Consider the following 72089-nt stretch of genomic DNA (forward strand, 5'->3'; position numbering starts at 1 on the left):
TGCACCCAGGTTCAAAATCAGCAAGCCAGAGCAGCAGCGGCACAAGAGCTGCAGGTCATTTTGGCTCTTACCAGGGAGCAGCCGCTGGCCGCCCGGTGACCGTGCCCAACACTGCTTCCAGTAACACTTATATGGTGACACCTGTGCTGGTCTCTGGTCAAAGTCAACCTGTTCTTCAGGCAGACCCAAGACTCAGCAGCTATGGCTCACTTGTGCCAACGCAACTGGTTGTCCAAGCTCCCGGTTTTGTCCAAGCTCCCGGTTTTGTCCAAGCTCCCGGTTTTGTCCAAGCTCCCGGCCTTGTCCAAGCTCCTGGCCTTGTCCAAGCTCCTGGCCTTGTCCAAGCTCCTGGCCTTGTCCAAGCTCCTGGCCTTGTCCAAGCTCCTGGCCTTGTCCAAGCTCCTGGCCTTGTCCAAGCTCCTGGCCTTGTCCAAGCTCCTGGCCTTGTCCAAGCTCCTGGCCTTAAAAAAATCTGGGTTATTGTAATTTTGATTTTTTTTGTCGTAAAGTGGGTGTTACTGACGTCATCGTCGTGCTACTGCCACAGACAGCCCACAGACCTGCTGCCTATTTATTCATTCGGCTAAAATTCAAAATTAGTAACCCGGATTTTTTTAAGTAAGCGACGCACCTCCACGTTATCAGTGCTAGTGTAGAGTAATTAATAAATTATAAACAGCATAGTTTGTGCCTGTATAAGCTTGCCCATAGGAAACCGTTTCATGGCCGAATATCTCAAGAGAGCAGCCAGACGCCTCGCGAATATCTTTGGAACAGCTCCAAATGACCAACAACAAGCAGGGGTGAGTAGAACATCATGTTATAATGTGAAATCAAGGGCCCAATGTCAAAAAACCGGTCTTATCCTTTAAAGTGTCCTCGAGTGTTGAAAGGGTTTTTTTTTTTTTTTGTACAAAGATTCAGGTAAGTCTTTTCTTTTGTTCTAAGATTTAGTTTTTAAGTATTTAGCCGGAATGGCATGTTAAAGTTTAAATGGAAGATCACTTGTGTGGTGGCAGAAAGCGTTTTCAGTTCATTGTGACACTCCAGATGTTATGCCCTTCCATATCCTGGAAAATTTTTTTTTTTCAATCCTCTTGACATACTTTCTATTGGATTTGACCTCGACAAGATGCGAGGGGTCTTCCGTTAGAAGGGGTGATTTTTGTCCATGTCCTTTATGGCAAGATATTTCTCAGTGTCCATCAGCTTTAGCCTTTCCTAAGCCTGCTTCTTTCCTTTGCGGGATGTTTAGTTTTCAACTTTTGTTGCATGTTTATTACTGACAGTTGTAACCTTTCTGTCACCTTAAGTGCTCATTTCAAGTTTGTACTGGATGTTCCGTTCATACTTAGACTTTCCGTGGCTGTTGCATAACACTCGACTGTTGCTTTCTCTAGCTGGGACTCCATGTTTGTGTGTGCTCGGCTTACATTGAAGCCGTGAGCAAGGTGTTTTATTGTTATAAAGTGATGACCAAGCGCTTCGCTTGGCGTGATCCTTTTCCTTGGATTTATATGCAGCATCTGCTTGAGGCTAATGAAAACGTGAGTGTCATTGTCCTCGGTGAGATCTTCAACTCCAAAGTGCAGTTTTGGCAGCTCATCTAGAGTCCTTATCTTATCACAAAGGCCCAGATGTGCTTTTTCCCCCGTTGTTTTAACATATTCCGCCGGTGTATTCAGCCTCCAAGAGTTCTGGGCAGTAGCGAACCGTGAGCACTATGGCTGGGCCTTCACCTCAGCCCTCATTGCTGAAGAAGAAAAATCATTGCGGGAAAAAAGGCTATCCAAGCTAGCCACAACATTGGTCTCGTCTTCCGACAAAATTTAATTTCCTTCGGGATTAATAAAGTATCTCCAATCTAATTAAATAAAAAACGAGCACAGACCGCTCATACAGTCAATGGCACGCACCCATAGAAAAAATACACTCACACACATCACACAACCTGACTACCATGATCAGTAACCTACACAAACCCAGACACATAATGGCTCGGCGGCCAGCAATCGGATAAACCAATGAAGTGATCAATCCTGTGAAATAATGAAAACAAGTGAATGGAACCTGCACTCACCCATTATGAAGTTAACTCTGCCAGCCACTCCATAATCTTGCCCCTGCTCAGCCAACTCCTTGACGTCGGGTATGGTTGGTAACGTTACTGCGGCTAGCATTAGCAACTAGGCTGCTAGGCTTGCTAAATCGGTAAGCATTAGGCTACTGAAGAAAGCTAGTCTTTTTAGCTACGTTACATTATCTTTCTTCTAGGCTATAAGTTAACCTTTGTTTACGGCCACTGGCCCTAACCTGACGCTAGCTGTCAAATCACCGGAAGTACTGGCACACACACAAAAGTTTGAACGTCAACCGCTCCACTCTGCACGCTTTTCGGACTTCACGAAGGCCTACGATCTTTTTTTTTTTGTCCCGCCCACTTCAAATCAAACCGTGATTGGTCAATTTTCCCATCACTCTCCAAACCAAAACACATAGCTTGGCCTTCCCCGAGATGCATGAAGTCCTAACCAATTAATGAGCCGGTTAATCTTGCTTCGATAGAGATGGACGATTCTGATTGGATAGTATGTTTCAGGACAGTAACCCTTTCATTGCCGATGTGAATTTGACAGTAAACTTAACTTTGGAACATAGATTAGCGAGAATGTAGTATTAAATGTATTGTATTAAATTAAATGAGAGTGATTGAGTTTTTTTTATGTATACATATATTATTATTTAATACTAATATGTTTTTGTTCTGAATTTTTTAAGGCCTTCTCTGAAGGCGTAGAAGGCCCTGAGGGTTCCCCTCTGGTTCTGGGTAAGAGTAAAAAAGAGTTCTTTGTCCAATGCTTCATTCAGAAAATCCTTGAGGCATCCCTAGCCACTGCACAATAGCTCTAATGGAACCATATGTGTTCCCAGGAAACAAGTTTTGGCCAATGAACAAGAAGGCCAAAACACAGCCAACAGACCACAAGTCAATACCTTCGTCCATTGGGAGGCCCAGGATGACTTCTGGGGCCCTGTAACCAAGAGCCTGAATGTTAGTTCCCATAACAAGTTTTGATGTATTCCTTGCCAAACCAAAATCAATCAGCTTCACATGTAATGGTTGTGACTGATGGTTGACCAGCATTACATTGTCTGGCTTTATATCTCCGTGAACCATTTGAATTCTTTTCAGTTCCTTTAAGGCCGCCAGCATCTGCTGAGCAATAACGCTGATCTCAGACACATTCAGTGGCATGAAATCCCTTCCGTAGAGTAGGTCCAATAAGCTTTTGTCAAGCTTTTCAAAAACTAAGCAAACGTGACCCATGTATTTGAAATGTTCATGAAAGGTAACCAAGTTCTTTTCAAGATCAAGCTCTCTGACTTAAGATTTTATGTTCTCTTCTTCCTATGTCGCGTCTGTCTCTTCTCACTATTTTGACTGCCACAACTTCTTGTGTGTGCAGATTTCTACACTTGGCCACTTTCTCATAAACACCCTCACCCAAGAATTCGTCTGACATAACCACCGCTTTCAGTGGGCATAAACATGTTTTTCTCAACGTGGTTTTTTTTTTTTTTTTTTTTTTTTAAACGGGGCATTAAATGATAAATTGAACATTCCGGTCGCCATTTCTGTTCAATGTTGTACGTCTCCAAAAAAAAATGGATTCAGTATAATCAAATTTAAAGGGGAACTAGGTAGCATTTTCACCTAAAATTATAGCCTTCAAATTATAGCTGTAGTTGTAGGCTATGTGTTCGCTTGTGTTGAAGAGCCAACACCAAGCGTTTCCTATTCTGCCTTTCACAGACTGAATATGAAACGTTCGATGTTGGCACTTCCCATTTTTGTGAAATTTCTCCAAGCGTGATCTTGTTCATCTACCATAGTGATCTGCGTTTTTTAGATCTTAAAGAGACAGGTGATGATGGTGCTTTCCTGTAAGTGTCTGCTAATACAAAGGAATCACTCCACGAATACACCATGATGAGGGAAGAATCCCATTCAAAATCAGCAACAGTCCATCCATCCATCCATCATTTTCCGCTTCTCCGGGGATCGGGTCGCGGGGGCAGCAGCCTGAGCAGAGAAACCCAGACGTCTCCGTCCCCGGCCACTTCCTCCAGCAACAGTATTATAGCATATTATCTTGAGTTCTCTCTACAGAAAATCTCTGATTATAGTATCTTACGTGGGCAGTCTACACTTGTGAATCAGATGACCTAACTGCACTGACTAAATAACACAACGACAGCATTCGCCCCGATTTTTAGTTAGTGGATGTGTATAATACAAACATGCAAAACAACCAAATTATCATAGGGAAAACGGACAACCCCTCTCCCTCTGTGGACGAGGATTGTGCACGTGAGTTCACACCAGTGTGAGCGCACACAAGCTGGGGCAGACTCACGCTCAGCAGCGTGTGCACAAGCTGTGATTGACAGGTAGGATTCCTCCACCCTAACTTGATTGGTTAAAAACAGCCGGGAGCGCTCGGTTTTTGCAAGCATGATTACAGGCTTCAGAGGGAGCTACAGATTTCGTTATTTTTCCTAAACAGCCTATTTAATATTCTACTTCCAGAATCCCATGACAGTTCAAGCTAATATGACTAAAAAAAAGTTGCTGCCAATTTCCGCTAAATCTTCTCCAAAAAAAGTTCGAGAACAAACTGAAACAGGACACACAGAAATCAAAGTGACACCTCTGAGAAGGGCGTTCCTACCAATGACGTCACCCTCTTACACACGTGTTCTGCCTCTGATCTCATTGAAAAAGAAAAAGAAGTCGAATTCGAAGGTGGATTATAAGGCACAGAGCACGCAACTTTTCAATATCATCTCTGGTCTTAGAAAATCAAGCAGCCAAAAGCTTGGCTTTTCAAATCCTTGACAGGATCAAAAAGCTCATTTGTTACTAACAAAATGCCCCATTCCAACTTTGTGTCTATCTGTACTGTTATTCTCTTATCGGTTATCCTCGGTTATTGTAAAGATGTTTGCGCATGTTGCATGTAATTTATTAGATATTCGGATCAAGGGCGTAGGGTTTCAGCAGAACCACGGACAGCGCTGTTTGTTTGCGCTGTCCATAGTACTGAAAGCTGAACTTGAATAACCTCTCAGAACGCCGCTCTGAAGCTGCTTTTAAAGACTTCCCACATATCTCTTTGTTCTGTTAAGTACTGTGTTAAGGCACGTATTGTATGGCATATGTGGTGTAAAGTTGGCTAAGCATTTGGGTGAAGTTCTTTTGATGGGAAAACTCAGTAGTACTGAGTCTGCACTACTGTGTGGTTGTCGCTTGGGTTTGTCATTGTCACAATTCATGCAACACAACTCTTTATCAGCAGTGCATTTCTGATATCTGCTTTACAGTAGCTCTTCTGTCAGCTCAGTGAAATACTAAAAATATTGAACTAAAATACAATCATGACTAGCATTTGTAGTCATAAAGATCCGGCTAACTTCATTGCAATGCCAATTCATCATCACGCTTCAATCAGTCTGGCTGAGGGGCTGGGAATAGTAGCTTAGTTACATGATCATACAGTATATAACACTTCACATGTAGAAGAACAAGAATAACTCTTTGCTCTGTTAGTTCTCAACCAGCTGACATCTTGCAGTTGTCTCAGTTTACAGCACCATGTCTGCACATATTCAGTGTCCGTATCTGCAGGCTCCATCTTGGCAGGTGATATTTATGTCATTTAAACATTGAGCATATTCATCCTGGATGCTTGAGAGGAGGGCATGCAGAGAGGTGTCTCCCATTTTGTCTCTGTTTATGTGTAAACTCAACAAACAAAGAAAAACTGAAACCCACAACTCATGAAAAATTTCCTTTTAGTGACTGTGATGCATCAAAAAAACTATATGTTACATATACAAAATGATATGCACCATTTTATTTCAGTGCGAAACTCAAATTTACCACAAAATTATCTTAAACTTTGCCTCTCTGGGGGAATAGTTGCATTTTTTTTTTTTTTTACTCAACCACATCATCTAAACGATGCATTTCATATATAATGGAGATGTGAGAAAACATGTTTTGTTTATGTTGAACACTGTTGAATGGATTGTAAAAGAGTGAAAGGGTGTGACAGAATTATTGGTGTAGGAGCAGAAAAAGAACTAAACACAGCTGCTTTTATACTTGTTCAACAGATTAAGTCCCTGTTTTCTTCAACAGAGGGCAGTGTACGCCCAGAGTTAAATGTTGGGCAGCACCATAAGCTGTCCAACATGAGCTGCTCAGAGGACAGTGGGATTTGAGATCCTCATGTTTCACATGAGCGACAAGATAGGATTTTGCTAAACCTTCAACTAAAGGTTGAAACATGAAATCAAGAGCGGATCGATTTTTGTATATCTTTGCAGGCTGGATGTCACTATTTTAGCATTGTGTAAATGATACACTCCAAACTGTATCAAGAGATATAAATCACATGGCCGCAAAGACAGACGTGACATGATCATTCATTTGATAAATACTTTTGTTCTGCACCGTCTGTAATTGTATCAGCATCATTAACAGATGATTTTTATTTTTTCTAATAGCATAAACTGAAGAATGATCTTTTTGCGGGTGTGAGCAGTGGTCCTTGTTATGGTCAAATGTTTTATTACATTCTGTATTTGTGTGTCTCTGTACAGATCCAAAACCAAGGAGTCCGCCATACTTTTGTGGTCCAATATTTTTTGTGGGGATCCACATGTTAAAGGATTTTTGAGGATTAAAGCTAGGTTTAATGGTTTGGGTTAGAATCAGGTTATCGTTGTGTGTTCTAGAATCCAGGCACTTGTGACATAATTGGATTGGACCACCTTTGGAACACTAGAATTCCATTTGGTTAAGCACATAATCAATGTTGGACTTGAACAGGACACATCTGACACGAGTAGACCACTCTTCAGACGAATCAAGCAGCAAGATGGAAGAAATATACTTAAAAGGAGAGGGGACCTCCGGAACTGAGAATGAAGTTGACAGCGTGTAAGTGTCTCAGGGCCAAATCTAGATGATTTTTTTCCCTCAGTTTTAAATTGAGAATGTCTGGTAGAGAAAGCTGATAGAATAACTTTCTTATTTTTGGCGTGTGTCTGCAGACAAATGGAAGAAATCAAAGCAAGATTTGAACATGCTTTAACATGCAGCTACAAAGAGAAGGAGATAAATGAGAAGCTGTATGAGCATGAACGGGTAATTGAAGAGCTGATTAATGACTTGGAGAAAGAAAATAAGGACATGGTCAACAGAATCAAAGGGTAAGATACCAAACCAACTAGATTTAACATTTTGCTTTATGTTAGGAGTCATGATGAGACTGTGAATGTATGTGCCTACAGAGAAAGAAAGTACACACTCTTTCAATTCTCAAATTTTATGTATCAGGATGTTAAAATAATAATAGTCTTTACCAGATCGTAGTTGAATACAACCTCTAGATGAACAAAAACACATGATATATTACACTGTATCATTATGTAGTTAATACAATAATTAGCACACTAGTTTGTAGAATCATCTTTAACACCAATAACAGTAATCGAGACGTTATCAGTTTCTCTCATCACTCTAGAGGCATTTTTGCCTACTGTTCGTTGCAACATCGCCTCAGTTCATTAAGGTTTGCAGGCGTCTGTTTATTCACAGCTCCTTAAGCCCCCACAACAGCATTTCAACCAAGCTGAGGGTCAGATTTTAGGGCAAGTGGGCGTGAACACCTTTATTTGTTTCTTTTTCGGCCGTTTTGTAAATTTGCCGGAAATTATTGTCACAATCTCTTGAATTAACACAAGTTATGCAAAGTTATGTTCCTCAAATGTTTGAAAAAAATCCTCCACTTTACAATGTCTTCATTAAAACCTTTTCATTTTCGTCTAACTTTCACATAAAAAGATCATTTGTGTGAAAAGAAACCCCCATAGATCCATTGCCATTGACCTTTCAGTGCTTACATGGCCCAACAAAATTAAAAGCAAATCAAATGTAATGGAACATGCAGGGCATACCAGACAAATATTAGCCCTGTAATTCGCTGATGTTATCTTATTTGCTCATAGGCCATTTGAAGTCAGCAAGCTGAATAGAAGTTCACATGTTTAAACAGTTTTTTATTGCTTTTTCAAATTACCAGCTCAGACAATCAATTTTACGACCGGTGGATTTAAAGCCAGGTGAACACTCTCCTACCCCAGCTGTTACTGAACTGCATCTTTGCGAACTTACTGGAGTTGCTATACTGAATTACTTTTATTTCCAGCCAGTAGCACCAAGGTCCGATGTTTCCCGAATAATTACAGTCAACAGGTCTCAGTGAATTGAATGATAGAGAGTTAAAGGTTACCAGCAACACCAACCTCTTTCTTTACCTAGCAGTTTACAAGCTTTTATTGGACATAGCTGAGACTAATGGACGAACTGATGCACTACATGAGTTACTGGACTGAGTCTCTCACTCCCCAGTAACATGCTCACACTACACTGATGTATATCAACTGAATCCTCTGCAGGTTAACAATGTTGATAACTTAGTCCAAAGCTGGGAGGCAACCTAAAGATCTAATATCTGCAGCTTGAATTTGTGATTTCACATCTAAGTGGCTTGCTTCAGTTAAAAGTAGCTCCGTTTGATCAGTTAGTCTTCATTTGAGCTGATCTGAGATCAGCTAATCAGGGTGTTCAGTGTTGAGTGGACTACTCAAGCACTATTTCCTCATGATTGTGAGAGCTAGTTTGAGGTAATTGGCAATTGTTTTAGTCTTCCATATTTGGCTGAGTGGTTACTAACATTTGTTTGTGATGTAACAAATTCAGATTTGTTTCTGCTTTATTCAGACTTTTAACATTCAACATACGAACTGAGGCCTGTAGAGTCTGAGATCATCAAATGTTCTATTTACCTAATTCTAAGACCTGGATAACTTCTCTGTAGGTCTGTAGGGTGATAAGTAACACCCATTTTCACATGACTGTCTGTGTGGAGTCCAGAATTGACCTTCTTTACAGTCTTGTTAATCTAAATGGTTTATCTACATTAACGCATCTGTACACCTCTCTAAAAATGACATTTAATTCCTGCAAGTATCTTTTCTAAAAAAAAAAATGTATATTATAGCTTTTGGATTCTTGATGATTGGTTTTGTTTTCAGCTTACGGCAAGAAATTGCTAAAGAAAAACAACTGTTTGAGGAGCAGGCAGAACGAGCCCTGCAGCATGAACTTATGGAACAACAACAACGACAACAAAGATATAATTTAATCTGGATAAGAAAAGTGGTAAGTGATGAGTCTAACGTGTAGCAGGGAGCCAGTAATTAGTTTCTATCTAAAGTAGATCCTGATTTTTTACTTTGATTTCATTTTGAAAGGAAAAAGAGAAACAGAGGCTGGAAGAAGAAAATGAACACCTCACTGCTGAGGTACAGTATGAACCAACCAGCTCTTGATAAGTATCAGTTTGCCTACACTGAGAACCGCAGCACAGGAGATGCCATAGCAACAATAATGCATCTGGTGCTTAAACATCTTGAAAACCCTGCAGGTTATGCCAGACTTCTTTTTGTTGATTTTAGTTCCGCTTTTAATCTTATCCAGCCACACATTCTTCTTGAAAAATTAACTCAGCTGAATATTAACCCGTTTTTAATTAGGTGGTATTATTCTTTTTTATCAAATAGGCCACAACAGGTTAAGTTCAATTCTGCTTTGTCTGATATAACCTCCTGCAGTATTGGCGCGCCCCAAGGTTGCGTCAGCTCACCATTTTTGTTTACGCTATACACTAACGACTGTGTCAGTTCTGGGCCAAATCAATACATTGTCAAATTCTCAGATGACACTGTTATTCTTAGCCTGCTTACTAAACATGATGATTTGAACATTCACCAAACAGCAATAGATACGTTTGTTAATTGGTGCGATTCACACTTTTTACATATTAACACAAAAAAAACAGTAGAGATGGTGTTCGATCCTAAATCCCTCCGAGGCCAGGGCACAGTGGCTGTACATGGCCAGGCTATTGATCAGGTGAACACTTTTAAGTACCTGGGGGTGCACATAGACAGCGATCTCAGCTGGCGTACCCAGGTGACCAATGTCTGTGCCAGAATACACCAGCGTCTACATTTTCTGCGCAGACTTAGAGTCTTTGGAGTATGTAAAAACATCATGTTAATCTTCTACAGAGCCACGATAGAGTCTGTTCTCCGTTATGGGATTACCTGCTGGTTTGGCAATCTCACGGTAAAACACAGGGCAGAAATCTCAAGCCTCATTAGAACAGCAGGCAGGATTATGGGGGTGATGTCCCCCCTTAACCCACAGGAGCTCTTTGAGCAGGCCACTATCAGTCAGGCGAATGTCATTGCATCAGATGGTGACCATGTACTAAATGGGGAATATATTCTTTTAAACTCTGGGAGGAGGTTTAGACTCCCTCTGTATAAACACAATCGCTACAAACATTCTTTTATACCTCAGTCTATTAAGATACTGAATAAACTGGGATTGATTGGGACAAAAAGGGACCTCTGCAATTAGTGTTTGTACTGTAGGTGGTGATGGAATGGAGAAATGACGAATGACGATGGGGGGGGGGGGGGGGGGGGTATGGACTGGATGGGACAGGGGCAGTGGGTTAGGAAATTCAATGTTTCTGAGCCTGTACTTTACAATTTTATGGTTGTCTGTTGGTGTTGTCCTCTATGTGTTTTATGGTGCTGTAACCTCCCTGTCTCCGAGACAAATTTCTCCCTTGTGGAGACTAATAAAGAAACCTAACCTAACCTAACCTAACTTTAAGCTTTGAAATAACAAAAAAAAGGGAAATATATACATGCCAAAGCAGCTGTCTGAAATGCAGACAAGACATAGAAAATAATCCCAAATAAAATAATTTAAGTTCATTTAATAGAGTCCTCTTCTTAAACCCACTCTCACTCCGAGGCGCTTCTCTTTCAGCTGGAAAAACTCACAAAATATTCTCAGGAAGAAAAGCAGCAAATAACAACAGCTGAGCAGGAAATAAAGGTAACCTTTTTCTTCATCTAAAGTGATGCGAGGGACAAACTGTCCCAATATCATATTCAGATAGATGAATAACTTTTCATGTGTTTTATAGTGCCAGATGAAGGAGATTCCGAAGATCTTCTATGAAAAAGACAATGAAATAAAGATGGTAGGAACATCCATATGGAAAGTTTCAGAGATAATGTCTCTGAATCGTCTCTTAGCTTCACTTCCAACATCATAGGTTTTGCTGAATTGATGAAAATGTTAATCTTAACGTATTTCTGTCTGGCAGCTAACAAGTACTGAGACTCAAAAAATGAACATGATAGAGGAGAAGTATAAAGTAATTGAGGTATGTACAATGTTCAGTATATTGTGTATCTGTGTGTTTGAATGCTCCTGCTGGTGTTCTGATATTTATTTATCTTTTTTCTGCAGGATCTCAAAAAAGAAAACAGAGAACTGCGGAAACAGATGAGTGACATGGATTCAGAGATGGAGGAGATGGATTTTATGCAGCCAGAGACACAAGATTCAACAGTAAATATCCAACCATAAATACTTTATGGGCAACATTATGCAACACATAGAAAATTAATTCACTTCACTGAATCAAGTTCAGTACTTAAGGGAATATACCCGTTTGCCTTTTTGTTGAGACGACTTCACTGAAATTGCATCACTTATTTTTGTGATATACATCTTTAAAGCATATTCACTTGTCATGTCTCTGTATCATGGGTGGGACCATTTCTTATTTTAAAGAATGAATTCAATTTAACAGGTGCTTAAAGGCAGATGTTCTTACTTTTAGATAGAATCAGGATAACTGTCCAAAGTTTTTAAGGCCTTGTGCTAACATATAAAAGAAATTTTGATGGCCATCTGTAGCTTTGTATTCAGCACACAAGTAAGACAGTGGTGTTGATCCCTTCATCTCACTCAAAGCAAGGAAGTAAATTAGCATTTTTTTTCTAAACTGGCAAGCTATCCTGCTTTGCAACGAGGAAGATCAAATCCTAAACTGCGTGCTGAAACTTTCTTTTGTCTTTGTAGGAGCCAGAAGCCCCAAGGACTGAGAGCTGGTGCGTGTCTTTCATACAACAACATAACAAAACAACAAGTTCTCACACTCATTTTTTCAATTTGACTTTCTTTGTTTTCAGCCTGTCAAAATTTGGAGAGAAGATCCTTTGTGTCATCCTGGTTGCAATTATGGTTTTATGTCTAGATTTCTACAGCGTTCATGTTACCAATTTTATTGATAGTATTTGGATCACTGTTTTCGAACAGATCGAGGCCTACGGAGAGAGAAGTTACCTTGTACCCCCTGTTTATCAACTTAGAACTAAACTTAGGATACTGAACCTTACAATATGAGACAAAGTAAAAATAATCCGATGAGAGGGACTAAAGGGACTAAAATAAGAAGCAAACCCCCCTTCCAAAAATATATATATAAAACAAGAATTGAACTAAAATAACATACATACAAAAAGAAACATACAAAAAGGAAACATGAGAATATAAAGAATATATAAGCAGGCAATAACTTCCAACAGAAATAAAATATGAAAATATTAAATGCAATTAAAATGTTTCAGCTGTCAGTGGATAAAGCACATTTAATTGACAGTACAAGGCTGTTCCACAGCTTTGTAGCTGCCACTGCAAAGGTGCAATATTCCTTAAACTAAAAACTAATTTATAAAAACTAACACTTAAAAACTAAACTCAACAGGGAACAGCTTAAATGGGTTCCTCAGTGGATCCAAGAGGTCTGGAGTTAGAGTAAGGGTAGAAGGGTTCAGAAATACAGTCAGGTGTCAACCAACATAAAGCCATACAAACTAGTTTTAGAATCAATTCTGTATTTAAGTGGGAGCAAGGAGGGGGTCAAGGTGACTTTGTCTTTTTCTGATACAAGTTAGGAATCTGTATTTTTGTATTCTTGTTTATATTTTTGAATTTGAGTATGTAGTGTTGCATGTACATATTTTTGTATTCTTTTTGTATATTCCTTTGTATTATCCAACATATCTTTTTTTATTCTGTATATATGTACTGTTATATTCTTGTTTGTATGTATTTTTGTATTGTCATGTTATTGTATGTATTTTGTATATATGTATTTTTGTATTCTTGTATGTATCCCCTTTCTGTCTTCTCAAACCCCAGCTGGTGGAGGCGGATGGCCACCCTTCCTGAGTCTGGTTCTGCCAGAGGTTTCTTCCTGTTCAAAGGGAGTCGTTTCACTCCACAGTCGCCTCAGGCACGCTCAGGCCGGGAGATTGGACTGAAAAACAAAAAGTTTTCAGTGCAATCTGTTGGTTTCCTTAGCTAGGAAATTGTTTTTGAATTGGCCCTATATGAACGAATTGGATTATGTTATGAATAATTATGATTACAATGAACTGAATTCCAATTGGCTTGAATTGGGTTTATTATCTAACTGCCTTGAGATGACATTTGTTGTATTTGGCGCTATATAAATAAAAATTAATTGAATTGATTCAAAGCAACTACATGAGTCTCATTTCTCTTCAGTTCTGACATCACTGCTGAGCTGCACAGCTGATCCAGGTTAGCTGGGATCAAGGTTTTATCACCATTAAGATGTTTGAACTCTTTATCAGTGACTTCAGCAGGAACCTGTGATATGAAAGAGATGGAATAATGAATAAGTGAATCCAGCTTTTTGCTCCTCATGTCAGCGCTCACAGCTGGTGTGACGGTGAGTCCCAGCAGCTCTCAGCTGTCTGAAGGAGACTCTTTGTCTCTGAGCTGTGAGGAGGACCACAGCTCTGCTGGATGGACTCTGAGGAGGAACACAAGCAGAGGAAACAGGACTCAGTGTGGATCAGGATGGGGCAAAGCAGCCGGTTCCTCCTGTAGCATCAGCTCCACATAGCCATCAGACTGTGGAGTTTACTGGTGTGAGCCCAGAGAGGGAGCAGCCAGTAACAGCATCAGCCTCCCTGTCTCTGGTGAGATCAGACTGTGGAGTTTACTGGTGTGAGCCCAGAGAGGGAGCAGCCAGTAACAGCATCAGCCTCCCTGTCTCTGGTGAGATCAGACTGTGGAGTTTACTGGTGTGAGCCCAGAGAGGGAGCAGCCAGTAACAGCATCAGCCTCCCTGTCTCTGGTGAGATCAGACTGTGGAGTTTACTGGTGTGAGCCCAGAGAGGGAGCAGCCAGTAACAGCATCAGCCTCCCTGTCTCTGGTGAGATCAGACTGTGGAGTTTACTGGTGTGAGCCCAGAGAGGGAGAAGCCAGTAACAGCATCAGCCTCCCTGTCTCTGGTGAGATCAGACTGTGGAGTTTACTGGTGTGAGTCAGAGAGGGAGCAGCCAGTAACAGCATCAGCCTCCCTGTCTCTGGTGAGATCAGACTGTGGAGTTTACTGGTGTGAGCCCAGAGAGGGAGCAGCCAGTAACAGCACCAGCCTCCCTGTCTCTGGTGAGATCAGACTTTAGAGTTTACTGGTGTGAGCCCAGAGAGGGAGCAGCCAGTAACAGCATCAGCCTCCCTGTCTCTGGTGAGATCAGACTGTGGAGTTTACTGGTGTGAGCCCAGAGAGGGAGCAGCCAGTAACAGCATCAGCCTCCCTGTCTCTGGTGAGATCAGACTGTGGAGTTTCCTGGTGTGAGTCCAGAGAGGGAGCAGCCAGTAACAGCATCAGCCTCCCTGTCTCTGGTGAGATCAGACTGTGGAGTTTACTGGTGTGAGCCCAGAGAGGGAGCAGCCAGTAACAGCATCAGCCTCTCTGTCTCTGGTGAGATCAGACTGTGGAGTTTACTGGTGTGAGTCCAGAGAGGGAGCAGCCAGTAACAGCATCAGCCTCCCTGTCTCTGGTGAGATCAGACTGTGGAGTTTACTGGTGTGAGCCCAGAGAGGGAGCAGCCAGTAACAGCATCAGCCTCCCTGTCTCTGGTGAGATCAGACTGTGGAGTTTACTGGTGTGAGCCCAGAGAGGGAGCAGCCAGTAACAGCATCAGCCTCCCTGTCTCTGGTGAGATCAGACTGTGGAGTTTACTGGTGTGAGCCCAGAGAGGGAGCAGCCAGTAACAGCATCAGCCTCCCTGTCTCTGGTGAGATCAGACTGTGGAGTTTACTGGTGTGAGCCCAGAGAGGGAGCAGCCAGTAACAGCATCAGCCTCCCTGTCTCTGGTGAGATCAGACTGTGGAGTTTCCTGGTGTGAGTCCAGAGAGGGAGCAGCCAGGAACAGCATCAGCCTCCCTGTCTCTGGTGAGATCAGACTGTGGAGTTTACTGGTGTGAGCTCAGAGAGGGAGAAGCCAGTAACAGCATCAGCCTCCCTGTCTCTGGTGAGATCAGACTGTGGAGTTTACTGGTGTGAGCCCAGAGAGGGAGAAGCCAGTAACAGCATCAGCCTCCCTGTCTCTGGTGAGATCAGACTGTGGAGTTTACTGGTGTGAGTCAGAGAGGGAGCAGCCAGTAACAGCATCAGCCTCCCTGTCTCTGGTGAGATCAGACTGTGGAGTTTACTGGTGTGAGCCCAGAGAGGGAGCAGCCAGTAACAGCACCAGCCTCCCTGTCTCTGGTGAGATCAGACTTTAGAGTTTACTGGTGTGAGCCCAGAGAGGGAGCAGCCAGTAACAGCATCAGCCTCCCTGTCTCTGGTGAGATCAGACTGTGGAGTTTACTGGTGTGAGCCCAGAGAGGGAGCAGCCAGTAACAGCATCAGCCTCCCTGTCTCTGGTGAGATCAGACTGTGGAGTTTCCTGGTGTGAGTCCAGAGAGGGAGCAGCCAGTAACAGCATCAGCCTCCCTGTCTCTGGTGAGATCAGACTGTGGAGTTTACTGGTGTGAGCCCAGAGAGGGAGCAGCCAGTAACAGCATCAGCCTCTCTGTCTCTGGTGAGATCAGACTGTGGAGTTTACTGGTGTGAGCCCAGAGAGGGAGCAGCCAGTAACAGCATCAGCCTCCCTGTCTCTGGTGAGATCAGACTGTGGAGTTTCCTGGTGTGAGTCCAGAGAGGGAGCAGCCAGTAACAGCATCAGCCTCCCTGTCTCTGGTGAGATCAGACTGTGGAGTTTACTGGTGTGAGCCCAGAGAGGGAGCAGCCAGTAACAGCATCAGCCTCTCTGTCTCTGGTGAGATCAGACTGTGGAGTTTACTGGTGTGAGTCCAGAGAGGGAGCAGCCAGTAACAGCATCAGCCTCCCTGTCTCTGGTGAGATCAGACTGTGGAGTTTACTGGTGTGAGCCCAGAGAGGGAGCAGCCAGTAACAGCATCAGCCTCCCTGTCTCTGGTGAGATCAGACTGTGGAGTTTACTGGTGTGAGCCCAGAGAGGGAGCAGCCAGTAACAGCATCAGCCTCCCTGTCTCTGGTGAGATCAGACTGTGGAGTTTACTGGTGTGAGCCCAGAGAGGGAGCAGCCAGTAACAGCATCAGCCTCCCTGTCTCTGGTGAGATCAGACTGTGGAGTTTACTGGTGTGAGCCCAGAGAGGGAGCAGCCAGTAACAGCATCAGCCTCCCTGTCTCTGGTGAGATCAGACTGTGGAGTTTCCTGGTGTGAGTCCAGAGAGGGAGCAGCCAGGAACAGCATCAGCCTCCCTGTCTCTGGTGAGATCAGACTGTGGAGTTTACTGGTGTGAGCTCAGAGAGGGAGAAGCCAGTAACAGCATCAGCCTCCCTGTCTCTGGTGAGATCAGACTGTGGAGTTTACTGGTGTGAGCCCAGAGAGGGAGAAGCCAGTAACAGCATCAGCCTCCCTGTCTCTGGTGAGATCAGACTGTGGAGTTTACTGGTGTGAGTCAGAGAGGGAGCAGCCAGTAACAGCATCAGCCTCCCTGTCTCTGGTGAGATCAGACTGTGGAGTTTACTGGTGTGAGTCAGAGAGGGAGCAGCCAGTAACAGCACCAGCCTCCCTGTCTCTGGTGAGATCAGACTGTGGAGTTTACTGGTGTGAGTCCAGAGAGGGAGCAGCCAGTAACAGCATCAGCCTCCCTGTCTCTGGTGAGATCAGACTGTGGAGTTTACTGGTGTGAGTCCAGAGAGGGAGCAGCCAGTAACAGCATCAGCCTCCCTGTCTCTGGTGAGATCAGACTGTGGAGTTTACTGGTGTGAGTCAGAGAGGGAGCAGCCAGTAACAGCATCAGCCTCCCTGTCTCTGGTGAGATCAGACTGTGGAGTTTACTGGTGTGAGCCCAGAGAGGGAGCAGCCAGTAACAGCACCAGCCTCCCTGTCTCTGGTGAGATCAGACTTTAGAGTTTACTGGTGTGAGCCCAGAGAGGGAGCAGCCAGTAACAGCATCAGCCTCCCTGTCTCTGGTGAGATCAGACTGTGGAGTTTACTGGTGTGAGCCCAGAGAGGGAGCAGCCAGTAACAGCATCAGCCTCCCTGTCTCTGGTGAGATCAGACTGTGGAGTTTCCTGGTGTGAGTCCAGAGAGGGAGCAGCCAGTAACAGCATCAGCCTCCCTGTCTCTGGTGAGATCAGACTGTGGAGTTTACTGGTGTGAGCCCAGAGAGGGAGCAGCCAGTAACAGCATCAGCCTCTCTGTCTCTGGTGAGATCAGACTGTGGAGTTTACTGGTGTGAGTCCAGAGAGGGAGCAGCCAGTAACAGCACCAGCCTCCCTGTCTCTGGTGAGATCAGACTGTGGAGTTTACTGGTGTGAGTCCAGAGAGGGAGCAGCCAGTAACAGCATCAGCCTCCCTGTCTCTGGTGAGATCAGACTGTGGAGTTTACTGGTGTGAGTCAGAGAGGGAGCAGCCAGTAACAGCACCAGCCTCCCTGTCTCTGGTGAGATCAGACTGTGGAGTTTACTGGTGTGAGTCCAGAGAGGGAGCAGCCAGTAACAGCACCAGCCTCCCTGTCTCTGGTGAGATCAGACTGTGGAGTTTACTGGTGTGAGTCCAGAGAGGGAGCAGCCAGTAACAGCATCAGCCTCCCTGTCTCTGGTGAGATCAGACTGTGGAGTTTACTGGTGTGAGTCAGAGAGGGAGCAGCCAGTAACAGCACCAGCCTCCCTGTCTCTGGTGAGATCAGACTGTGGAGTTTACTGGTGTGAGTCCAGAGAGGGAGCAGCCAGTAACAGCATCAGCCTCCCTGTCTCTGGTGAGATCAGACTGTGGAGTTTACTGGTGTGAGTCAGAGAGGGAGCAGCCAGTAACAGCATCAGCCTCCCTGTCTCTGGTGAGATCAGACTGTGGAGTTTACTGGTGTGAGCCCAGAGAGGGAGAAGCCAGTAACAGCATCAGCCTCCCTGTCTCTGGTGAGATCAGACTGTGGAGTTTACTGGTGTGAGTCAGAGAGGGAGCAGCCAGTAAAAGCATCAGCCTCCCTGTCTCTGGTGAGATCAGACTGTGGAGTTTACTGGTGTGAGCCCAGAGAGGGAGCAGCCAGTAACAGCACCAGCCTCCCTGTCTCTGGTGAGATCAGACTGTGGAGTTTACTGGTGTGAGTCCAGAGAGGGAGCAGCCAGTAACAGCATCAGCCTCCCTGTCTCTGGTGAGATCAGACTGTGGAGTTTACTGGTGTGAGCCCAGAGAGGGAGCAGCCAGTAACAGCATCAGCCTCCCTGTCTCTGGTGAGATCAGACTGTGGAGTTTCCTGGTGTGAGTCCAGAGAGGGAGCAGCCAGTAACAGCATCAGCCTCCCTGTCTCTGGTGAGATCAGACTGTGGAGTTTACTGGTGTGAGCCCAGAGAGGGAGCAGCCAGTAACAGCACCAGCCTCCCTGTCTCTGGTGAGATCAGACTTTAGAGTTTACTGGTGTGAGCCCAGAGAGGGAGCAGCCAGTAACAGCATCAGCCTCCCTGTCTCTGGTGAGATCAGACTGTGGAGTTTACTGGTGTGAGCCCAGAGAGGGAGCAGCCAGTAACAGCATCAGCCTCCCTGTCTCTGGTGAGATCAGACTGTGGAGTTTCCTGGTGTGAGTCCAGAGAGGGAGCAGCCAGTAACAGCATCAGCCTCTCTGTCTCTGGTGAGATCAGACTGTGGAGTTTACTGGTGTGAGTCCAGAGGGGGAGCAGCCAGTAACAGCACCAGCCTCCCTGTCTCTGGTGAGATCAGACTGTGGAGTTTACTGGTGTGAGTCAGAGAGGGAGCAGCCAGTAACAGCATCAGCCTCCCTGTCTCTGGTGAGATCAGACTGTGGAGTTTACTGGTGTGAGTCCAGAGAGGGAGCAGCCAGTAACAGCATCAGCCTCCCTGTCTCTGGTGAGATCAGACTGTGGAGTTTACTGGTGTGAGTCAGAGAGGGAGCAGCCAGTAACAGCATCAGCCTCCCTGTCTCTGGTGAGATCAGACTGTGTAGTTTACTGGTGTGAGTCCAGAGAGGGAGCAGCCAGTAACAGCATCAGCCTCCCTGTCTCTGGTGAGATCAGACTGTGGAGTTTACTGGTGTGAGCCCAGAGAGGGAGCAGCCAGTAACAGCATCAGCCTCCCTGTCTCTGGTGAGATCAGACTGTGGAGTTTACTGGTGTGAGCCCAGAGAGGGAGCAGCCAGTAACAGCACCAGCCTCCCTGTCTCTGGTGAGATCAGACTGTGGAGTTTACTGGTGTGAGTCCAGAGAGGGAGCAGCCAGTAACAGCATCAGCCTCCCTGTCTCTGGTGAGATCAGACTGTGGAGTTTACTGGTGTGAGCCCAGAGAGGGAGCAGCCAGTAACAGCATCAGCCTCCCTGTCTCTGGTGAGATCAGACTGTGGAGTTTACTGGTGTGAGCCCAGAGAGGGAGCAGCCAGTAACAGCATCAGCCTCCCTGTCTCTGGTGAGATCAGACTGTGGAGTTTACTGGTGTGAGCCCAGAGAGGGAGCAGCCAGTAACAGCATCAGCCTCCCTGTCTCTGGTGAGATCAGACTGTGGAGTTTACTGGTGTGAGCCCAGAGAGGGAGCAGCCAGTAACAGCATCAGCCTCCCTGTCCCTGGTGAGATCAGACTGTGGAGTTTACTGGTGTGAGCCCAGAGAGGGAGCAGCCAGTAACAGCATCAGCCTCCCTGTCCCTGGTGAGATCAGACTGTGGAGTTTACCGGTGTGAGTCCAGAGAGGGAGCAGCCAGTAACAGCATCAGCCTCCCTGTCTCTGGTGAGATCAGACTGTGGAGTTTACTGGTGTGAGCCCAGAGAGGGAGCAGCCAGTAACAGCATCAGCCTCCCTGTCTCTGGTGAGATCAGACTGTGGAGTTTACTGGTGTGAGCCCAGAGAGGGAGCAGCCAGTAACAGCACCAGCCTCCCTGTCTCTGGTGAGATCAGACTGTGGAGTTTACTGGTGTGAGTCCAGAGAGGGAGCAGCCAGTAACAGCATCAGCCTCCCTGTCTCTGGTGAGATCAGACTGTGGAGTTTACTGGTGTGAGCCCAGAGAGGGAGCAGCCAGTAACAGCATCAGCCTCCCTGTCTCTGGTGAGATCAGACTGTGGAGTTTACTGGTGTGAGCCCAGAGAGGGAGCAGCCAGTAACAGCATCAGCCTCCCTGTCTCTGGTGAGATCAGACTGTAGAGTTTACTGGTGTGAGCCCAGAGAGGGAGCAGCCAGTAACAGCATCAGCCTCCCTGTCTCTGGTGAGATCAGACTGTGGAGTTTACTGGTGTGAGCCCAGAGAGGGAGCAGCCAGTAACAGCATCAGCCTCCCTGTCTCTGGTGAGATCAGACTGTGGAGTTTACTGGTGTGAGCCCAGAGAGGGAGCAGCCAGTAACAGCATCAGCCTCCCTGTCCCTGGTGAGATCAGACTGTGGAGTTTACTGGTGTGAGCCCAGAGAGGGAGCAGCCAGTAACAGCATCAGCCTCCCTGTCTCTGGTGAGATCAGACTGTGGAGTTTACCGGTGTGAGCCCAGAGAGGGAGCAGCCAGTAACAGCACCAGCCTCCCTGTCTCTGGTGAGATCAGACTGTGGAGTTTACCGGTGTGAGCCCAGAGAGGGAGCAGCCAGTAACAGCACCAGCCTCCCTGTCCCTGGTGAGATCAGACTGTGGAGTTTACTGGTGTGAGTCCAGAGAGGGAGCAGCCAGTAACAGCATCAGCCTCCCTGTCTCTGGTGAGATCAGACTGTGGAGTTTACTGGTGTGAGCCCAGAGAGGGAGCAGCCAGTAACAGCATCAGCCTCCCTGTCTCTGGTGAGATCAGACTGTGGAGTTTACTGGTGTGAGCCCAGAGAGGGAGCAGCCAGTAACAGCATCAGCCTCCCTGTCTCTGGTGAGATCAGACTGTGGAATTTACTGGTGTGAGTCCAGAGAGGGAGCAGCCAGTAACAGCATCAGCCTCCCTGTCTCTGGTGAGATCAGACTGTGGAATTTACTGGTGTGAGTCCAGAGAGGGAGCAGCCAGTAACAGCATCAGCCTCCCTGTCTCTGGTGAGATCAGATTGTGGAGTTTACTGGTGTGAGCCCAGAGAGGGAGCAGCCAGTAACAGCATCAGCCTCCCTGTCTCTGGTGAGATCAGACTGTGGAGTTTACTGGTGTGAGCCCAGAGAGGGAGCAGCCAGTAACAGCACCAGCCTCCCTGTCTCTGGTGAGATCAGACTGTGGAGTTTACTGGTGTGAGCCCAGAGAGGGAGCAGCCAGTAACAGCATCAGCCTCCCTGTCTCTGGTGAGATCAGACTGTGGAGTTTACTGGTGTGAGCCCAGAGAGGGAGCAGCCAGTAACAGCATCAGCCTCCCTGTCTCTGGTGAGATCAGACTGTGGAGTTTACTGGTGTGAGCCCAGAGAGGGAGCAGCCAGTAACAGCATCAGCCTCCCTGTCTCTGGTGAGATCAGACTGTGGAGTTTACTGGTGTGAGCCCAGAGAGGGAGCAGCCAGTAACAGCATCAACCTCCCTGTCTCTGGTGAGATCAGACTGTGGAGTTTACTGGTGTGAGCCCAGAGAGGGAGCAGCCAGTAACAGCATCAGCCTCCCTGTCTCTGGTGAGATCAGACTGTGGAGTTTACTGGTGTAAGCCCAGAGAGGGAGCAGCCAGTAACAGCATCAGCCTCCCTGTCTCTGGTGAGATCAGACTTTAGAGTTTACTGGTGTGAGCCCAGAGAGGGAGCAGCCAGTAACAGCATCAGCCTCCCTGTCTCTGGTGAGATCAGACTTTAGAGTTTACTGGTGTGAGTCCAGAGAGGGAGCAGCCAGTAACAGCATCAGCCTCCCTGTCTCTGGTGAGATCAGACTGTGTAGTTTACTGGTGTGAGCCCAGAGAGGGAGCAGCCAGTAACAGCATCAGCCTCCCTGTCTCTGGTGAGATCAGACTGTGGAGTTTACTGGTGTGAGCCCAGAGAGGGAGCAGCCAGTAACAGCATCAGCCTCCCTGTGTCTGGTGAGATCAGACTGTGGAGTTTACTGGTGTGAGCCCAGAGAGGGAGCAGCCAGTAACAGCATCAGCCTCCCTGTCTCTGGTGAGATCAGACTGTGGAGTTTACTGGTGTGAGTCCAGAGAGGGAGCAGCCAGTAACAGCACCAGCCTCCCTGTCTCTGGTGAGATCAGACTGTGGAGTTTACTGGTGTGAGCCCAGAGAGGGAGCAGCCAGTAACAGCACCAGCCTCCCTGTCTCTGGTGAGATCAGACTGTGGAGTTTACTGGTGTGAGCCCAGAGAGGGAGCAGCCAGTAACAGCATCAGCCTCCCTGTCTCTGGTGAGATCAGACTGTGGAGTTTACTGGTGTGAGCCCAGAGAGGGAGCAGCCAGTAACAGCATCAGCCTCCCTGTCTCTGGTGAGATCAGACTGTGGAGTTTACTGGTGTGAGTCAGAGAGGGAGCAGCCAGTAACAGCATCAGCCTCCCTGTCTCTGGTGAGATCAGACTGTGGAGTTTACTGGTGTGAGCCCAGAGAGGGAGCAGCCAGTAACAGCATCAGCCTCCCTGTCTCTGGTGAGATCAGACTGTGGAGTTTACTGGTGTGAGCCCAGAGAGGGAGCAGCCAGTAACAGCATCAGCCTCCCTGTCTCTGGTGAGATCAGACTGTGGAGTTTACTGGTGTGAGCCCAGAGAGGGAGCAGCCAGTAACAGCATCAGCCTCCCTGTCTCTGGTGAGATCAGACTGTGGAGTTTACTGGTGTGAGCCCAGAGAGGGAGCAGCCAGTAACAGCATCAGCCTCCCTGTCTCTGGTGAGATCAGACTGTGGAGTTTACTGGTGTGAGCCCAGAGAGGGAGCAGCCAGTAACAGCATCAGCCTCCCTGTCTCTGGTGAGATCAGACTGTGGAGTTTACTGGTGTGAGCCCAGAGAGGGAGCAGCCAGTAACAGCATCAGCCTCCCTGTCTCTGGTGAGATCAGACTGTGGAGTTTACTGGTGTGAGCCCAGAGAGGGAGCAGCTAGTAACAGCATCAGCCTCCCTGTCTCTGGTGAGATCAGACTGTGGAGTTTACTGGTGTGAGTCAGAGAGGGAGCAGCCAGTAACAGCATCAGCCTCCCTGTCTCTGGTGAGATCAGACTGTGGAGTTTCCTGGTGTGAGTCCAGAGAGGGAGCAGCCAGTAACAGCATCAGCCTCCCTGTCTCTGGTGAGATCAGACTGTGGAGTTTACTGGTGTGAGCCCAGAGAGGGAGCAGCCAGTAACAGCATCAGCCTCCCTGTCTCTGGTGAGATCAGACTGTGGAGTTTACTGGTGTAAGCCCAGAGAGGGAGCAGCCAGTAACAGCATCAGCCTCCCTGTCTCTGGTGAGATCAGACTGTGGAGTTTACTGGTGTGAGCCCAGAGAGGGAGCAGCCAGTAACAGCATCAGCCTCCCTGTCTCTGGTGAGATCAGACTGTGGAGTTTACTGGTGTGAGCCCAGAGAGGGAGCAGCCAGTAACAGCATCAGCCTCCCTGTCTCTGGTGAGATCAGACTGTGGAGTTTACTGGTGTGAGCCCAGAGAGGGAGCAGCCAGTAACAGCATCAGCCTCCCTGTCTCTGGTGAGATCAGACTGTGGAGTTTACTGGTGTGAGCCCAGAGAGGGAGCAGCCAGTAACAGCATCAGCCTCCCTGTCTCTGGTGAGATCAGACTGTGTAGTTTACTGGTGTGAGCCCAGAGAGGGAGCAGCCAGTAACAGCATCAGCCTCCCTGTCTCTGGTGAGATCAGACTGTGGAGTTTACTGGTGTGAGCCCAGAGAGGGAGCAGCCAGTAACAGCATCAGCCTCCCTGTCTCTGGTGAGATCAGACTGTGGAGTTTACTGGTGTGAGCCCAGAGAGGGAGCAGCCAGTAACAGCATCAGCCTCCCTGTCTCTGGTGAGATCAGATTGTGGAGTTTACTGGTGTGAGTCCAGAGAGGGAGCAGCCAGTAACAGCATCAGCCTCCCTGTCTCTGGTGAGATCAGACTGTGGAGTCAGTGCTGATGAAGCTGTGTGGAAATGGATGAAATGCTGCAGTTTGTCTCTGTGCTGAGGTGGATCAGTGATCCTGCAGAGTCCTGTCCTCGCTGTGATGGAGGGAGGTGACGTCACTGAGCTGTCAAACAAAGACCCACCAGCTGCTTTCTATAAAGATGGCTCCCTCATCAGGGCGGAGCCTACAGGTCACATGACCCTCCAGCCTGTTCCCAGCTCTGATGAAGGCCTCTGCAGGTGCAGCATCAGCAGTCATGGAGATTCTCCACCCAGCTGGATCTCTGCCACAGGTGAGGGTTACTCAGGGGACTCTCTCTTATTCCTGAGCTGAGTTTAAAGAGTTTAAACATTCATAATGTGACAGTGATGTGATAAATATCTTTATTTCAGATAAAGCCACCATCTCACCCCTCCTACATCCATCTCTCCTGGTTCCTCTCCTCTTCTCTCCCTGGTGTTGCCTCATGTTTCTGCCTGTGTTGTGGTTCTTCTGCTGTTTCTGCTGGTTCTGCTGTTTCTACTGGTTCTACTGGTTCTGCTGTTTCTGTTCCTTGTACTGTGGAGGCTTTAGCAGCCATCAGTGAGGTGGAACTGTACTGAAAATACACTGAAGTTAAAGTTACATTTTTAACTCATTTAAAGGGAAAATGCGTCTATTTGAATAATGCTCTTTTATAATATGGGTCTCAGTTTCTGAGAAAGTCTTTTCTTACTGTAAAATGTTGACTGTCACACCTGAACTTCATATTTATTCATGAAAATGAGAATATTTATATCCCCAGGTTGTTTTAATTCTGAAAACTAACATTTGTTACAGTAGTTCACATCATCTGTCCTCATAATTACTTTCATAAAATCCAACAAAGACCAAACTTTATCATGTTTATATTTAAATTGCAACCTGCAGGTTTACAATGTGAGTGACTTAAAGTGCGGAAACAAGTCCACAGAAGCTTTTCTTTTAATTATTAATTTTAATATGTCAATATATGTCGACTATTACCAAGTATTCCCCACAGGCAGTGTCCTTGCTGTAGGGACGACCAGGTAAGACATCTGATTCTCACATATAGATGGAACATTTGCTTTTGCATCATGCCCAGTATTAATCACACATGTTTGTTCATGTTCCAGACAGGATAGTGAATGCTTTTGTGCACAGTCCACTGTGTGATTGTACAGCTCACGACTTAACTGAATATATTCCAACACCTGGCTCGTCTTCTTGCATCCAAATGTAGAACAAAATAGATGTTTGATCTGTAAAATCTGATGTAATGGACAGAATCCATGAGAGTTGTTGGATTTATTCAAACCCTCCCCGGGCTCTGGTGTACCGTTACCGGGTATTTATATACATATTAAATATAAGGATTTATGAGATGTTCTTACAGTCTCAAATAAACCTTACCTTGAATTCAGGGCACCACCTACCTAGGTTTTGACTTAATTTAAGTCACAGTCAGGTAGGAAAACTGTTCGAAATCTTACGATCCAGGTGTTAAATTAATCTTTCGATTAATATTCAATTAATATTCAGTCTCATATCTCGCTACTTTCGTGAAGTTCTCGTTTGGTTGGACAGACATTACGTAAAGAAAGCATACGACACAATCTGTGATTATAACATATATATATATATAGATATATTAACTGTTTATTACAATGATATGATCTTAGACATGAACCTTTAAACAAACAGGAGATGCATGGAATATGGGTGATTATATAAAACACTTAGTGAATATAAAATAAAATATGGGAATGGAGAGATACTGGATGTATTCAAATAGTTTGGGTTGGCTGACTATTTGAAGCTAAATACTGACATTTCGGATTAATTTATCATTCTGTGAAAGCCTCGAGACATCCATCAAACCCACTTTAAGGTGAAAACGGGTCGGTCTTACTGTGCTGAAGTTCTGTTTAGTCGGTTTGGAACACGGCAGCGGCCACGCGGGGTCCGAGGGGATTTCTCTTCCGCTCTCTGGGCCTTCCTGGCTGTGGTGGCTGACTTTAGCGGACTTCTCAGTTGCTTCTTTGATGAAGTGAACTTAAGTTCACAGAAGATTAATAAAAGGTTGCTTGGAGTTGGCTTTCTTGGTAGGAAAAGGTGATGATGGCGTGAAACAGCGGAGGTTAGGACGTGCGACGTAGAAGGACGTGGATGGCGAGGGACGAACAAAAACACGTAAAACGTGCATCTTCAGAGTATTTCAATCTGTTTCTTTGTTCGGGTCTTTCTTTCTCGTCTCCGGGGTCTCACTGGGTTCTGGAGGGTCTCCTCCGGTCGTCCGCTGCATCGTTATCCACACGTCCTTCCGTTCTCTTGAGATTATGGGAAAACTCCCAAACTCCGGCGAGCTCTTCTCTTCTGCTTAAACCATCTCCAAAACTCTCTGAGCAGCTGTTCTCTGCTCAAATCTCCTTCTGAAACTCTGGGTTGGAACCCTTCTGGAACAAGAGGCAAGAAGCAAGAGAGCAGACGCCTGAAGCGAGCCAGCAAACGAGAGAACTAGAGAGCACTAGAGAGCCTGTGTTTTCCGCGGGTTCCGGGTTTTGACTCTCGGAGGCGGTGCTTACACTACTTTTTCAGCCAATGACATGCTTGAACTGTGTGCATGTCTGTGTAAGGTGATTTGTGCTATATGGGGATTTCTGGATTTAGACAAAGAAAACTCTTATTTCTCCATTACTCCCATCTCATAGAACATTTGTCTCGGTGATTCTGAAAACACCACATCTTGTTAAGATATGCAGATTAAAGATATAACATAGACTTGTAATATAAAGACATCAAAATAACACACGTGATAAAGACAATTATGACTTTCAAAATTCAGATGAATATCTATGAAATCGTGACATATGAATAGTGAGCCACACAATGTTCATTTTCTGTGTTAACAATGGGGACACTAAACAAATACCAAATAGATACCGAAGGGACATCGTTAGAAGTTACTTGTTGCATATATTGTCCATTTTACTGAGTCCTCTGGGATTTAAATGTTCAACTAATCAACACTGCAGACCACTAGGGGGCAATGTGGTTCCATCAGGCAGGTTGGGCATTTTCCACCAAAATCAGTTCTTTGTCAATATTTAAGCCAGAATCGTACAAATTGTCTCTATATGAGTCTTGTGATCAAGCTGGAAACCTGAAAGAAATTGTACACGGTTATCAAACACATGACCCAAACTCAATGGTAATGTACATTTAATAAAAATACTCAGCTTTGTGTTTCAGATGTCATGAATAGGGTCCTCTACTAGATGTTTGTCCCCACCACCTGATCCAACTTACTTCCAGGTAGTGACAACATTGAGCCAATACATTTTGTTCCCAAGCCACTAAAAGTAGCTGCCACATTTTGATTTGTATAGCACAAGCTTCATTACAAGTATTCAGAGTACAAGACCTTTGCAACCACAGACGATATTATGAGGCCATCCTCAGTCATGGACTGCAGAAGCTACTGTCCAGGTTTCACATGGCCCCAGCATCTGATGGGTCTGCCCTTACCCAGAGCTGTAGGGTGAGGACTGCTACATAGTGTAAAGGTTTCCCCCTCAGCACAATATGCAGCAGTGGAATCTTCTGATAGAGCTCAAGGCCACACCTTTACCCACTGCTGTCAGAGAGCTGCAGTTGGCTTTTCAGCCATTTTTAGTTGGGAATGCATTCCAAGCTGAAGCCGTCAAGACCTTCATAAGCTCACCTTTGATCAGATACTGTCCTTAAGTTAATGCCAACACCTTATTTATAGGATTAAGTCATGTCAACCTGTCAGACCCTCAACTATCCCCTCCAACCCACAACTGGATGACCCAGAGACAGCTAGGAGCCATTTGATGGAGCAACAAGGTATTCAAGTTAAAGCCATTTATTCAAGCGGTAGCAGCAGCGATGCCTCTAGAATATGCAGATCTGCAAGACAAAGAAAGTCAGTCACCTACCAGCAGCTACAGAGAGCACACATGCAGAGTAAAATGAGCCTCACCAGAAAGATCCTCAGAAGCCGCTCTGAACTTGAACCTTGTGCTGAGATGTTTTGCCGTGGTCTGGCTCAGATTCTGTTGGGGTGTAGCGGAACTGGCTGAACAGCACACGCTTCTTGTTGTAGCGGGACCGAGATTTGTAAGCGTAGACTTGATCCTCGTCGGCCACAGGAGTGAAGACTGGCTCGTCCTCGCCGCTGGTGTCAGATGAAAGGCTCCAGCTCCCATCTTCAAACTGGTAATTGCTGCCAGGAGCTCCAGAACCACTGGTTCCAGTTTGTTTCTGATATGTTGGCTTAGATAGATCTTGTCCATAAACTGAATACATGGGTGAGGAAACAGAGAATTAAGATCAGCCTTCCATTTACACCCCGAGTCAATTTAAACTGTTTTTAGTTGCTGAGCTGTGATTGGGATCAGCTTACCGCTTTGTGCAGGAATGCAGGCGATGCTTCCAATCAGCACACAAGAAATCCACAAAACCCTGCAGAAACAGGGACATCATATGATGTCCTGAGTACATTTAGAGACCAGTGGGGTCCAACCACCACCCCCCCTTAACATGCCCAGTCCTGTTGAGCTTAACTGCATATTTATAGTGTAATGCTGCGACCAAATGAGGTTCCGCTTGCCTCAGACATTTAAGGCAGCAGAGGTTCAGTGCCACCACTTAGAAGCACTGGGATAGACTAGAAGTTACTCACCTCATTCTGGTGCAATATAATTAAAGCTTGCCTGGGACCTGCTCCTGCCAAACTGCACTAACACAAAGTTCAGAGCCCTGTGACACTAACCTGAAGCTGCAGGAGCTGCTTTCATATGATCCTCAGTGCAGAGGGAACTGATTGCTCTGCGGTAACAGCTGCTGCTGAAAGGTGCAAGGCTCCAGTTAACTGGCAACAATGGACTAACAAAGTTGTCCACAAGTTGACACGTAGTCTTAGGCCACATTTACACATAGCCGGGTATTTAGAGAAACGATTGCAAGCCAATCAAAATCTTCAGAGGACTTTCCTTATTTGAAGGAGGAGATAACGCAAGCAAATATCACAACAAAACTGAAGACAATAAGAGGGAAATATAGACAGTCAGTGGATACTGGGCGCAGGAGCGGCCAGGGAAGAGTGGTGCTCCTCTATTTTGAACTGTGCGAGCAGGTTTGGGGTGGCAAATGCATTAAGGCCAGAATCATTTGCACAAACGTAAAAATTAGGAGAACTTTAACATCATCCATGATAATCCTGATCAGTAGCCAAACAAACTGTAAACATAAGGCGCTCGCATGACGTTAAGCATTTTCTGGCACATAATGTGACGTTTAAGAACCTAAAACGCCGTTTCTCCAAGTTGACACGGCAACACATAACCAGCGTTATCAGAAATCTCCACTTTGGCCGGAGGTTTTAGAAATAATCATTTTCTGGGATAAAAACAGGGTTTTGGTGTAAATGAGAGGCCAAACCGCAGGAAAATATCTGCGTCTTCCTATCGTGTAAACGGGGCCTCAGGCCTTAGGTCATGCGTAGATTTCAAAGCAAACCAGAGATACAAGGCCAAAATACCAGGAAAGGGCTCGTCTGGGATTTGAACCCTGGACCTCTCGCACCTTAAGCAAGAATCACACCCCTAGCCCAACGAGCTAGGGTTTGCAACTTTAGACGTCATGCAAGGGCCCGGGGCCACAGATAGTAAAACGATACCCTCGGAAGGTACGTTCGATCATCGAATAGAAACATCCTACAACTTTCAGTTCAGCTCACTCAATGTCAGTGTTTCTTCCATCTTTTTTTTATTTCAAATTTCTCTTTTTCTAACGTGGAGATTAGTTGCCAAAAGTATGTGTAAATGAATCTGTAACACTACAAATCCTAGCTGTGAGTGTAAACTCGTGGAGGGTCAACGTAAACTCCAAGTAAAAGCCGGGATAACGGTTTGTCTAGCTAAACATCGCATTGTAAAAAAAAGAAGAGTTGTTCACTTAACTGTCAGTGGCTTTAATGTTGGGGATGTTCAGTCTATGTCCTCAATAACTTCACTCATGTTGAGTGAAGGGAGAGCCAACTGCTACAGCTCCAAACAATATAGTAAGACAGGACATTTTTGCAGTTGTTATCAGCACTCTTAATTAACAATTTGGGGCAGCAAAGAGAGACGCATTTGAGATCAAGGAAGGTACCCAAAGTTAACCATCAAGCTTTCCGTATAGGTTTGTTAAAGTAGAAGTGCTCGTCTGGGATTCGAACCCGGGACCTCTCGCACCCAAAGCGAGAATCATACCCCTAGACCAACGAGCCAAAAGGTGGTCTTTTTGCGTTTCGTGAGAGCATGCGAACCGCTGACGTAGCCATGGAATCCTGGGAATTTGTGATTGCTTTCTTTCTTCTTTGACTTTTCCAGAGCAATGAGCCTATATTGTTTGGAGTTGGCTCACCCTTCACTCAACATGAGTAAAGTTATTAGGCACATATACTGAACAGCCCACAAAAACTCCGGAGACCAATGAGTCAATACTCACCGCCAGGTTCCACCAATTCACATCACATTTTATGAAGAAGCCCAACTTTAAGACAGAACAGGCCTATATCTCCATTTCTCTACCATTGACTTGAAGCGTTTCAATCTGGATTTATAGAACAAATACCAAAACTGCTTTAGATAATACTGCAGAGGGTGTGCTTACATGGTACAGGTATTTATGCGTGGATCTGTCTTTCAAATTCCAGATAAGAAATTCATTTAAGAAGGACTCCAAGCAACTTCAGAATGAGTGGTGGAGGGTTGAGCTGTGTTTCCCTATTTATGGCTTTGATTCCAAATGCATTCAATGTTATAGTCATAGACTCAATCATTCTCTGATTTCACAGCAAAGCAGAGACACAAGGCCAGTAGACCAGGGAAGGGCTCTTCCGGGATTTGAACCCGGGACCTCTCACACCCAAAGCGAGAATCAAACCCCTAGACCAGTGCTTCTCAAAGTGTGGGGCGCGCCCCACTGGTGGGGAACGGAGACATGGCAAGTGGGGCGCGACAAACGGGAGGAAATTTTAAATTTTATGCCCATCTTAAATGCTTTTCTTTATTGACAATAAAGATGATATTTGTGGCTCGGACCAAAAAGGAGCCAGCACCATCACAAACACTATCTTGGTCGAGGATTCACGGTTGCAATGGTCGGTGCAGAGGACAGACCGATGTGTGCTCTGTGTCTGAAGCCGTTAGCAGCGGACAGCATGAGGCCAAACAAATTAAGGAGACACCTGGAGATAACACGCTAGTGATGTGCGATTCGTGAGTCAATCGTTCAAAACTCGAGATTCTTTTTACTGACTCAGGAGTTATGAGTCATTGTCTCCATTAACTCGTTCACTGACTCACCGCTGCTACTGTCAGCTAACTGTAAAGAGGAGACATGCCACACAACTATTATTCTAACTGCAATTGCGTAAATGTATAAAGCTAATTGCTGTATTAGCTCCGTGGCTGAAGCGGCGCTAATACAGCTCACAGCTCGCGCTCCCTCCCAGCTCGTAGAGCCCCTCCCATACCCGAGAAACTCGCCAGCTCTCTGCTCCACACAGTTCAGGACTCATGATTTACACTCGACTCACAGTTCACAGGCAGCTCACAGCTCCCTCTCCCTTCCGGCTTTATTTTGAAGGAAGCGGGAGTTCATTCAGTCTGTACATAATTATTTTATTCTAATGGTGCAGTGTTGAATGTTAGAATATTATTATTCTTGCACTGTTGTTTAGGTTATTTAAATGTTCTATTCGTGCACAGTTTCATACATTTTATTATAATTTTGCACTGTTTTGCAATGAATGTTAATTTATTGGCTATTTGGGTTATTTGAATTTTTTTTAGAGAGAAAGAAAGAAAAATAAATGTTTGGCCTTGGAAACTTCTTGATTTTTAGCCTTCTTCACAATGATTTGGGACGTGGTTTGGAACTTGTTTGTACCTTCCGTGGCGCACACTCTGGGTGATTGATTCAAGTGACTCGAAAACCCGATTCATTTTAGTGAGTGACTCATACAAACTCGAGTATCCCATCACTATAACACACCCCTGTCACGTTAACAAGCCACTGGATTTCTTTAAAAGAAAATCGACAGCAGGAGCAACGCCTGAAGGCTTCGTCGGTTAACAGTCAAGCACAAATGGCCTCATATAAAGTTACATACAGAATCCCGAAATGCAACCACATGCTTCTCAGCTTTGGCATCTCTGAAAACAAAATACAGATCTCAGCTCAACATTGAGCATGACTTGAGAGTGGCAGTTTCAAGCCTGCAACCACGTTTTGAGAAGTTGTGCAGTGCAAAACAGGCTAATTGCAGCCACTAATGCAGGGATAAATTTTAGTTGTTTTTGTTTTTTGCACAGATTGCAAATTAAACGCTTTTATTTTCTCTTTTTGAACTTTGTGTTATTTGATGTTATTGATTTTGATTCATTATAAAATATGATGTTACTTGGTGTTAGTTCAATCGAGTTGAAATGTAATTTATCAATATTTTTGTTGGGGCGACCGGGGCAGGTGGGGCTTGGAAATCCCCACTTGTTCAAAGTGGGGAATGACCAAAAAAGTTTGAGAACCACTGCCCTAGACCAACGAGCCAAAGAGTAGCAAGCTGGTTTTTGTGATTTATTTCCCAAATTCATGTGATCTCTGCATAAAACAGAGCTGGATGTCATTCAAATAATCTGTAAATGTGAAAACATTGGATTTAGTCCCAGTTCAATCTTCTGTTCCTCAAGAATAGTTTAAGCCATGAGATGAAGTGCCTCCAAGGACAGACTGTTTTGGAAGTCCAGCACTCCTGAAGCTCTGCTGTAAACAGTTATGGCACCATGTTGATATAAATAATAACATCTTAAGGCACTGCTGGGATTTGAAGCCAGGATCTCCTGTTTACTAGACAGGCACTTTGACCAACTAAGCCACAGCACCACATGGTTTGGACAACTGATGAAAGAATAAAGAGCAGGAACTGGATCCACCTCAGGAAGTGGTTTTTGTGATTCTGTACCTCAAGAAAAGTTAAAGCCATGAGTAGAAGTGCCTCCAATTGGTTCAAAACTTCATCGTATCTTGCAGATATTGTTGGGTTTTCAACTCAGACCCTGGTGTTCATGAGGAAGTCACTTTCACCAGTTACAGCCTGATCTCATGAAGCGGTGTACTTATTACACGCCAAGTCATTTACCCTGTTTTTACAAGACTTTTTTATGCTTTTACTTATTATTTTACACTTCATATTTTAAGGAAATGACGTCCTGCCCTCAGCTTTTACGCTAACTCTGACTATTTCACGGTTTCTACGTTCATTCTGATGTTATGTAGTGTGACAGGAGGAGAACCTCCACCTTACTGTACCATAACCATCGGCGTTGCGAGACCCTTTTCACGGGGGCACGTGCCCCCCTGTAGATCTGAGGTGCCCCGGTATCAGTGACGTGCACAGGAGAAAAAAATAATATAGGCAAATATGATTTCATATTTCAACATGATTTTCTGTATAATGCGTCATTTTGATTGAAGTTTTCTAAAAATAAAGTCTTCAGAGTCAATCATTCAGATTCACCAGACACCTGGAGATTTAGGCAAAAGGGAGGGGCGCGGGCGTTGCGGGGGGCAAGCAGCACGCTTCACTAGAAAAAAAAACAAGCGCGCACGCGACCGGGCGGCAGAGACACTGTGGGAGTAGAGCAACTGCCCTGACTGCCTGGAAAGGTGAGCTTGAAATGTGTACACAGTGCCTAGGCTACAAGACATGATCACAATCAACTTCTCTCGAATCCAATGTCGAGTTTAGGACGTTTAGTGACCATAAATAATCTGACAGCCAGCTACTGTTTAGGTAGCAAAAAAACACCGACAGCTAGCTTGCAGTAAACGTTGTACATGGCTCAGGTTGTTTTGTGGTAGGCTACCAAACTAAGTTACAGGCAGCTGATGACATTTCGTTTTATCAAGCAAGATGAATGATGGAAATAAAGCACAAAACCTCTCAACTTAAGGAGACAGCTAATTTAGCTGCCTCCTTAAGTTGAGAGGTCCTTCTCAAAGCTCAAGATTGTGAAAACCAGGCTTAGAAACCAATGTGAGCAAGAACGGCTGTCCGACCTCCTCCAAAGAAATAACTGCAAAAAATTTTTTGCATCCATCATATTTCTGTGCCCCTGTTGTGCCCCTGTATAGTATTGGGTCAGCTGACACCCCTGACCCTAACCAATTGACTTGTTATGTTAACGGAGTAAAATTACACTAAGCATAAAATAGGCATAAATGACGCTTTAAAAGCTGTGGGCTATTTATATGCCCTTTTATTAAGTGGACCAGTGAGATGCATTTAGTAGAACCCTGATAATAAGCTGTTTTATATGCTAAGTCATAGTTAGCTCTGAAGGACCACAGGCACTGCTGGGATTTGAACCCAGGATCTCCTGTTTACAAGACAGGCAACTAAGACCAACTAAGCCACAGCGCCACATGGTTCATAACACTAATGAAGGAATAAAGAGCAGGAACTGGATCCACCTCAGGAAGTGGTTTTTGTGATTTATTTCCCAAATTCATGTGATCTCTGCATAAAACAGGGCATGATGTTATTCAAATTATCTCTATATGTGAAAACATCGGATTAAGTCCCAGTTTAATCTTCTGTACCTCAAGAATAACTAAAGCCATGAGATGAAGTGCCTCCAAGTACAGACTGTTTTGGAAGTCCAGCACTCCTGAAGCTCTGCTGTAAACAGTTATGGCACCATGTTGACGTAAATAATAACATCTTAAGGCGACAGCGCGAGGTCCCGCTGTTGAGAAAACACTTCTTTTCTGTCCATGAGCGAAGTGGTGAACCCATCCACGCAGTGAACATGTGGAAGCCTGCCGGGGGACCAAGGCTCGCCTTCAGCTCAGCGGGACCTCGCGCTGCTGTCGCCGCGGTCACCTGTCGGCTGGTGGCCGGGATGCTCTGCTCACTGGCGGACACCAGAAGGAGCTGCCGGCTGCAGGGGGCGCGGATGTTTTCTCAACTTATTTTAGGCGGCTGGCCCGGGAGAGGAGAGCGGTGAGCGGCTCACACAGGCTGACCTGTTCGTGGCTGTGAAAACCACCGGGAGGTATCACCGGCAGAGACTGGAGCTGCTGCTGGACACCTGGGTCTCCAGAAACGCACCACAGGTGAGTCAGGCTGGAGACTGCAGAAGCTCTGCACTGAAAACAAATGAACCCTTAATTCACAGCTTATTTGCATAAAAGTGACAGAGCCCTTTAAACGGCTCAATTTGGGAGAGACTGAAACTGGCAAGAATAGAGCTGGTGAAATCTCTTTATGTGAGAGTGATTTTGTGCAAAGAACTTCATGAACATGTTTTGTATAGCCCATAGACCAATTCTAACTTGTTTAAAGAGGTAAAATATGTCTCCTTTAACAAAGCAAACTTTGAATATTTGGCACTGAAAATGCTCCTATCTGTGTATTTAAACAGCGTGTTTCAATGTGATAAAGATGATTCCCATAAGAAGAGAACTACTTTCCTACATGACTGAGAACAGGCTAATGTGTGTAACATCTGAAATAAAACTGTAGAAAAAGGAGACACCTGATGGAGGACATTTAGAGGCATTCCTTTTTAAATGTTTGGTGAGCTGATCTGTCAGTGTTAAAGAAGCAGAAATGAGAAACTCCTCTGAAGCTGATCAGAAATTGAGGTTTTACGGAGCACCAAAGAAAAATGTTTCATCGATATCAAACGTCAAACTTGATCAGTCAGTCATATTTTGTCAAAATGTTTCATCACTGATCAGCCTTTAACATTTAAAAGATGCTTTATTTCGTTCCTCGACAGCAAATTAGCTCGCTGATGACGTCAGGATCAAAAAGCCCAAAACCTGCTTGAATGAGAGCACCTGTCGCCGGGAGCGACGGCGCGCCTGTAATCCAAGCTACCGGGAGGCTGAGGCTGGTGGATCGCTTGAACTCAGGAGTTCTGAGCTGCAGAGGACTATGTCCATCGGGTGTCCGCACTAAGTTGGGTATGGATATGGTGCGCCTGGGGTAGCCCGGGAACACCAGGTTGTCTAAGGAGGGGTGCAACGGCCCAGGTGGGAAACGGAGCAGGGCAAAGCCCCCGTGCTGCTCAGTAGTGGGATCGTGCATGTGAATAGATGCTGTAGTGCAGCCTGAGTAATACAGCAGGACTCAGTCTTTTTACACTCTTTCTGCTCTTCCACACACACACACACTGCACGTGCGCTACAACAACACGCTTTGGCATCTTTTAGCAGCTTCCTCGCTGCTTCTCTGGCTTCTCTTTCCCTTACAAAGCACAGCTGTTTCATGCTCCTGCAGTATGGGATCAAATAAGGGTCAGGAAGATTTTGTACTTGTACAATGATGTGTGCCTCCCCTGGAGGCGTGGGTTCAAATCCCACTTCTGACATTGCAGACTTCTCCTAGAGAACCATTTTCACTGGCAAGGCAACCCAAGTTTACTCCTTGCTTTGCAATGCCATGTCGTATTGCTATTTTGGCACTGCATCATCTAGTTTAAAGATTATTACGGCCGCTTTACCTCCAAAGAGTTCTTGCTTCCAAATGCTATGCCTACTATTTGTTTGCTTCAGGAGCCCTGTTAAACAACAGCCAAGACACTTGTTGCATGAGAATCTTCTGACCACAGCTCAACTAGCTGTGTTGTCACAACCTTCTACAGTGCTTTGGGCAGGACAGAATCATTAGCAAAAGGCACATTATTGATTATAAGGTCTTGGTTTGCACTCAACACCACAGTGAACGGGAAAGGGCTTTTGACCGAAGCAACCTGGCCTCATGTTAGGCCATTTGAAGGGGGCTATTGACATTTAGGCCGAAGATGGGTGAGAGTATCAAAGCAATCATCACTTGGTGGCAGGCAGCTGATAAAAGACCGAGCTCTCCTCGTCAGGTAATCGATCCCCGATCTTCCGCGTGTCAGGCAGAGTTACTGTCCATTATACTAACGAGGAACTTCTGTGTGGCAGATACAGTCGTCAGATGAAAAGACAACTATCGCCAAGGAGTGAAATAAGATTTCCGTGTCCCGTTTCAAGGTCTTGCTTGTTAGTATAAATTCAGATAAAGGAGAATTCCGTGTTGTGAACTGTATTTAATTCTGTTTTCTCTCCACAGCTTGAGAAACATGTAATAATAATTAAACAATTCAACACAACTTGAACTCAAACTTGTCATTATTGTACGGTTCATGCAAAGTGTTAGAAATGTGTTTTTACATTTATATTCACAGTGGGGTGCCATGACCTAAACGTGTGGAAAGTTATAAATCATCTCTGTATATTTAGCCTTCTTACTCTTGCTCTGACTTAAACTGCTACTGTGTCAATGCTAAATTATGAAAAGAAGTTCTAACTCAAAGGTCACAACAATAAGGATCAAAGGAAATATGGGTCCCTGTATAGGTCCCTCACTGTGTCAGGAGAAACCGAGTCCTTTCAGGCACTACAACCTGCAGGGAATCAAGGAGGAAAGACTTGAGCCTGAAAAGTTGTCCACAAGACAAAATGTATAAAATATGAAGTATACTATTAATTTAAGATGGCTCTGTCAGAAGTCAGCCATGGTGCCTGAGAACTTTAAGCAATGAACCTGTATTTAATTTGGCCAAAGGTCATTTCTATCCGTGCCCTTGTTTTAGCATGTGCATGTGCATGTGCATGTGCATGTGCATGTGCATGTGCATGTGCATGTGCATGTGCATGTGCATGTGCATGTGCATGTGCATGCCCTTGTTCCTGGATCAGGATATGGCGTGAAGAGGTACGGCCAGCATGCATAGCCTCTGTCCCCAAGCAGGACACCATTGAACTCTCCTGCAGAATAAGAGAAATGTTGGATGGATATACATGTGTTAAGACTTGGCAATTTGATGCAAAATGTGCCTTATATGGCTATCTATAATAAAGTATGACAGCACTTTAAATTCCTTAAGATGACCTCTACACCTGACCTCTCATTACATCACCAAAATTCTGCCTATGCTACACCTTACTTCAAAAGTACACTCCTTCGGGTAAGTACAATTCTTGCGCCTTGTGCAAACCTCTGTGCCAGTGAGGATGCTCGGAAGATCCTAGAATCATGAACTGATCCCGGCCATTTAGCCTCAATGTTGGAAATGAAATGAGCTCCATCACAGATCATCTGTATGCACGGAGGAAAGGAGTCAATGATGAGGTTCCACAGGGCATAAATGTAACATTGCTCAGCATTACTCAAAGGGGTTGATGTGGTATTTTTCAAAATGAGAAATCCAGTTCAGAGTCTATGGACAATTATCCCCAAGTGTACCTGTACATTTAGGATATGGAAAAATGTTCGGTTTAGATAGTCAGCCTCCACGGGTCCAGCAGGGGCCTGGACAATGTGACAATGTTTAAATCCAGACTGAAAACAGTTCTATTTAGATGTGCATATGACACCTGAAAGTATTTTATCTGCACTCTTCACTTTTAAATTAATTAATTAATGATTTTTTTTGTTTTTTGGAATGATTTTATTGCCTTCCTGTGATTTTATGTAGCTGTAAAGCACATAGAATTGCCTTGTGTACAAATTGTGCTCTACAAATTGCCTTGCCTTGGATGCGTACATGGGCACAGTGTAGTGCACCGATAACATTAGGGAAGCCTGAGGGAGATGATGAACTTAATGCAAATACTTCAGCCAGTAGCTTGTTTTACATTATCGGCTACTGTAAATGTGGAGCAGCAGCCTGAAAGGACAGAGGTCATATTTTTAATATGGTAAGATGTTTTAATTCCTGCGTTTTATCTAATATCTGGTTTGTACAGTCCTTGACTGTACAAATAATTTGTATCATTAACATTATTACCTGTCCCCCATTTTTCTGAGTCTGGTCCTACGTGGGTGTAGATCGGATGTTTGTTAGGTATTGATTAGTTTTAATGAATACCATGTTCTCTCTCATTTAATGTCATGCTCAATACGTGTGTATAGTTGCGTTTCTTTAGTTTCACTGGCACCGACTGATTGATTTTTCGAGACAGTGAAAGTGGTGATATGATAACCACAGTTTTTGTTTCATTTTTTAGACAAGACATGAGTTGCAGGAGCGCAGAATTCTAGGTGAACATTTCTTTCCGGAGTCTGTTTCAGCTGGTCGGACATTTTTTGAGTTGCAGCTAAGCTAAGCTTCAACTTTAGCCTGCCCGGGACCAGGCTAGTTCAGCAGCATAAGTTACCATGGTTACTCAGCGGGCGTTCAAATAAGCTACCTTTATGGAACGGAACTCTCGCTAAATTTAGCCAGAAGTAGCGAAATAAGCCAGGCTTTCCGCTAAGCCAGCTTCTAGGAATACCCCCCAGGTTAGGTTCAGAGAGTCTGTTACTACGGTAACTGACCGAGAGCTTAAGTTACTTCTCTTTGTGAAACAGGCTAGAGTTACCCCTCTTACTCGGGGTTGAGTTACCTCCCTTTGTGAAACAGAAAACTCAGGGTTTCCCTCATTTCAGGGTTAATCTAATCAGAGTTTTCACTAAACCTGCTTCGTGAAACGGACCTCAAAAAGACTTGTAGGTAAACAACAACATACCTAAACAACCTGCAGGTAAACAACAACATACCCAAACAACCTGCAGGTAAACAACAACATACCCACACAATCTGCAGGTAAACAACAACAACATACCCACACAATCTGCAGGTAAACAACAACAACATACCCAAACAACCTGCAGGTAAACAACAACAACAACATACCCAAACAATCTGCAGGTAAACAACAACAACATACCCAAACAACCTGCAGGTAAACAACAACAACATACCCAAACAACCTGCAGGTAAACAACAACAACAACATACCCAAACAACCTGCAGGTAAACAACAACAACATACCCACACAATCTGCAGGTAAATAACAACAACATACCTAAACAACCTGCAGTTAAACAACAACAACATACCCACACAATTTGCAGGTAAACAACAACAACATACCCAAACAACCTGCAGGTAAACAACAACAACAACAACATACCCACACAATCTGCAGGTAAACAACAACAACATACCTAAACAACCTGCAGGTAAACAACAACAACAACATACCCACAAAACCTGCAGGTAAACAACAACAACATAACCAGACAACCTGGGGTCCGTTTCACGTAGCAGGTTCAACCAACTCTGAGTCTATTCCTGATCTCTGAGTTGATCTACTCTGAGATAGAAAACTCTGAGTTTTCGGTTCCAGAAACGCTGATTTGAGTGAGGTTGATCAACTCTGAGTAAGTTCACCTTGAGTTTAGTGCGTGCACCACAACTTTAAAAAGCCAGCATCAATGGAGCCCCGATTCGACGAGTCACCTTGGCAACGGGGAAGAGGAGGGGCTACGTTTTTCACCAACCTCGAATTGGAAATCTTAATGCGCTCATACGGCGAGTTTCAACACGTTTTTAGAAATAAGTGCAACACCTCTGCAGCAGCAAAAGTGTAAGTTTAAATGTAGTCCTTTGCAATCACAATAATATTACAGGGAAACTGCTTGAATGGTAGCCCATTCATTTATTTCATTTAGGTGCAATCCCGCAGGGGAGAAGCGCTCTTGGCAGCAGTTTAAGATGAAATATAAAAACATTGTTCAAACAGGTGAGACCTCGGCATGGAGGCACCTCATTTTGATCATGTTTTACACTGTAAAATAAATATTAAGTGGCTATTTGACTGTGCAGTTATTTTATTCCCAACATAATGTTGTTTTCACACACATAAACTATGTCTTCTCATCTATATCATCCATCCATCCATTATCTATACACCGCTGAATCCGTCAGTCGGGTCGCGGGGGGGCTGGAGCCTATCCCAGCGGTCAATGGGCAAGAGGCGGGGTACACCCTGGACAGGCCGCCAGTCCATCACAGGGCCACATAGAGACAAACGAGACAAACAACCATACACACTCACAGTCACTCAGAAGGAAAATTTAGAGTCATCATCTATATCATGTTATGTTAAATAATTAAGCCTATTTAAACTAACACAGACTTCTACTGAGCCAACAGAAAGAAGGCAGATGCCCGTAAAACGGGTGCTGCCCAGCACCACCACCTCTAACGGAAGGGAAGTGGCTGAGGGAATCCACCCCCAAGACACGAGTGGCTTTATAAAATATAATAGGCCTATATATGTCTTTTTTAAGCCTATTCATACAAATATTTATTTGTCTTTTTTTTTCTTTTGTCCCAACACATTCTGATGGTGCCGCTCAAAAAGATAATTGTCTGTAAATGCAAAAATCTATGCGCGGTCTGATAACCATCTCCGACGAATATTTATTTCTCTGCGCAATAATGCTGCATCTTCATCCACGGGATCGTTGTCAAAAGGACATGCCATGTTTGTGAAAAAAGTCGCCTCCTACTGTGCCTAATGGACTTCTAGAAGTAGAAGAACTCGCTCTGCCTACTGAATGAATGAGGAAATCAGATGGCGTGTGTGGCTGAAAGAGGGCGGAGACAGAGAGAAACTCAAGGTTTCTTGAATAAAACCTGGTCCCGACCAGGTTAGGTTCAGAGAGTCTGTTACTACGGTAACTGACCGTGAGGTTAAGTTACCTCTCTTTGTGAAACAGGCTAGAGTTACCCCTCTTTCTCGGGGTTGAGTTACCTCCCTTTGTGAAACGGAAAACTCAGAGTTTCCCTCATTTCAGGGTTAACCTACTCAGAGTTTTCACTAAACCTGCTACGTGAAACGGACCTCTGCAGGTCAACAGTATTATAGCATATTATCTTGAGTTCTCTCTTTAGAAAATCTCTGATTATAGTATCTTACATGGGCAGTCTACACTTGTGAATCAGATGACCTAACTGCACTGACTAAATAACACAACGGCAGCATTTGCCACGATGTTTAGTTAGTGGGTGTGTATAATACAAACATGCAAAACAACCAAATTATCATAGGGAAAACGGACAATGTACCTCAGAAGACATGGTCGCTGTCGTTTATCTGCCAGGTTGCACGAATATGTCAGAGGTCTCATACATTCATTGCACTATGGGGGGGGGGGGATTTTTACGACAGTGTAGAATTTCAGGTTGACCAGTAGAGATCGCTATACTGCCGCTAAATTACCTTGTATCCCTTTAAATCTTCTCCAAAAAAGGTCGAGAACAAACTGAAACAGGACACACAGAAATCAAAGTGACACCTCTGAGAAGGGCGTTCCTACCAATGACGTCACCCTCTTACGCACGTGTTCTGCCTCTGATCTCAATTGAAAAAAAAAACTAATTCGAAGGTGGATTATAAGGCACAGAGCACGCAACTTTTCAATATCATCTCTGGTCTTAGAAAATCAAGCAGCCAAAAGCTTGAGCTATTGTTGATGAAATTTGGGAATTTATGATGAGGAATTAGAGGGAAAAATACAAAAGGGAAAAAAGAAACGGATCCGAGACCTTCCATAAACGCTGCCTGACAGGATCAAGAAGCTCATTTGTTACTAACAAAATGCCCCATTCAAACTTTGTGTCTATCTGTACTGTTATTCTCTTATCGGTTATCCTCGGTTATTGTAAAGATGTTTGCGCATGTTGCATGTAATTTATTAGATATTCGGATCAAGGGAGTAGGGTTTCAGCAGAACCACGGACAGCGCTGTTTGTTTGCGCTGTCCATAGCACTGAAAGCTGAAATTGAATAACCTCTCAGAACGCCGCTCTGAAGCTGCTTTTAAAGACTTCCCACATATCTGTTTGTTCTGTTAAGTACTGTGTTAAGGCACGTATTGTATGGCATATGTGGTGTAAAGTTGGCTAAGCATTTGAGTGAAGTTCTTTTGATGGGAAAACTCAGTAGTACTGAGTCTGCACTACTGTGTGGTTGTCGCTTGGGTTTGTCATTGTCACAATTCATGCAACACAACTCTTTATCAGCAGTGCATTTCTGATATCTGCTTTACAGTAGCTCTTCTGTCAGCTCAGTGAAATACTAAAAATATTGAACTAAAATACAATCATGACTAGCATTTGTAGTCGTAAAGATCCGGCTAACAGTGCCAATTCATCATCACGCTTCAATTATTGTTCAGAAGACTGTTAAGTCCACTCTTAAGTAAGACCTCTCGCCTTTTATTTGTCATTACAACAATTATCACTCAAATCAGAGAACTGAGAAAATGAGTCTGTTTTCCTTAATGTTACTTCTTGAATTTAGCTTTGAGCATCTTTATGGTCTTCACTGTTATAAAGTCTTCTATTGTTATAAGCCAAGCCAAGTATGTCCCCGTAAACTTTGTTTTTCTCTTCATAAAACAACGACCAGCAGAATGGTTTTATTTGGATAGCCGTGTCGTATTAGTATTTCTGTCTGAAGGTGACTGAAAGTGGCTTTTCTTGTACAAAAGCCATTCAATCTGTGATCATTCTGACCGTAACATGTTAGGATGCAGGTGGCTTATCATCTCACCTATTTGGTCATGAACCTTTATTCTTTTTCTTTTCTTCTGTCCTGCTATTTTCCACCTAAAAGAGGTCTTCATTGTCCTTGTCTCCTTCCCCTGTCCCCAGGTGCCGCTTCCCTCACTTTTTACATGTTCTGAAATCAGCATGCTTGCATCCACGTACCTGATCATCCCCAGTTGTATTCAAACTTCCAGCTTTCTATCAGTCCTTTGTGCAGTTTCCTCCTGGCTACCCAGTTTTGTATTGAAATGGAATGGAATGCAATAGAATGAAATAGAATAGAATGAAATGATATTTTATCAACACAAGAGTGAAATTCTAATGTTGTTGTTTCATTGCATGGAATTATTGCTGTTGGCAGGAAACACCGCCCCTATCGTTCCATGTTGCAGCAAAGCTGAAGAAGCCTCTGACAGAACGCACGTCACTCTTTAATTACTATGAAGAGAGCGTGTAGCGTTGTTCTTCATGTTGAGCAGCTTTTGCAACATTCTCCTGTGCACAACCAGCTCCAGGGCAGTACCCAGCACAAAGTCAGTCTTCTTTATTAGTTAGTTCAGTTTCTTTGAGCCACTGGCTCGGACATTCAAGAGAAACTAATTGTTTCCATGCCATGTATGGGACGACCAGTTCACAGTACTCAGCCTCTTGTCCATCACCAACACATTCCCATGACTGCAACTTTTTTTGGATTAATGAGCCCTTGACATGATTTCAACGATACATCTAGTATCGTACCTCATCCAGGCATAAATATCTGTCCTCATCTAAATTGAGACTACATTTACCCCTAAGCAGTTTACTCATTATTTCTTCTTCATGTTTCAATCATAAAATCTTTTTCATCCACTTTTCAGTCACCAAAATGAGATAAGCAGACAGTGGTAACCAAGCAGCCTGTGGAAGTGAATGAGAGGACGGCAACTCATGCATCTTGGTCATGCTTCTGTAACTAAGATGCAGAAGCAAACTGGAAAAGTGTTTCTTTGTCCACGTTTCTGTTTAGAATGTAACTACTGTTCACTTTGTTGTCACTGCAGTCTGTGGCCGCCAGCATGAACTAGAAATTGACCGCTACTAGGTCTTTTTTGGATGGTTATAAACAAAAAACAGAGAGGATGTAACTTTATTCTTTCAGTTAGTGTTGTGTGTATCTTGGGCGCATGAAAGAAGTTAAACTCATGTCTTTATTAGCAAAGGTGGAACTGATTGATATGCTCACAATTCTGTAAGTAGGTGACATTCCTTCTTTATCTATTATATTTGGAATTGATATTCTTCAAAGTATATACATATATGTACTGTTTCTGTATGTTTTCAATTTAGTTCCACAGCTCGTCCGAGGTGTCCATAAATGTGATGTGCTGAATTTGAATGAACTGGAATTTTACAGCAGTACCTTTACTTCTACGCAGGTAAAATATCAGCAAAGAAAGATACTGTAAGCAGATGGTGGTTCCAGGTTTGACTTCATGGTGACACCTCCTGACAGGAACTGCAGCTTTCAAATAATCAAAGCCTAAGCGATTATTTTACAGTATAATAGGGACACACAAAAGAACGTAGATATGTCAATTTTGTTTGTTTATTTCACCAGGAAGCCCAACTAAGATGTAGTTTGTGCCACAGACTGCAGCACTAAGCGCGTCAACAGTAGGTGGCGGCAGAGTACCGCACAATCTGCTGATAAAGAGAAAGAAACTAAACTACAGTACTTTCTTGTCAGTGGTTGGATCAGGTCCTGCATTTGGCAGGGATATGGGTACTTGGCCTCTGCCAAGTGTTCAGTAGTCTTATACTTGGTCCTTTTACTGACCCATCCAAAAAAAGAGATTAAGTTTATTGCTTACTTGCTATCTAAAATGAGTTAAACTTATTTTTACAACTGTAAGTTGAACATTAATAAAACAATAACTGATGAATATATAGAAGTCTTTTACATGAGTTGTACACTTAAACGCCTAAAAGTCATACTTAACATTGGTTTTTATTTTGCATCACTTATCCAAATGTAGCTTTCACTGATACACTGATATATGTCTCACATTCACAGCTCACACATTGCGTCAATCAAACAAAGCCGGCGTTTCATCTTCTGTAGAGCGAAGCAATGCTGGTCGGTCAGTGAATATCCAGAATCACTGTCTTATAATATGAAAAGATGGTAATTATGTTAACAATCAAAATTGTAAGTTGTGTCCCGTAATGGCTTCTGTGTAGCACCAGAGGGCATCACAGACTCAATTATCAAAGCTGTGTCTTCTTGCTGAGGGAGAATTAAGTCTTATTTCTTATGTGTGTGTGTGTGTGTGTGCGTGTGTGTGTGTGTGTGTCAACAGGTGCCAGCCTGGATGGGTTAAAAGCGGAGGACAAATTTTGTGTGTATGCATGACCAATAAATCTGATCTTAAATGTGTTCTCTGACTAATGATCAATGTTTCACTTCATTCATGCAGTTTGAGAGGGAAAAGGTCTGCTGGGCACTGACAGGAAGCTCCACTTCATATGACACAGAGCAGGTAGCAGGAACACAACCATCAAGGAAGTAAATGTTGGTCCTCACCAGTCAGAGCAGGAGCAGGGGTCAGAGTTCAGTTAGTCTAAAGAAAGGAGGAAAAGAGAGTAGTCAGTTAAATTCCTCCAGCTGAGGACACAGCAGCTATATAAAACACCAGGTAATGACACTGCAACTTTGACTGTGTGTCACTGGGACATGGAGCTGCGGTTGTTGTGGGCTTTTCACACTCAGAGCATGTAGAGAGCTCAGCTGTGCTGCCATTTCAGCTTTATTTCCACAGAAAATAACTGATGAGACAAAGTTAGAAGCAGCACAGTCTCATCTTCTGCCAGCTGCCCTGCAGTGGACATCATGTGCTGAGCTGCTGCTATTGGCTGCTTTACCTGTCAATCACTGAGTGGGGTCACATGGCACTGAAAGGCTCGGATCATTGGCTAAATTACAATCAGACTGAGTTAAAGGCCTACAGAAAGCTGACACCACACCCAATACATAATGATAATACATACACAGAGGAACAATAATGATCATTGGACTCTACACCAAAACATTTCATAAACGCATGAAATTTGCGATTTTGAATTTGCCGCTTGGAAATCCTTCCTGGAATTCCAAACTGGGGGCGGGGCTTCCATGTGACGTCACAGGTGCCATGGGTTTTCCTGGCTGCCGCTATTAGTATGCTTGTTGAGTGGTGAATAGAGTATGGCAACCCGACCGAAGCCCGACGGGCCCGGTCGGAACCCGACGGGCCGGGCCGGACTCGGACAAAATATCAGAATGTCTTGTCGGACTCGGGTCGGGCTCGAAAGCAAGCAGACATCGTGAAAATTATAAACAGCCAGAGGACAGGTTTCAGTTCATTGCAAACGTCAGTTTTTGTGATAAACATAAATAATTGAATATGCATAAATGAAAATGTTGGTAGGCTGTTCGTGCCTCATGCCGTGCAGCATGCAGTGTGCATCTGTGGTCTGTGCATGCTCGGTGCGCACGCACGCATATCGAACATTCGAACAACTTTACATTAAACACGTGCGATCAGTGCAGCCGAGCTCAGTTGGCTGGAAGCGCTATGGAGGACATTAAAAGAAAAAAAGCTTCTGGAGAACTGAAAGTCGTGGAAAATGAGAGGGGGAATCCACTGTGTGCAAACGCTTTAAGCTATAATGGATTATGGTGGATAATGGTGCGCTGTCACCGATGTGTATTCACTGATTAGGGTGCTCCGTCTTGCGTTGGTCACTGGTCTCGGGCTTCCGGCGGGCTCGGACACAAATATTTTAATTAATCTCGGGCTCGGGTCGGATTTGAGAACTTTTCTGTCGGTTGAGGGCCGGGCTCGGACAGAAAAATCCGGCCCGAGCCAGGCTCTAGTGGTGAAGGCAATAAAACGTTGGGTTCAGTGCAGTTTTTATTGCGAGTAGATGTACGAAGTGCTGTGGGTGCGTGTGTTGCCCTCAGCAGCTCACACCACCGGGGACAGAGGAAGCAGAGAGACCCGCGGTCTTGTGTCTGTGTCTCCCTGTTCGCCTGCCTCCTCTCTGGTGAAATCAGCCGGAGCCAACCCGCCGTGTTCAGCTCCCTGCGGTGCGGACGCTCAGGGGGAATCCACCTGGCGGAGAGCGGACACACCGCGGGATGGTTGCCCTGAAATCAGCGATCATCTTGATGATCGCTCTGCCGAGATTTCCACTCTCCACCTGGCGGAGACCTGGCAGTTTGCCATATTCGAGTCAAATGTGGTGATAGTTTATTGGGCCTAATCAGGACTATGCAGGGGCCTAAAATTATTTTAAATTCATAAAAAAATCCATGGTATATAAGGAATCGATCTGCTATTTCAGTTTTGTGCAAAAAAATCACCTTCCTGTAGGCCTTTAAGTGCATGTAGACACCTTAATCTGACTAAGAACTGGATCGGATCGGATTGAGACCCCGAGATAACTGGGTTGAAAGTCACACTAAACCTGCTTGTAGACGCTGAAGCACGTGGTGAATCAGAGCCTTGGATGCGTACATGGGTACAGTGTAGTGCACGGATAACATTAGGGAAGCCTGAGGGAGATGATGAACTTAATGCAAATACTTCAGCCAGTGGGTTGTTTTACATTATCGGCTACTGTAAATGTGGAGCAGCAGCCTGAAAGGACAGAGGTCATATTTTTAATATGGTATGATGTTTTAATTCCTGCGTTTTATCTAATATCTTGTTTGTACAGTCCTTGACTAGACAAGACATGAGTTGCGGGAGCGCAGAGTTTGCGTTCTGCGCATGCTCCAGATGTTTTCCCGGGGTCGGGTCACGAAGTCAAAGGAGACGATATTCCTGTTGTTGTCGCCGTCAGAAAGAAACAAACAACGCGATGGAGAATGCTCCGTTGGGCATCGAGTTTGTGCAACAAGCAGCTCATCACAGACCAAATGTAGAGGGACGTAGCTTCATCTGGCTCTGCGTTCTCCATCTTTCTCCAATGCCTGAGTTTGTTGTTGTTGTTGGTGGTGAAGAGGTCAACAGGAAGTGGCTCTGTTAGCAACAGCTGGAATGGGTTCATCGCCACCTATCATACCGGGGTATGACACGCTTTGTGCCTCTGATACGATTCATTCACCGCCACATATCCAAGGAGAATTACCCTCGCCCAAATAAGGAGCAGAACCCAACTATAGCTGTAATGGAGTTCCTCTCATCATGTAGACCCACTGAGTGACACTGCCCACAGGAACAGGACAGTAAAATGGGGATTTGACAGAAATAAGGAAATACTTTCTCCTGACATGGGACACTCGCTTTAACTGGAAACACTTGAGATATTTCAGTCTGAATGGAAGGTTTGGACTAAAACTGTCAGTAAAACATACATTAATGCACACAGTATAATCATCACCAGTCCACACATTCATTCAGTATTTCCAGGTGACAGTATCTGGGGGGGAGGAGGAGACTGAGTCCTCTCCCTGAAAGTCATAGATTCATAAATTCCTCATTTGGGAAAGACAGAGTTAGACAGCGTCAGACTTACCTTTGCAAACGAAGAAGAGTGAGCCGTTTAATGTTCAGAGACGTTCAGGGGCATGACGAGTATTCCAAATACAAAATTTAGATGTTTCTTTTAATGAAATCATGTTACAGTTGTTCACCTTCAAAAATAATTTAGAAAGAATCATATTCTGACAACTCCTATCAGTTTAAACATTGTTACATATCCATTGTACCTGTTGTACTCTATTCTAACATTCTGTGGATTGAATGTTTTTACACTAACACTGCATTTTATTTTCATTCAGTTGCAGTTAAATACAACTTATGTAATTTATGTAAGCAGCTAAACTTTCATAGTTTATCAAATTGATGACAGACCGGGGTGGGGAGCGTCTCACCTTCTGGGAGAACGCGAATAAAAACCAGATGTTCACAGGGCATTCGGAAAGGTCCAAGAAGTGACGACTGTGTGGCGCAAATGTTTGTAAAAATCTTTCAACTGAAGATGTTTCACTAGCTTTAAGTATCATGTACAATTGTTTTAATAAATACATCAATTTGATATTTCATTGAATTAAATCATGTGACTGATGTGTATTACCATGTCCCCATGCACTGTGGAACTGCTCTTTGCTCTCTCTATCATGCTTTACTGGCTCATTTGAACCTTTTAGCAGAGGTATGTGACTATGTGAGTAAAAAAAATAGCTGAATCCAATACTGAATAAACATTTAATGATGAAAAACAAACAAAATACAAACAAATAAACTAGATTTTTTTACATTTAAAGTTTCTAAATTTGAACAAAAAAAAGAACTGATTGAAAACTAAAATACATTTAATTAAGTGGAGCCTCCACTGCTTTTATTTGCTCCCCTCATTTGGAGGTCCACATATAGCCTCCCCTCGGCGAGGAGCTCCTCCATGGGCTCCCAGAGGGCAGCACTGATGTTAACCTGGGAGTCGTCTCCCAGGATGAGGTCCACCACGCCCTCCGTCTCCCCCTCCAGAACCCCGAGCACCTCAATGGCCAAGGCCGAGGTTGGACTGGCACTGAGCATCTGTGAGGGAGACAACAAATTAGTCTCATCAACATGATAATATGTCACATCAACAAAATGGGGGATACAAGCCCTGTTTACATCTGTGATGTATACACGTTAGTGGTCTTTAGCTTTGTAAACATTTAGTTCTCGACTAGTTTTTCTGGGGTGGCACGGTGGTTAGCACTGTCACCTCACAGCAAGAGGGTTCCATGTTCAGTTTCTTTCTGTATGGTTGTATGTATGTGTGGCTTCTCTCCGGGGACTCTGGCTTCCTCCCATCATCCAAAAACATGCATGGCAGGTTAACTGGTGTCTCTAAAATCGTCCCTAGGGGTGAGTGTGTGGTTGTTCGTCTGGTGGGTCTCTGTGTGGCCCTGTGATGGACTGGCGACCTGTCCACAGTGTACCCCGCCTCTCACCCAATGATGACTGGGATTAGGCGCCAAGCCCCCCATGACCATGAGTTGGATTAAACGGGTGTAGAAAATGGATGGATTGATAGTTTTGCAAGGTTACATTATTTTTTTATCAGAATTATTGCAGCACAAGTCAGTTTTGGGTGAATTATGAAGTGTTTTGGTGGCTGTAGTGCATTTAAAGATGGCATTTTCACCAAAGAATTAGTAATGTATATTTGGTGTTGACAAAAGTGTTAACGAAACACCTTTGATGCCTCATTATTCATGTTATTCATGTTTATTAGAAAATATATACTATTTACTGTGGTGCCTTTATTGTTATAATTGTTTTATGTTCTCATCATTTAAAAATTTACCTCCAGCACCGAATAATTTGTGCTGTTCAGCTGGTCCTGATACGCTGACTTTCCCCTTTTTAAACGTGTGACCTTGAGGGTGGCCCCGACTTCCACCTTAGCGATGGCCACCTCCCTCCAGAGGGCCACATCGACCTTGGCTGCACCCTGTACATAAAATAGATTGTTGTGGTTATAGTCCTCATAGAGTACTGCTCTGTAATTCTAATACAACTGGCTTAAGTAAACATAGGTGTTTTATTTTTAGATATATATGAAAAGAACTTTAGCACATGCCACAATTCCAGGCCGACTGTAGAAAATATTAAACTTGAGTGCATTAAAAAGCAGATCTGACACCATCAGTTTGTTCAGTTGTTCAGAAGTCTGCTTCTCCCACCCAATCCTTGTCCTCTTCACAATGTCTCGTCTTACCTCCTGAAGCTGCAGGGTCCTCATTGGGACCGGCTCTCTCCCCATCACGATCTTCTTTATTGCAGATAACTAAAAAACAAAATGGATGAAAGTGTTAATAACACCATTCATACTCACAGTAGTCAGTCAATTAGATCATTTTAATAATGATGAATAATTACAGAAGTGTTCTAAAAAGTTGATGGTTATGGTAAAATGACAGATTTCACTGTTATCTTATCAAATACTTTTCTTCCTAAAATTGCAAGAGGATTAGCAAAGTTGGCTGACAGCAGGTGCTGTTAACTTTGTTATGTTGATTTATCTCTGTGCATTATGATGTGATGTTTCATCTTTACATAGAACTAACTTACTTCCATGACCTGCCCCACAACAGTCATGAGGCCCTTTGCCTGTTGGATTTCTCCAACTTGTGTGTCCTTGGACTCAGGGAAAAGCAGAGCCTGGGCCTGGCTCTTGAGCTCTGGGGATATATCTAATGGGGAGCTCCTAAAAAACTGGGTCTACCTGCTCACCCAAATGGTGCGAGGAGAAACCCCTTTCAGGGTGTACTCTGTCATGAGGTACCCCTTCCCATCATCCACTTTGGAGGAAAATTCCTCCAAAAGTGTCAGAGTAGTGACTTGTTCGTCTTAGTACAGCGGGGGGGTTGCTGACACCTCACTGAAGTCCCAAGCAACCACCCTCGCGTGTCCTCTGCTGCACAGTACCTGCACTCGCAGCGTAGGGGGCTTAAAATGTGGCCCTAGGGCCTTTTTGGTCAGCAGCTCTTTTAGTGCCATTCTGCAAAGACAAGAGGAACACAGACAAAGGAATGAGTTCAATATTTACAGATATATAAACACACATCCACATATGTATATATATACAATTTTCTGTTTAAAAAATGACAAATACAAACATTCCCTTGGAATTTCCTTGTACCTAGCTTTACCATTATGTTAGTCACATGTTACAGTTGTGTTCATCACCAGAACAATGAACCATCACTCACTTACCTGTATATGTTTGATATATTTAGTAAATTACTACAATAGCATATACAGTTCTATTGGTGAGGAGTGTTGCATTTCCCATGAGCACCTGAATACCTCCTTAAAATTGCATGGTTGTGGTTTACGGAAGGTCCCGCCTCTGTTTCCCATCATACATTGCTTAACTGAGCAGTTCATTATGTCTAAGGTTAATTTCCTGTGCACTCATTTTCATAGTGCCTGAAGTTAGCTGTCCAAAAATGATACCGAACTGGTTTTGTACTGAATCGGCAATTTATGTAAACTCCATCCATCCATCCATTTTCTACACCCGCTTAATCCGTCGGTCGGGTCGGGGGCTGGAGCCTATCCCAGGGTAATCGGGCGAGACAGACAAACGACACGAACAACCACACACACGCTCACACTCACTCCTCGGGCCAATTTGAGACACAGTAATTAACCTAACATGCATGTTTTTGGACAGGGAAGCCGGAGTACCCGGAGAGAACCCACACGACCGCACCACCGTGCAGCCTTATTGAAAATCAATTTATTTAATTTTCCAAAGCAAAAGCGGACCATTACCATTACCCAGTACCATTTAAAATACACGTGCTTACATATATAAACACAGCGCCGTCGAACACCTCTAGTAATTTACACTACATAATTAGTTTCAACAAGAGCATTCACAACTATTATGGGCGGCCATTTTCTTCAAAGCGGTTAACTGTCGAAGAACATTTATGACCATGACGCCCTCTGGTGTCAAAACTCGTTCGTAGCTTGTGAAATATAATTATTTCTTCCCCTATAGTTTATGAAACACATTATCCAAATAAAGAAATGTTCGTCTTAATGGACAATTCTTTTCAGCATAATTGGGAACCTGCTTAAGCTAGCCCGGGAAAATGTCTTTGTCTTGTGTCAAGGCAAAGACATTTTTCCCCAAAAAAACGTTTGTAATGAATTATATTTATATTAAATTGACATAATACTTTCTTAAAGAAGGAGACACATATGGCACTAAACATGTTTTTAAAAAACGAACTTAACCACTCACCTTTCTCGCAGACTGTACTCACTCGCAATAGCGGGCCGAGCCGAAGCGAGCTGGTGGAAAAGCGCCATTAATGAAAGAATGAATGCAGGAGAAAATGAGAATGAATGGAGAAGTGAATGCGGAAGGGAGAAAGTAGGAATGCGAGCTTGAATGATGTGAGGAATGCAGGGGAGAATGCGAAAGACGGCGGCTTCAAAAAGGAGCTGACAGTGATTGTGGAGCTAGCAGGGGACGACAAAGTACTGCGGTCACGCGCCATCTGCGCTTTGGAGAGGCACGCTCGCGCTAGCTACACTTGAAAATCGAGTGCCCGTTTACATCGCATCGTACGGTAAAGCGTGTGAGTGGATTTATGGTGCATTCAAGTGCACCCCATAAATTCAGAAATCTATATCGAAGTTGATTTTTCCTTTGTTGGAGTATACACCTGTCATTACTTGGTTGTTGTTTTTTTACTACATTCTTTTTAATGATTAAAACAAAATGATAGAACAAAATTATTGAAGCATATTCAGAATCAAACTCATTTCTGCATATTCAGATTTGAAAACTTCATTTAGAACCAAATCAAAATGTTCTTTCCACCAGATTCTTATTCTACATGTCCCCAGCTACCTCTGTGGTGATTTTCAAGTTATTTCACTGCATCTTTTTGTGATTATTTGATGCTGAAATCATCGGTCACATCCCCCCATCTCTTTATATCACTTTTCTTCTTTCCTTTTTCATAATGTGGTTTCATTTCCCCATTTGTGCCTTTTACTTGCTTGGTGTCCTTGTGTGTGTATATGTGTGTGTGTGTGACCATATTCCTTATTGGACATCCAGCCCTACCTGCACCAGCCCAAATCAACTGGTCATCTCTACCCTGTCTGCACCTCTCATCAGTGCACTACAGCCAAACAGGGAAGAGACAGAACCAAACTGAAATTATCACCACAACACCTCACAGTGAGCAGTTTAAAAAATAAGCAAGCTAACTCAAAACTGTGTATGAAGGAGGCCCAGGCATGACCTGATTCTTGACTTGAAATGATGTGACGTTGTGGAGCTTTAGCACCATGGACTGGCAATTCCAGAGCTCAGAGCAACAGTGGATGTGACAAATATATATGCAGCATGTAATCTACAACACATCTCCAGATACTCCTATCCTGGCTTTCATGTTGCTTTACTGCTGCATATTCCTAAATATTGAGATTCAAACACAAGGTTCACGGCTACGTCTGACATAGCTTTTGTTCATGTTGGAATTAAAAAATACACTGTTAAATAAACAAAACAAACAATTTGTCCTTTTTTTTCAGCTGTTGCCCAGATGTTCCTGTGTAATACCATGTATTTTATCGAGATGTGGTTTTATGGGGTTAAATATACCATATCTCTCCATTATTTATCTGCACTCCTTCATTTTTTGACTTATTTCCCTTTTTTAAGTTTCACATCTCCATGTTAAACTTAATTTTCCAGCTTTTTAGAAAAAGTTTGCATTCATATGACACAGCAAATAAACTATTTCTTGATAACAATTTTATGTTGTACACAGCTAGATAGATCACCTATACCCTTAAACCTATAGCCACACTATATCGACAGTTCAGTGTAGGCATTAGGATGGAAAAGAAATTATAGTTTTAGTTGTGTAACGGCTTAACTGTAATGTCCTCATTATGTGATCTTCAATATAGTTCTGTTAAATCATTTCTAAATATGTTAAATCTGATTGCTACATCAGATTTATCAATATTAAGTTTCTTTGGGAATCTGAGAAGACATTTTATTCAAATTCTCAACAAAATCTTCCATGCAAGTGGCCACTATGATAGGGTGTATTTATTAAACTGCTCACTGTGAGGTGTTAGTGCACTGATGAGAGGTGCAGACAAGGTAGAGAAGTTGATTTGGATCTGGTGCTGTCACGCCCATGGACTCATGTTTTAAGTTTTTTGTGTTTCGGGTCATGTCTTGGTTTTTGGTTTTGCCATTGCTCGTCTCATCTCGTCTCGTCTCGTCCCGCCCCACCCCGCCCCGCCCCGCCCTGCCGCGCTTTTTGTTTGTACTTTGTTTTTGTTAATAAACCCAGTATTCTATATTGAAGTCCGCATCCGTGTCCTACCTTCACCTCCCCTACACCCCCCTGACAGGTGCAGGTAGGGCTGGATGTCCAATAAGGAATATGGTCTCACACACACACACACACACACACGCACACATACAAGGATATCAAGCAAGTAAAAGGCAAAAATGGTGAAATGAAACCACATTATGCAAAAGGAAAGAAGAAGAGTGATATAAAGAGATGGGGGGATGTGACCGATGATTTCAGCATCAGATTATTAAACAAAGATGCAGTGAAATAACTTGAAAATCACCACAGAGGTACCTGGGGACATGTAGAACAAGAATCTGGTGGAGTTGGCAGAGAACATTTTGATTTGGTTCTAAATGAAATTTTCAAATCTGACAATGCAGAAATGAGTTGATTCTGAATATGCTTCAATAATTTTGTTCTATCATTTTGTTTTAATCATTAAAAAGAATGTAGTAAAAAAAACAACCAAGTAATGACAGGTGTATGTATTCCAACAAATGAAAAATCAACTTTGATATAGATTTCTGAGTTTACGGGGTGCACTTGAATGCACCATAAATCCACTCACACGCTTTACCGTACGACGCAATGTAAACGGGCACTCGATTTTCAAGTGTAGCTAGCGCGAGCGTGCCTCTCCGAAGCGCAGATGGCGTGACTGCAGTGGCTGAATGAGGGCGGAGACAGAAAGAAACTCGAGGTTTCTTGAATAAAACCTGGTCCCGACCAGGTTAGGTTCAGAGAGTCTGTTACTCCGGTAACTGACCGAGAGGTTAAGTTACCTCTGTGTGAAACAGGCTAGAGTTACCCCTCTTTCTCGGGGTTGAGTTACCTCCAGTTGTGAAACGGAAAACTCAGCGTTTCCCTTATTTCAGGGTTAACCAACTCAGAGTTTTCACTAAACCTGCTTCGTGAAACGGACCTCTGCTCTTTATTCTTTCATCAGTTTTATGAACCATGTGGCGCTGTGGCCTGTTGGTCAAAGTGCCTGTCTAGTAAACAGGAGATCCTGGGTTCAAATCCCAGCTGTGCCTTATGGTGTTATAATGTACGTCAACATGGTGCCATAACTGTTTACAGCAGTGCTTCAGAGGCCCGTTGCACAAAACTAAGATAAGGGATTAAGCCGGGATATGTTGGCTATCCTGGATCAACTTATCCGTGATCCAGTTGCACAAAAGTGGGATGGAAGTGGGATATGTTCAGACCTAAGTTACCATGGAGATTTATTCTGTGAAGCTAGCCTGCTCCAGACCAGGCTAAGTTCCAGGATCTCCTTAGGCCCCATCCACACGTAGCCGGGTATCTGCTAAAACGAATATATTGAGTGAGATTCTCACATCACCACTGACCAGCGACCGCAAATTGAATTTGCTCCCGGGCGCAGTCTCGTCACTTGTGGTCGTTTTGCGAGGCTGAAAATCGAAACTTAATCAGGCCAATCAAATCGTGAGGAGCGGGGTCGGGGCCGGGCTACCTAGTGACAACAGAGGTGCTACGTTTCAGTGTGTAGTTCCAGAGAGAGGTAAACAGTGGCTGCGCCCAGCCAACAGGCTTTCGAGTTGGCTTTGGCAGCAACCCTAGAAGATTTAAATATAAATTTTCTTTGCGAGACAAACAGATAACTGCACTTAAGTTTTTCTTGAAAAAAAAGGACGTTTTCGGAGTTTTGCTCACCGGGTACGGTAAAAGTTTAATTTACCAGCTTGCTCTGTTGGTGGGACGACGCTCTGATTGGTTGTTGCGCCATCCTATTGCGTGGCGTTGAGTGCAGACGCAACTTGACAGACAACCGTCTATCCCGCCCACACTGCTATCCAGCGTCAATAAAAGCTGTACAGGTCTGGCTGCTAGGCCAGTGAGAAGGAGTTTACGATGGCGACAACATGATCAGTGTTGTCGTTCAGTGCAAAACTGTCATTGTACATTCAGCAAGTGAAAAGCAGAAGATTTCAGCACTTCCCCTCTATCTCAAAGATGCTGGACAGTCACACAGGTGCAGCCAACGTTTTAAATGTGTCCAAGTATTGTGACCTCTTATCAAGGCTTGGACAGGAGTTTGCAGACAGATTCAGTGACTTTGAGAAACTTGAGCCCTGTGTGACATTTATAGCCAACCCTTTCATGAATGTGGACATAAGTGAGATTTCAGGACAGATGGCTGAACTTTTCTGAGTCGATCCTGTGGAAATGGAAATGGAGGTTATAAACCTTCAAAACAATGTGCAGTTAAAGTCTCAGCAGCATTCACAGCATTTCTGGAGCTTGGTAGAGCCATATGATTATGAAAATCTTCACCAAGCAGCTCTGAAAATGTCTGCTTTGTTTGGGTCTACATACCTCTGTGAGTCAGCTTTTTCTGACATGAATGTCCTGAAATCAAAGCTCAGAACGAGACTGACTGATGAACATTTAAATGACTCCATAAGAGTGAACTTAAGTGGATACACTCCAGCATACACCTCTCTTGCTGACTCCTTGCAGTGTCAGTCATCTCACTGGCTAAAAAGGCTGAACTTCTGAACACATTCACACACACACTCACACACACACACCTTCACTGCTCAATATTGAACTAAACTAAATGGTTTTTATTGTGAATGCAATTTTTGTTCTTTATTTTTGTGATGTTTTAATACAGAATGTGAGATGTGGACAGTTACATATTGCAAATGTTCAGGAAAAGAAGGCTTATTGAGTTTGTTTGTTCAAAATGAGCGATGATGATAAATGTTACAAAACACAAGTAGCTCTCGGCCATTTTTATTTTGTGAAAGTAGCTCTCAGAGGGAAAAAGGTTGGAGACCCCTGCTCCAGAGGGTCTGCAAATGGAGTGAGCAGAAAAGGCTGGCAGGCGTACCCTCTGTCACCCAGCAATACACCCAGGAATTCACCTGTGAATACAAAATGTTACCATCACAACCTCATAAGTAGTGACAGTCTTAACACAGCCATGATGTTAAAAGTGGTTATCAATAGAGGTTCTGTGGCTCACCTTATGATGGGCGCCGATAGATCTCTGAGTTCCGAAACACTCGGGAGTCGTGGACCGAGCCGGGCCACTTTGCCACAACATTACTGATCAAATAGTCAGCATTGCAGACCATCTGACATGATAAGATGTTAAACCAATTAATGCACATCACAGGCAATGTACAGTGTTCATTAATTAACTTTATCAAAAGTCATGTTCACCTGTACATTAATGCTGTGGAAGTTTTTCCTGTTCACAAAATCCCCCTCATGGCCACCTGAGGAATCCTGTAATACGATGCAATGAGTATCTTACTCTGAATGTTAACATTGTAATTGTAACTGTAATTTAAAAAAAAAAAATTCTTACCTGCAATCCTATAAAACTCTAGCCTGGGCGAAAGCCGACTGTTGACTGTCAAACAGTCTGGCAAAACCCAAGAGGAATCCGTTTCCATGGAGGGCGGGACCTTACCCAGCAACTTAAATTCATTGGAGTAACGGAGTTCCCTTAACCAATCATAATGTTTAGAAATGACGTAGGTTATGCGCCGAGGTTCATGCTTACTCTCGAGAGGCTCTAGCTCGCGAATCACGCTTCCCACATCCGCTTTCATTATACCGGTACCATTTGATAAATCAAACTTTTCCCAAAGCCAGTTGGAAGGAGAGCTTCGACATCCTTGCCACTATCAATATTGAAGAGGCATTCCTCTTGCTCTCGTTTTAATTGTGTAATGCTCTCCAGAGTTGAGACAACTTCATGGATAGCTTCTAGCGTTCTTCCGTCGCCATGTTTATTTCCGCTGCGGTTGAACTACAATTATATGGACTACAATGGACTCCGCGCGTGAGTTCTGCGTCACCACTCGCAACTGTTTGCTGATTGGCAAAACACTGAGCGAACCGAGGTAGGGGGATTTGGCCAGACTATGTGCGGAGCCAAAATCTCTGGGCGGAAGTACGTAGGATGGCGTCGACAGGCTAATAAAACTCCTCCTACAAATATGTTTTCAAATATGTTAATTAACATTTGATTTGGATTGTAGCCTAATTGTGATGGTTTCAGTGGAGTGTTGAGTGTATATTTGTGCACTACTTACGCATTCAGGCGGTCAGCAAAGGTTTGCCACGCTTGCTCCCTTTGTTTTTTAACTGTGGCAGTTTTTCCTTTTCGTTTTATTTTCTCCTTCACCTCTTCATATGCTTCTATTAATAGTTCTTGCTCCGCTGGGGAGAAATACGCCGCCCTTGTTGCCATGGTGAATCAGTGAATCTATGATCGATCGTGGGGTTTGTTTAAGCAAGCCGTGTGCAGCACTTATCCAGGATCGCTTTCACCTGGCTTAATGAATCCGTGTCTGCTCATCCTGGCTTGGCCTTTGTGCAACCAACTAAGCCTGGGCACCCATGTGTTGGATTCCTTGAACCTGGCTAAGCAAGGCTAGGCGTCCACTATTCCGGCACGTCAACGTAACTCGCCGGATTGGATGCCTAGTTGTCGCCGTGTTGCTACTACAGTGGGTGTGTGGGGCGTGTAGAATGGCTTCGGGGGAAAGTAAATAACTTGTGATTTTAACCAACCGAAGTTTCTCCCTCTAAAAATTTGAGTTTTGGAGGGAAATGAATGTGTATAAATCGTCAGCAATGGAACATTATTTCGTATTTCACCATGGCTGTGGATCTGCGAGCGAGGAGAGCTGCTGTGCTGCTGCTGAGACACAGGAGATCACATGATCTACTTTCATTGGATAACGCACTCCGTCTGCCGTGGCAAATTTGCATAAAGTTCGAGCGAGCCCAACTTTTTGACTTGCCGCAAGTTCCCCGCTCGCCGTGCCGGAATCCCAGCATGCTTTGCGAGCACGGCGACAACGATCGGCCGGATTTCATTGAAAATTAATTGAATGCGTTGGATACGGCTTGACGTGCCGGAATAGTGGACGACTACCCTGACCTTAGTAGCCGGCTGCGTTAGCGGCATCACCGGCTCAAACTGCCCATTAACAGTGATGCCCGCCTCCACCAGGCTGTGCACTTGCTCCACCTTTGCTAAAAATAAAACTACCGCGCTGTTCATGCGGGCAGCGGACTTTACCGACCCGTGCCCGATAACCTGCCCCACGGCCAGTGCAACCTCCTCCACGCTGCACAGGGAACCGGCACCAACTCGGATGCCGTGTTTCCGGGACAGCGCGGAGAAGCCGCTAGACGCCATTGCGGCCGGGAAGCGCACCAAACAATTAAGAAAAAAACGACGAAATTAACCCTACAACACTACACAAAGTACGCAGAACAAACACAACTAATTAAACATTAACCAGAGAAAACAAGGATAGCGAATAAAGGGCAGAAAAACCACTTTCACACTTAGCCTGTCTCTCAGCTCTTCCACTCACACTCCTCTCACTCGAAGAAGAAGAAGAAGATTTTTTTTATTTTTAAACACATCTTTATTTACATTTAATTACTTAAACAACAGCTCAAACACTAAATCAGGTCAAAAATAAATAACAGTTGCAACGACAGCTCAGGCAACAAATCAGGACAGAAAAGGTGCAAACAATAATTTGCCATTAGCTACGTGGCACAAAAGGCCTTTATATGCCCACTGCTGCACAAAAACGTCCAGGTTCCTGGTGAGCCTGTGGAAAGAAAATTCCAGGTTTAACCTGGCCTTCACGTGGAACCTCCACAGCGTTTCTGGGGCAAGGGTCGGCTCTCCCTTCAGCTCGTCTCTGCGAGTTAAATAAATGGACAACTTAGCTTCACCAACTAAAAAATTAAGGAGTGTACACTTTTCCTTTTGGGTTTGACAATACTTAACTCCACAAATAAAAAGGGGTGCAGTGAAAAGAACATCAAACAAACCAAAAACACGAGTTAGAACATTGAAGATACTTGTTAATCTGCTGCACTCAGTAAAAACGTGGAACAGGGTTTCGGGCAGGGAACAGAAAGGACAGACATTGATAACACTGGGACTAAACTTAGACAAAAAGGCGTTTGTCGCGATGGCGCCATGGAGAATTCGCCACTGGAAATCTCCTGTTCTCTTTTTTAGAGGTGGCTTGTAGAGGACCCTCCATTGTGGCCTCAGCCCACCCAGCCACCCGGTCCACACACACTCCGGCCTGCCGTACAGGCCCCTCTGGTGGATGGCTTTTACGCAAGACGCGTACAGAGCTTTCTTATCTGCCGAGTGCAGGCTCAGCTGTACCGCGCTGCAGGACGTCAGCAGAGGCCCACTCAGCGCCGCCAACACAGGCCTCAGGTGGATGTCGGGGTACGGGTCCCTGGGGTCAGGTTCCGCCTCACCCTTGCCGAATGAGAGAAGGCCTCTCTCCTTCTCCGTCAGCCTCCCCCTCCACAGCTCCAGGCACTTCTCCACCAGGCGGAGGGAGCGCACTCCCAAAGAGCTCGGCTGTCCGCGAGCGCCGGTCCAGCAGCACACACCAGCTGATGCAGGCGGACGACTTTAGATCTGCACAGCGCCCCCTGCAGACCGGGCACAGCACTGCAGCAGATGTCCAGCCTGGCACCGCAGACCAGAGGCTCCTGTAACAGCCAGTGCAGAGAGTTCTTTGAGTGTGGAACAGCGCCCAGGACTTAAAAGCACCACGATAAAAAGGAGGCAACCCACTTAACTTTAGAGAATTAAAATCAGTAAAAAACAGAGCAGCATCCAGCCCCAGGTTATTAACATGCCTGAGTATGCAGCTGGCCACGTCCCGCCACACCAGATCCTCCGGTCCAGTCAGATACCTCTGAAAGAACCGGAGTCTGAAGGTGGCTGTTTTACTGGCCAGGTGGACCAGGCCCTGGCCCCCCTCGTCTCTGGATAAAAACAAAACAGACTGAGGCACCCAATGAAACTTGTCCCAGAAAAAGGTGACCATCTTAGCCTGAATCTGGGCTAGCAGTTCAGGCGGAGGGTCCAGACAGGCCAACCGGTGCCACAACAAGGAGGCCACCAGGTTATTCAAAACCAGGACCCTCCCCCTGAAGGACATCTGGGAGCGGAGCCACCGCCACTTAGCCAGCTTGCTCTCAACCTGGTCTAAAACAGCGTCCCAATTCTTACAGACAATGTCGTTGCTCCCCAAATAAACACCGAGATATTTTAAGCCGTCCCTTTTCCAGGTCAGGCTTTGGGGGAGAACAGGGAGGCCTTCGCGCCACTCGCCAACAGCCAGGGCCTCGCTCTTCCGCCAGTTCACCCTCGCAGAAGACACAAGGGAGAACTTGGTGATGATGGAGTTTAAAACACTCACATCCTGTTGGTCTTTAATAAAAACAACGACATCGTCGGCGTAAGCCGATAAAACTACACTGCTGTTAAAACCAGGTAAAAACAGGCCTCGGACAGACGAGCGTAACATGTGTAGGAGGGGTTCCAGGGAGAGCGCATAGAGCATCCCAGACAGGGCGCAGCCCTGCCGGACGCCTCTATGCACCCTAAAAGGAGCACACAGGCTACTGTTAACCTTCAGCACACTCTCAATGTCACTGTACAGCACCTTCATCTTGGCTATGAAACCAGCGCTGAACCCAAACCTCCCCATGACCTTCCAGAGGAAGTCGTGTTCAACGCGGTCAAAAGCCTTTTCTTGATCCAGTGAGATCAATCCCGTGTTCAAGCCTAATGAACTGGAGACCTCCAAAACGTCCCGAATGAGGTAGATGTTATCTACCATAGACCTGCCGGGCACACAGTACGTCTGGTCCCGGTGGAGAGCCTGCTCCATGGCTCCCCTCAGCCTATTGGCTAAGACCTTGGACAGGAGCTTGTAATCGGTGCAGAGCAGAGACAGGACGCCCGTTCCTCACGTCCTGCAGGTGGCCTTTCTTAGGCAGCAGAGTGATGACGGCTCTACGGCACGAGACTGGCAGTGACCCAGACGTCAGGCTTTCGTTAAAAACATCCAAAAGATCGTGGGCAAAGATGTCCCAGAAAGCCTTGTAAAACTCGGCCGTGAGCCCGTCTATGCCCGGAGCTTTCCTCCCCTGCATGCTCTGCAGAGCTGCCTGCAGCTCCTGAGGAGCCAGAGGCCTGTCCAGCAGGGAGTTGAGCTCCTCAGACAGCTGAGGAAGGCCAGCACAGACCTCGTCCATCAGCGCGTCATTTTCGGTAAAATCACTCTGATACAGTGAGGCGTAAAACCCAGCAGCCCTCTCTCTGATTGGGCCGGGCTCCGTCAGCACCTGCCCCGTCTCAGAGAGCAGGGAGTGGATCTGTCTGCTCTGCCCTTTCTTCTTCTCCAGCCCGAAGAAGTAGCTCGTCGGAGCGTCCATCTCCGTGATGTGTTGGAGCCGGGACCGGACCAGCTCACCCTGTACTTTAGTGTCCAGCAGGTTGGCCAAAGCCATCTTTTTAGAATTGAGGATTTCAACATATCCTCGATTTCCCGTGGACTCAGTTGCACACTCGAGATCCACAATATCAGTCTCCAGATCCCTGACAGATCTGGTGATGTCACGTGTGACATTGAGCGTGTGCTGTTGGCATAAAAGTTTGATTTGCACTTTGCCATGGTCCCACCACTGCCTCAAGCTGACAAACTCGTGTTTCCTCTGTCTAAAATCACTCCAGAAGAAACTAAAAGCCTCCCTGAAGGATCGGTCGACAGCTAAAACCGAGTTAAAACGCCAATAGGCGCTTTTGGGTAAAATATGTTTGATAAAAACCTGACATAAAACCAAAGAGTGGTCAGTAAAACCAACAGGTAAAATCACGCACTGTTTTAAAACACCAACTCTGTGCTTAAAAATATAAAATCGATCGAGTCTAGCTGAGGAGATCCTGTTCTCACAGAGGTGGGACCATGTGTACTGTCGGCAGCCCGTGTGCATCCTTCTCCACACGTCCACCAGGCCATGGGAGGAGACCAGCTGCCTCAAGGCGCGCTGGGATGCTGGATGAGGCTCTGCATGGTTTCGGTCTAAAACTTCATTAACAGTACAGTTAAAATCCCCCCCCCACGAATAAAAAAATCCTCCTGGCCGCAGCCATTTAAAATGTCATTCATGTTCTCAAAGAAGTGTTTCCTCTCTGCACCGTTGTTCGGAGCGTAGATGTTAATAAAAACCACCTTAAAATGCTCAAAGTGAGCTGTGACCCAGAGGCACCTCCCCGCCACAACATGCTGAACATCCAGGTGAGTAGGAGTGAAGCCTCTGGAGAACAGCAACCCTACTCCACCACTGCGGGTGGTGTTGTGGCTCAGCACCAGCTCCCCTCCCCACTCTCTGCTCCACTCTGCCTCATTCCCAGGGTCGCTGTGCGTTTCCTGCAGAAACAGCACATCAATGCGCTTCATCCTGGCCATCTCAGACACAACCGCCCTCTTTGCCACCTCTCTGGCACCGTTTAAATTAAGACTGCCAATGTTAAACTCAGCCATGGGGAAGGAGAAGTGGAAAACCAAACAAAGAACAGACAATGAGAAAATCAGAAATAAAAGCTGTGAGCACATCATTAAAAGCCGAGTTGTTTTCGGACTTTGCCCATATGCTTCTTCAGCCTGAACAGTTCCTGGTCTGTCAGGTCTGACTCAGCTCTGTGTTTCACGGTGTGGCTGGCTGAACGGTAGAACCCCTGCAGGTCAGGGAAGTGCTGCTCTAACAGCAGACCCTTCATCCCCTTGGTTAATTTTAAAAAGGAGTGCAGTTCCTCAGCAGGATACACAGGAGCAGCCTGCTGGCTGTGTGACATCATGCTGCTGTCAGACACCCCCCCCCCCCTCACTGTCACTGCTGGCAGACAGCCGCTCTGCCCCCTGCAGCACCCGGCCTGTCCGCCAGCCGCCCGGCCTTGCCACCAACCACCACAGTAGTCGCCTTTCTTTTCTTATTGGGCTGTGTGCGCAGAGCAGAAGCACCCACAGCCTCACAGGCCTCCATTCCTTCAGCCTCAGTTGCACTGCTCCTCACACACAGCACACCCGCCTCACCCGTCACTACACTCGCCTCACTCTCCTTACCCACTGCACACAAGCCCCCAGCGACCTCAGACCCTCCGCAGAGCCCACCCGCCGCCTTACCTGCTCCCTCCAGCACACCTGCAGGCTCACCTGCCTCTTCCATCTCACCTGGTCCATCTGCCCCCCCCTAGCTAACTTCCCATTATATGTGCTCCACTCACCTCCCCAGAACTCCCACCTGAAACACCTTGGGCACCTGTAACACTCACATCCTCCACCAGTTTATCAGCTGACTGACCTGAGGTGTTATTACTCACCTCAGCTGCTTCTCCTCCCACCTCCTCCCTCTCACCGTTCCCCTCAGCGCTCTCTGCAACCTGGCTCTGCATATCATCAGCCAGCCGCTTCCCCGCAGCTCCTGTGGCTCTCCCCTTCTCTGCTGCACCGGCTCTGCCAGCCGCGACCGCCGCCCACGACACCGCGGGAGCCGCCACCTGCGGCCCCGCAGCCGGCCCAGCGGCGGTAATGGCCGCCGCCCGCCGCTCCGCGGGTGCAGCCGGCTCAGCGCGGCCGGGACAGGCCTTAAAGGATAAGACCGTTTTTTTGACATTGGGCCCTTGATTTCACATTATAACATGTTCTACTCACCCCTGCTTGTTGTTGGTCATTTGGAGCTGTTCCGAAGATATTCGAGAGGCGTCTGGCTGCTCTCTTGAGATATTCGGCCATGAAACGGTTTCCTATGGGCAAGCTTATACAGGCACAAACTATGCTGTTTATAATTTATTAATTACTCTACACTAGCACTGATAACGTGGAGGTGCGTCGCTTACTTAAAAAAATCCGGGTTACTAATTTTGAATTTTAGCCGAATGAATGAATAGGCAGCAGGTCTGTGGGCTGTCTGTGGCAGTAGCACGACGATGACGTCAGTAACACCCACTTTACGACAAAAAAATCTAAATTACAGTAACCCGGATTTTTTTTAAGTAAACGACGCACCTCCACGTTATCAGTGCTAGTGTAGAGTAATTAATAAATTATAAACAGCATAGTTTGTGCCTGTATAAGCTTGCCCATAGGAAACCGTTTCATGGCCGAATATCTCAAGAGAGCAGCCAGACGCCTCGCGAATATCTTCGGAACAACTCCAAATGACAAAAAACAAGCAGGGGTGAGTAGAACATCATGTTATAATGTGAAATCAAGGGCCCAATGTCAAAAAAACCGTCTTATCCTTTAATTAAATGCCCCTCCTCACCAAAACAGAAACATTTCACAGTGGACGATGTTGCAAACAAAATATACTCAAACTCATCCACACGAACACGGAAGTGATAGTCAAGATCCTCATTCCGGTTGTTGAGGATCATGAACAGCTGCCAGCGGTGAGACACCACGTGGCGCAGCAGCGGGGACTTGCAGCCGGACAGCACCTTTCTGATGGGCGACACCACTTTACCGTGCTTCGACAGTTCTTTCACCAGGAACTCGTCGGTGATGAAGGGAGGCACGTTGGATAGCGTGACCTTAGTAGCCGGCTGCGTTAGCGGCATCACCGGCTCAAACTGCCCATTAACAGTGATGCCCGCCTCCACCAGGCTGTGCACCTGCTCCACCTTTGCTAAAAATAAAACTACCGCGCTGTTCATGCGGGCAGCGGACTTTACCGACCCGTGCCCGATAACCTGCCCCACGGCCAGTGCAACCTCCTCCACGCTGCACAGGGAACCGGCACCAACTCGGATGCCGTGTTTCCGGGACAGCGCGGAGAAGCCGCCAGACGCCATTGTGGCCGGGAAGCGCACCAAACAATTAAGAAAAAAACGTCGAAATTAACCCTACAACACTACACAAAGTACGCAGAACAAACACAACTAATTAAACATTAACCAGAGAAAACAAGGATAGCGAATAAAGGGCAGAAAAACCACTTTCACACTTAGCCTGTCTCTCAGCTCTTCCACTCACACTCCTCTCACTCGAAGAAGAAGAAGAAGAAGAAAAAGAAGAATTGTGGACTAAAACAACGTGAGCAGCGCGACTGAGAGCATCTGAGATTACAGCAGAATGTCTGTTTGGTAAATCTGCTCAGCACCTGATTGTGTGAGTAACTGAGCAGTTGTAGAAGCAACAAACAGATCAGTTCAGTTTTCTCGTGTTCAACGGTTCAATTCAAAGTACCGTTAGCCTGCTTAGCTGCCTTTTCCCTCAGTGCAGCCATTACGTTTGGACTAAAATCCGTTCACACATCTGATTCCAACACAACAGACATTTGAAAGAGTTTCACAGCTTGAAGTTGAGCCTCGTGCCCTTTTAGTGTTGGAACAGCCTTAACTTTCAGCTTCAGTCATGAGCATCATACAGCTGTCTGGGAAGTACAGGGAACAACTCCAAACCTTTTTCAGACTGCGTTAAAGATTTCTGGGTCTTTGGGGAAGATGATAAGGGTCAACTTTCCCTCATAACCAAACACACATTTTCTTCAAAAATATCTGTGTAGCAAGAACAGGAAAAGCACGAGAAAAGTTAACATCTGACCTTTAATGAAATGCAGAACAATGAAATACAGACGAGTGTAAAGCTCGACTTCACATCAAACATCGGGAGATCCGTCCCCAGTTAAAACAATCCCAACAAATTATAAAACACTTTCAATCGTTCTTCAAACATGTGCTCCCCACAGAACATTCAGAACTAAAGTCCTAACAAGAGAAGGTGGTGATCCACAAAGAAGATATTTAATCTGAACAAATGCAAGGCTTCTGATTGGTAGTTCCTGTTGCTGCTCTCAGGTGAATGTTTGCTTATCTGCCGTAAAAATTGTTGTTGATTTAAGCCAATCATTTCTCTGCAGTGTGACTACGTTGGTGTCTCTTTAGATTACCTAATTGGGTGAAAGTTGCCCCACACTGACCACAGATGAAAGGTTTCTTTCCTGTGTGAATACGTTGGTGTGTCTTTAGACTACCTAATGTAGTGAAAGCTGCCCCACACTGACCACAGCTGAAAGGTTTCTCTCCTGAGTGAATACGTTGGTGTGTCTTTAGATAAGATAATGTAGTGAAAGCTGCCCCACACTGACCACAGCTGAAAGGTTTCTCTCCTGAGTGACTATGTTGGTGTGTCTTTAGATTACCTAATTGGGTGAAAGCTGCCCCACACTGACCACAGCTATAAGGCTTCTCTCCTGAGTGAATACGTTGGTGTCTCTTTAGACTACCTAAAGTAGTGAATGCTGCCCCACACTGACCACAGCTGAAAGGCTTCTCTCCTGTGTGAATACGTTGGTGTGTCTTTAGATTACCTAATGTAGTGAAAGCTGCCCCACACTGACCACAGCTGAAAGGCTTCTCTCCTGTGTGAATACGTTGGTGTGTCTTTAGATTACCTAATGTAGTGAAAGCTGCCCCACACTGACCACAGCTGAAAGGTTTCTCTCCTGAGTGAATACGTTGGTGTGTCTTTAGATAAGATAATGTAGTGAAAGCTGCCCCACACTGACCACAGCTGAACGGCTTCTCTCCTGTGTGAATACGTTGGTGTGTCTTTAGATTACCTAATCTAGTGAAAGCTGCCCCACACTGACCACAGCTGAAAGGCTTCTCTCCTGTGTGTATACGTTGGTGTGTCTTTAGACTACCTAATTGAGTGAAAGCTGCCCCACACTGACCACAGCTGAACGGCTTCTCTCCTGTGTGAATACGCTGGTGTGTCTTTAGACTACCTAATCTAGTGAAAGCTGCCCCACACTGACCACAGCTGAACGGCTTCTCTCCTGTGTGAATACGTTGGTGTTTCTTTAGATTACCTAATGTAGTGAAAGCTGCCCCACACTGACCACAGCTGTATGGCTTCTCTCCTGTATGAATACGTTGGTGCGTCTTTAGACTACCTAATGTAGTGAAAGCTGCCCCACACTGGTCACAGCTGTATGGCTTCTCTCCAGTATGAAGCCTCTGATGATACCTCAGATTTGATCGTTTGATAACTTTCCCACAGTCCTTACAGCAGTGCCATCTGGATCCCTCTTGGGCTCCATGTTTCTGCAATGACAGAAAGGAAGAAGACTTAGATCCTTTTGAAGTTCACACAAAAGATTTATCTAAGCTAACCTACGCTAACCAACATATTCTAACTGGACCTGGACAGACCGAGCCACACAGGTCTCAATATCTCAGATCAAACGTGAACGCTGAGGGTGCGTTTATAAGTGCCCTCAGCTATCAGCACTTTGCTCTGATGTGTTCTGCACACGTTCAGCTTTTTAAGCAGTAAACTCTTGCTTTTTGCTCTTTCACTAATTCTTTTTGTCATGATGAAACTCTGAAAAGGAACTTGAGCTGCAATATTCCTAAATGATGGTAGGAACCAGAGTCTTGTCCAAGTTGTTCACTTAAACACCATGTAGAGGTTGGGCTGAAAAAGGTTGATGACCACTGGTTTAAATGAATAAAAGTAACAGTGGTGGTAATACATGACATTCTTTACACTAACCCTCTGTTCCAGCTTACAACTCAGAGGTCTGCAGCCATTCAGCTCAACAGCCATCAGGGAAACACAGTCCGTTTTAACTCAACCTTTGTTTCTCTTTGTTAAAACAACTCTACAAACCTGTCATCTAACCATTAAAGACCCAGAATATTACCACCACCAGGTTCAATTCATGTAACCCAGAGACTTTAAACACAAATAATGAAGATTAGCTCCTGAACCTCTCAGCCAGAAAACGTCCCACCACAACAATCTGCCCGCAGATCATTCAGCCTGCAGCACATGTTGAGTCTGAGCACATCTGGATCTGCAGCTCAGAGAGAGGAGATGGAACCAGGAAACACTTTGCTGTTTTTAACCAGTTGAGCTGATGGAACATTTATTAAGTGACTCTAATATTGATATACTTGGAATATGTGAAAGTTGGTTGACACATTCATCATCATCTACAGCAGCTACCAGCATTCCAGGATATAATGTATTTAGAAAGGCTAGAGAAGCTGGGCGAGGTGGGGGAGTATTAATCTATGTCAGAGAGAAGTTTCAACGTGAACTAATAAGGTGGCCTAAAGACGTTAACGCTGAGTGTATTGGTCTAAATGCATCACTCTGCTCTGTAATGTATTTTACTGCGATTTGTGTGGATCCACCTCAGCAAAGGATGTGTTTTATGATCATCTTCAGACAATCTTAAATATCTGCAACTCGAAAAAGGAAATCATCCTACTCGCTGATTTTAATATCAACTGGGACATCAAGTCAGGAAAAAAAATAAACAGCTGATGGATGAATACAATTTGACACAAATTGGGGTGGGACGATATGCTTTGGTCACGATTTCATTTTATTACGATTCTTGATAATTGTGATTCTACAAGTATTGCGATTCGATATAATCAGTAGGGGTGGGAATTTTGTTTTGTTTTTTCTTTGTTCCAAAGGCATCTGGTGCAACTGGTGATCTCTGGCATCAACCAGAGGTCACCAGTTCTACTTCATACCCAAAAGCCAGCAACACTTCCTGAATGAGGAAATCCAAAATCTAGAAGGTCACATATTTCATCTCTAAAAAGGCCAGAGATTCATTTGGTCTTACTAGTGACCTTTTAAAGACCAATAAACAGGCTCTTGCTGACCCAGTTGCACATCTTGTAAATCTATCCATAAAACAAGGAACGGTACCATCGACATGGAAGATTGCTCGGGTCACCCCCGTCTTTAAGGCTGACAAAATCTATCGACCCATAAGTATTTTTCCTAGAATTTCCAAAGTAGCGGAGAAATGGGTTACCACAGAACTGACTGAACACTGAAATAATGGCCATGCCACTCTTCATCCAATGCAGTTTGGATTTAGGAAATTTCATTCAGCAGAGACAGCTCCCTGTTAATTCCTAGAAAACTTAAAGAGCTTGTTGGAGCAGGGTGGCTTTGTAGCTGCTGTATTTCTTGATTTAAAGCGTGCTTTTGACACCATTAATCATGATGTCTTTATTGGTAGACGTGGGAGGGACCGATGGCAAGCTGCTGCCGCACCTCCCCGCTGTATTCGTTATTTTTATTTTAAGTCTAGTTTTAACGTTGGATTTTAAACCCATCTGCTAGAATCGGCTTGCTTGAGAAGGTCCAGAATGCGGGACCCAGCACTCTGCGACACTGAATCAGTAGCCAACGGTCTCTACCCGTTTGCTGCCACTGCCTCGCCACTCGTTAGCCAGCAGCTAGCTACACCGGTACAGGGCTCACCTGTACGGGACTCCTGTGGCTGGATAAGTCTGTACTGGTGCGCCCCTCGAAGCACACCGGTTTGGGCCGGTCTGTTGCCAGCCGGCTCTCCTGGGAGCCCGTCTGCTCCCGTGGATTGCTGTCAGTGCGTGGGATGCCACCTCCCTGTAACACCGACGGTGTCCACCTGCCGGCCGGCTAGCCTGCTGCTAATCCCCAACGCCTCCCCCCATTTCCAGCTAAGCTACAACCAGCACGCCCCACTCCTCTGCCTCCGCTGCGCTGGCTCTGTGGCTTCACCATCCACCATT

The 72089-nt window shown here is 45.0% G+C and overlaps 3 non-coding genes and 1 pseudogene across 3 annotated transcripts; 1 reads left to right on the forward strand and 3 right to left on the reverse strand.

Annotated features, from left to right (window-relative positions):
• The first annotated feature begins 9979 nt into the window (after nt 1-9979).
• LOC142387737 (uncharacterized) lies at nt 9980-24867 on the forward strand (annotated as a pseudogene).
• Nucleotides 24868-30519: 5652 nt separating this feature from the next.
• On the reverse strand, nt 30520-30592 carry trnap-ugg (transfer RNA proline (anticodon UGG)). The gene has a single exon. It is a non-coding gene; the product is annotated as a tRNA-Pro (tRNA).
• Nucleotides 30593-33178: 2586 nt separating this feature from the next.
• trnat-agu (transfer RNA threonine (anticodon AGU)) lies at nt 33179-33252 on the reverse strand. The gene has a single exon. It is a non-coding gene; the product is annotated as a tRNA-Thr (tRNA).
• Nucleotides 33253-34717: 1465 nt separating this feature from the next.
• On the reverse strand, nt 34718-34792 carry trnat-ugu (transfer RNA threonine (anticodon UGU)). The gene has a single exon. It is a non-coding gene; the product is annotated as a tRNA-Thr (tRNA).
• Between the last annotated feature and the right edge of the window lie 37297 nt (nt 34793-72089).

The sequence above is a fragment of the Odontesthes bonariensis genome, chromosome 2 (genome assembly GCF_027942865.1).
Source record: "Odontesthes bonariensis isolate fOdoBon6 chromosome 2, fOdoBon6.hap1, whole genome shotgun sequence".
Lineage (NCBI taxonomy): Eukaryota > Metazoa > Chordata > Actinopteri > Atheriniformes > Atherinopsidae > Odontesthes > Odontesthes bonariensis.